This window comes from Halichoerus grypus, chromosome 4, assembly GCF_964656455.1.
Source record: "Halichoerus grypus chromosome 4, mHalGry1.hap1.1, whole genome shotgun sequence".
NCBI lineage: Eukaryota > Metazoa > Chordata > Mammalia > Carnivora > Phocidae > Halichoerus > Halichoerus grypus.
Window position 1 is genome coordinate 73199883 of NC_135715.1, and position 71368 is coordinate 73271250.

At 42.6% G+C, this 71368-nt stretch overlaps 2 protein-coding genes, 1 long non-coding RNA gene, 2 other non-coding genes and 1 pseudogene across 6 annotated transcripts; 1 reads left to right on the forward strand and 5 right to left on the reverse strand.

Annotated features, from left to right (window-relative positions):
- Window positions 1-22351: 22351 nt before the first annotated feature.
- On the reverse strand, window positions 22352-25294 carry RASL11A (RAS like family 11 member A). The gene is made up of 4 exons (XM_036077027.2): window positions 25007-25294; window positions 24545-24601; window positions 24359-24438; window positions 22352-23437 (listed from the first exon to the last, which is right to left on the reverse strand). The coding sequence occupies exons 1-4, from the start codon at window positions 25128-25130 to the stop codon at window positions 22970-22972; spliced, it is 729 nt and encodes a 242-aa protein (XP_035932920.1). The 5' UTR covers window positions 25131-25294; the 3' UTR covers window positions 22352-22969.
- A 7826-nt stretch (window positions 25295-33120) lies between these two features.
- Window positions 33121-38211, reverse strand: RPL21 (ribosomal protein L21). 2 transcript variants are annotated; one of them, XM_036077028.2, is made up of 6 exons: window positions 38069-38211; window positions 35552-35630; window positions 35229-35290; window positions 34559-34671; window positions 33484-33634; window positions 33121-33322 (listed from the first exon to the last, which is right to left on the reverse strand). In XM_036077028.2, the coding sequence occupies exons 2-6, from the start codon at window positions 35616-35618 to the stop codon at window positions 33233-33235; spliced, it is 483 nt and encodes a 160-aa protein (XP_035932921.1). In that variant the 5' UTR covers window positions 35619-35630; window positions 38069-38211; the 3' UTR covers window positions 33121-33232. The 2 variants fall into 2 exon arrangements, with proteins under 2 accessions (XP_035932921.1, XP_035932922.1); XM_036077029.2 differs by lacking the exon at window positions 38069-38211 and adding an exon at window positions 37817-38013.
- On the reverse strand, window positions 34365-34491 carry LOC118526103 (small nucleolar RNA SNORA27). Its single transcript, XR_004912471.1, has one exon. It is a non-coding gene; the product is annotated as a small nucleolar RNA SNORA27 (small nucleolar RNA).
- Window positions 34787-34857, reverse strand: LOC118526102 (small nucleolar RNA SNORD102). The gene has a single exon (XR_004912470.1). It is a non-coding gene; the product is annotated as a small nucleolar RNA SNORD102 (small nucleolar RNA).
- A 98-nt stretch (window positions 38212-38309) lies between the features above and the next one.
- On the forward strand, window positions 38310-45131 carry LOC144381592 (uncharacterized). The gene is made up of 3 exons (XR_013447038.1): window positions 38310-38428; window positions 42814-42965; window positions 44976-45131. It is a non-coding gene; the product is annotated as an uncharacterized LOC144381592 (long non-coding RNA).
- Window positions 45132-54002: 8871 nt separating this feature from the next.
- Window positions 54003-54719, reverse strand: LOC144381535 (protein FAM162A pseudogene; annotated as a pseudogene).
- Between the last annotated feature and the right edge of the window lie 16649 nt (window positions 54720-71368).

The window sequence follows — 71368 nt, forward strand, 5'->3', positions numbered from 1 at the left end:
GCAGAGCATCTGACGCACCCAGAAGGTCACAGAGAGGGTAGTCAGATGGAAACCCCATCAGCTGTGCTGGTGCGCTCCCACCCTTTGCTGGGGGACCTGTGATTCATCCCCTTGCAGGGAAGGTGCCCAACCTGGGAGTTCATGTGATCGCTCCTTAGAAGCTTGTGCTTCCCACTGAGCAGAAAACAGGTGGTTGTACCCTGCTGCCCCAGCTCCCGAGCCCCACCTGGCACATAGGCAAGGGTTTCCCTTCGTTAGAAGAGGAGGCCTGTGCTTCACCAACATATTAATGCTCCTACATGAGTCATTATTTGCTGGGCCCCACTTCTCCCCCTAACGTGAGGGTAGAAACAGGGATGTCAGGGGGCCGGCCAGGGAGTCTTCATTTGAAGGCGTACAGAGCAGGCAGTATTCCTTCTCAGCCCTTTTTGTAGTAGAGCAGTCCTCCCCACCAGTCAGGGATTCCTTCTGGAATCCCTCCGGGCTGAGGGTGACTCAGCAGTGTCCCCCAAGCAGACTCACTGAAAAGCTGCAGGGCTTCTTCAAAAGGCCAAACCCTAAGCTCTCCGGAATAGTGGCGCCTTCCTTAGGTAGAGACAGCTAGTTGCTGTCCAATACCCATTCTCTCTTAGTGACAGAACTCCGGTATCACGAGAGGTATCAATACACCCAGAGAAGAGACTACATTTCCCAGCTTTCTCTGCAGCTCCTTCCCACTGCCTGGAACTTAGATGGCTGGTGCTCCGGCAGCCATCCTGGACCATGAGGGGACCTTGAGGACAAGGGCTACATACCCAAGAAAAGCTGAGTGGGAAGTACAGAAGTTCCCACATACCCTTTTATCCTCCCCCACCAAACATACACACACAGTTTCCCCTATAATTAACATCTCGCATTCATGTAGTACACATTTGTTACAATCAGTGAACCGATACTGAGGCATTATTATTAACTGAGATCCATCATTTACATTAGGGGTCATTATGTTGTACATGCTATAGGTTTTGACAGTGATAATAACAGGTATCCACCAGTATAGTATCAAACAGAATAGTTTCACAGCCCTAAAACCGTCCTGTACTACACCTGTTCATCCCCCCCTCCCTCACCTGAAGTCCCTGGCAACCACGGATCTTTTTACTGCCTCCATAGTTTTGCCTTGACCAGAATGCCATATGCTTGGAAGCACATCGCATGCAGCCTTTCCAGATTGGCCTCTTTCACTTAGCAACATGCATACAAGTTTCCTCCATGTCTTTTTATGGCTTGAGAGCTTGTTTCTTTTTTATTGCTGAATAATATTCTACTGTCTGAATGTACCAGAGTTTAATTTTAGGCCCTCCTTAATTTTCTGCATTCACCTACTGGAAGATATCTGGGTTGTACCTGAATCTCTAGACTGCTGGTTTGCCCTGCAGATTTTGGCCTCAACCCTCGCTCCCGCCGGCTCATCTCTCCTACAGGGTGAGGAGGGGTGGAGGTGAGGGTCCGCTGGTATCATTGCAGTCCGACAGCGGGAGGTGTTGGGACAGGAGGCAGCAGGGACATTATGCGCGTGCGCGCACGCACACACGGACACGCGCTCGTGGGTTCCTATTTCAGGGGTGTGCTGCTGACTTTGGTGTCCGCCCGCTGCGCGCGTTGCCCTTCCACAGCATTTTCAACGTTGCAGGCTCAAACCCTTCTCTCGCAATCCGTGGCCTTCACTGCAACAAGACAATACTTAGCAAGGAAGGGGCATTGACACTGATTACAATCCATTTTTCTTTTCTGCTATGTTTGGAGCACATTTTGTGTAATATTTTATCTTATATGTTTATGCTGCAATTTTCCTAGTCATGATTAGCGCCATTGTAATTCTTCCTTTGTGAAAATCAGTAGCCCAATGGGAACATTATGCGTCACAAATAAGACTAAGTCATCTGGTGTTCCTCTCTAGAAGAAAGGTGATGGTATAATCAATTCCCACCCAATTTTAAAAAATAAGACTTCTGCTACTTACCCCCCCAGATTAATACTTGTAACAGCTTTTTAAAAAAGATTTTATTTATTTATTGGTCAGAGAGAGAAAGCAAGCAGGGGGAGCGGCAGGCAGAGGGAGAAGCAGACTCCCCACTGAGCAAGGAGCCCGATGTGGAACTTGATCCCAGGACCCTGGGATCATGACCTGAGCCCAAGGCAGATGCTTAATAGACTGAGCCACCCAGGTGTCCCTGTAACAGCTTTATATTGGAGGCTCTTTTGAGGAGTCCACCATCAATAAGATGGCAACTCAGAACTAGGAAAAAAAATGTATCACCAGCATGGAGTGTGATCGCCTCAATGTTAGGCCCAGGATGGTGAATTCTGCACGACCTCAGACAGCTGGATGTCCCCACTTCTCCTCCATCTGTTGCGTGTGAACCAGCACCTGTTCCTTCCTCCTACTTTCTTCATGAGAAGTTGGGGATTTTAAGAGATATGCATATCCTTAGGTCCATAATAAGTCTTCAAACTTCTCAGAGAAGTTTTATGCAAACCAACCTCATAAAGAAAAACTTTTCCAACCATCCTTCAGAAGTTTTGTGATTTGAAACCAGAATGATCACTTTTGTTTTCTTCACTATTGTTTTGCTATTCTAAGTCCTTTTACTATAATAGCAATAAATATCCAATAGAAATTCCCAAGTACTTCAGTATTATAAAGGAAAGCCATAGAAACCAGGACTTTTTCTCATTGAAAGCTTTTAAATTCAATTAAATGGAGTCATTAAAAAAGAAGAAAAAAACCTCTTTTAATAAAAAATATCAGTTTTGAGTTGATATGAAAAGTTAATATCAAATACAAAGTAACATCTGACTAGCAGAGTTTTCTCATTCAAAAAACTTCTAAAAACACAAACAGACCCAGGGACCAAGATGTAGCAATAGCTCCAGGTGCCAAACAGGTCAATCATTTCACGCCAGAAGAATCACTCAGGTTCCATTCTCAGCCTAAGAATTTCTTTTCAAAACACCTCTTTAAAAAACACCTTCAGAAAAGGGGCGCCTGGGTGGCTCAGTCGGTTAAGTGACTGACTCTTGGTTTCGGCTGGGGTCATGATCTCAGGGTCGTGGGAGTCTGCTTCCCTTCTCCCTCCCCCTCTGCCCCTCCCCCTGCTTGCACACACTCTCTCTCTCTCTCATAAATAAATAAATCTTAAAAAAAAAAAAACACCTTTAGAAAGAATGGCATTTTCCAAGTTCATGGTTCATTTCAAGCAGCCACTCAGAAGGGTAGACAAGGTTGTACCAGAGTTGGTACAAGAATTGCAAGTCTTGTGACACAGGGTTGCTGTCACTTCTGTCTTTGGTTACATTTGTTAGTCCCTTCTTTTACATCTTCTATGGTGTGATGGCAAATTTTATGCATCAACTTGGCTGGACTATGGTACCTAGTTGTTTGCTCAAACACTAGTCTAGATGTTGCTATGAAAGTGTATTGTTTTTGTTTTTGTTTTTTGAGTAATCTGTGTAAATGCAAACAACAGTGTATTTTTAGGTGTGGTTAGTATTTAAATCAGTAGACTTTGAGTAGAGTAGATTACCCTCCATCATGTGGGTGGGCCTCATCCAATCAGTTGAAGTCTTAAGAGCAAAACTGAGGATCCCCCAAAAAGAAAACATTGTCCTCAAGACTGCAATATGGGAACTCTCCCTGAGTTTCCAGCCTTCTGGCTCAAGGTTAAAACCAACTCTTACCTGAATCTCTAGACTGCTGGCTTGCCCTACAGCTTTTGGACTTGGACTTAAAGATCCCCACAATCACATGAGCCAATTCCTTAAAATAAATCTTATTCTCTTTCTCTCTTTCACACACACACACACACATTATATATATATATATATATATATATATATATATATACACATTATTATGTGCATATATACAATATCTATAATGTATATGTGTGTATACATAATATGTATGTGTGTGTATCTTCTATTGGTTGTGTTGCTCTAGAGAACTCTGACTGATGATTTTATGTCATACTTAGAAAGACCTTCAGTAGCCCGGGGCGCCTGGGTGGCTCAGTTGGTTAAGCGACTGCCTTCGGCTCAGGTCACGGTCCTGGAGTCCCGGGATCGAGTCCCACATCGGGCTCCCTGCTCGGCGGGGAGTCTGCTTCTCCCTCTGCCCTCTTCCCTCTCATGCTCTCTGTCTCTCATTCTCTCTCTCTCAAATAAATAAATAAAATCTTAAAAAAAAAAAAAAAAAGAAAGACCTTCAGTAGCCCAATGGGGACATTATGCTTCATAAATAAGACTAAGTCATCTGGTGTTCTGGTGTTCCCCATTCTGAGATTATTAAAACAATTTTCTGTCCACTGAACTCTACCTCTGAAACTAATAATACACTATATGTTAATTAATTGAACTTAAACAAAATAAAATTTTTAAAAAGCAAAAACAAAAAATAATTTTCTGTCTTTTCTTTTCACACTTTTTATGGTTTCTTTTTTTAATGCTTAATGTTTTACCCATTTGTTTTTTATTTTGGTGTAAGATATGACTAAAGATAAAACTTTATTTTATTCCCAGATAAGAAAATGCCATTTTGATTTGTAAATCTGGCATAAATATAAAGTAACAAGACTGATTTTATCGTGCATTTTGTAAACTGGCTCAGAGAGCAACTATAAAAGAAAAATTTAAAAACACTTTAGAGAATTCAAGCATCTTTGGGGAAAATGTATTATTTTTTGAGAACTACTCTTGAAGGACAAAACTCACTCAGATATAGGAGTCCTGAAGTGTTTACTTAAAAAAAGAAAGCCAACAACTCAAGAGCAATGCTTCCTATATCAAACTATATTACCAAAATTAAATTACTTGAGGGGCTCCTATCACAGGCATCCATCTGGGGCTGAGGAAGGTATTTTGCCCACAAGCCTTAATATCACTGTGTGCCTTGTGACTTTCGTTTTGCTCTGGAACAGTGACACCCTGACTCAAAGCACCAGGGAACTCACACACAATATTTCATTCTACCCTTTATTGACTCCTAACATGCACTGTGAAATGCCCTTTGGCAAAAGACAACTTGTAATCCAATGGGAAGATTATGTATTGGGTCAAAGTCCTCAAGGTACTGATTCAAGAGGTATGACTATTCCTTGGGTGAATTTAATTTGTTCAAAAAGTGGTTTGAACATTGTAAACACTTGAACATTTGGGAACTGCTCTCCCACCAAGGTAAAAAGAAGAACCCAATTCTATAACTATACAAAAAGATACTACTCACAGGGTTTACAATAAGATCTTTGGTTTGAATTCAAAGTCAAACAGGTGTGTTCTTCTCCCTAAACTATTTGACATTGTCAAATGAATCTGGTGAATGCAAATCTGCTGAAAACAACCAGGGAACTACCCACAACTGTTTCTGCGAGCTTGATAAAACCTCTTCAACAGATCAGCTGTCTCTGACACACAAAAAGAAGGAGTAGGCAGAACCATTAGGATGCACTCAGCCTGTTCTAAACCTCAAGGAAATCAGCCTGAATCACTATCCTTGTCAACTGAACCTCTCAGCAGCATTGGAAGATTCTGTTCTCAGCACAGAACCAGACTGCTCAGGGAGCAAGAGGAAACAGGAAACTCAGGTCACTCCCCCTCACTGTTGCTGACCATCTGGCCACTGCTGGGGACACTAAGCCACAACCCTACCAGAAGGGACAGCAGCCCAGGAGTCTGATTCTAGACAGAGAGCACTCGTTCCTTCTGCCAATGCCCTGCGATGCTCTTTCCCCTCCAAGTAGAGCTGGGTGGTAAGTAGTGACATTCCTGGTCTGCATAAGTGCCTGACCACAGACAAAGCTAATCATAAGAAGTAGTATCACTTGGCAGCTAAGGGAATAGTCTGGAGCCGGACAGTCTGGGTTTGAATTCTGAGTCTGCCTCTTACCATGCAACCTTGGGCAAGTTATTTAACTTCTCTCTACCTCAGTCTTCTCATCTGTAAAATGGGGTGATAGTAACAGAACTTAGCTCATAAGGGTGTGAGGTGTGAATCCACTCCAATCTGAAGTACCACTTCGAAGAGTGCCTAGTTCTATACCACATATGTGTATACCATATATAATTATCATATTATATCACCAGGTAAGCCAATTTAATACTGTTGACAAAAAAGTTAATGGCACAAAGTTCTTGGTGTTTGAGCAAGGCAGCATAGTGGCTTGGACATAGCAGAGGAATGGTAATTCAAAGGATGCTCTGGTCCCTGTGCTACCATGTCCTACTTATGCAACCTTAGGCAAAGCAAGTAATCTTGCTGAGTTTCCTCCTAAAACTGAAAACTAGGCAGACTTCACTCTGCCTAATTCACAGAGCTCGTTTGATGACTGAATGAGGTGGTATCCATGGAAAATATTTGGAAGTCCTAGAAAGCTACACCTTTGCAAAGGACAATTACTGATATGAAACTCCTTCTGCTTCTAGAGATCACCCATGAGGGCAGAGGGTCAATGACCCAGAGCCCAGCTCCATCAGTCTGGAGGCTCCCCCACCGCACGCCCAGGGAAGTACATATGTTAGGATGATGAAACAAGCTAGTCAAGACTATGGATGGCAGAGAGCATTTAATCAGTTAAGAATCTAGGAGCTAGAGAGTAATGCATTGGTCATTTTCAGCTGAGTAAAGGTACTGCATGGAGCACTGGGTGTTATACGCAAACAGTGAATCATGGAACACTACATCAAAAACTAATGATGTAATGTATGGTGATTAACATAGCATAATGAAAAAAAGCAAATATAAAAATGTATAAGAAAACCACATGACTATTATTAAAAGTTTAATGGCAAAATGTTATATACAGCTCCTTTCTTTCAAAACACAGTCCTTTGGGCTGAATATATGCACCCTTCCCATAAGGAAAGAGTGTAGACACCATGTCCTCCTCTACATCCCTTCATTCTTTCACCGAATATTTCCTCAATAATTGCTCTAGGTTGGCTGATGTGTTAGGAATATGTCAATGAATAGAGAAACATTTTTTTTTTTAAGTAGGCTCCATGCCCAGCATGAAGCCCAACACAAGGCCTGAACTCACAACCGTGAGATCAGGAGCTGAGCTGAGAGCAAGAGTCAGACGCTTTAACCAACTGAGCCACTCAGGTGCCCTGGGAAAGATTCTATAGGGCAAACAGACAATAAGCAACAAGCATAATCAGTGAGTGAATTATATAGCCTGTTAGAAGGCAAAGATGCAATGAAAAAAGAGTAAGACAGAAGTAGGGGTAGAAGGAATGTTAGGGAAGAAGGTTACACTGGTAAATAGAGTACTCAGGGTCTCACTGAGAAGGTGACTTTTGAGAGTTAACCAGAGATGCCAGGAAGAACATTCAGGCCACAGGAACAGCTAAGGCAAAGGCCCTGAGATGAGAGTTTGTCTGGCATGTGCCAGGAAAGGCAAGGAGGACATGGACATGGAGCTGCATGGAGAGGAGAATGGCAGAGAGAAAGTCAGAAAGGTGGCCCAGCCAGGCCTTCTCTACAAGATGACACCTCAAGGTTGTGTTGGAGCCAGGGGAGCTGAAGCCCATGGTCTTCAGCCTGGATGGACTCTGATTAACGGCTCCAGGAGACTATACCTCAGGGTATAGTTCCTTCACTTACTCACTCAACGCGTATTGATCCAGCATCTACTATGTGCTTGGTGCTCAGGGTGGAGGAGCAAAGAGGTCTGAGGAGGGTCCATGGAGGAAGTGACATTTGAGTTTGCCCTTGCAAACAGGCTAATATCTGGAGGAGCAGAAGGGATTCCAGGTAGAAGGAACACGTGCATTGACGCTAAGAGCAAGTGGTGTGAGCTCACCCACCTTCACAACGTCCCACTCAGTCAAGTCCATCAGCACAGGTATCCCTTGACCTTTCACATGGATCAGAGATTGGTATGTGTCCTCCATTGGCCTAATCAGACTGAGCAAAAACATATTCCATGGTATAGGAAAGATGTTCGCTCTTTCTTGATTGACACGAAGCCCCAATAGCCTTGGGCTGTCATCATCTTGCCACCAAGAAAAGAACCAGCCCTGAAATGCAGTTGATACTGAGGACAGAATGGAGAAATGGCAGGACCCTCTGAGCTTGGAATTATGTGAGATGATGAGTGTTTCTATGGCCAAAGGCAGCTGGAATCAAGTTTCTAGCCAAATGCATGCTAATTGATACAAGGAAAGAATCATAAATTCTAGTGCTGGAAGAAATTGTGGAGGTCATCTAATCCAACATCCTCATTTTGTGGGTGAGGACACAGAGTTTAGCCAGGCTGAGTGCTTTGTCCACAGAAATGCAGTGACTGAATGTCAGCCATCCTCACTGCTCTGCTGGAGCTATGACATGAACGAAGGTGGAATTCTCTTCACTGCTCCTGTGGAGACAGACTCCAGTCTAAGACTCCAGCGAAGGACTGTGTCAGTTGGCCACACCCAAGAAGGAGGTGGATTGTCCTACACAACCCAAAGTGCCCAATGCAGTACAGAACATTAGTGGTGAACATTCCACCCACTGTTATCACTTTTCAGTTGGCCAACTAGAATTTACCCAGCACCCACGTTGAGCCTCACCCTCTAGGACAAGCATAGGGTGTTACAAAGAAGGGTATTATTTCCTGATATCTACAGGTATAGAAACCGGGTTTATATAAACCTTCACAGCTAATAAGACGTTTTCACACATATGAGGTCTTCCCAATTCTGATCTTCAGGCAGAGGATGATGGAATGATTGCATGTTGTCTTATTGAGAAAATCAGCATGTATGTGACTCTCCATCATAGACCTATTAGAGGGGGCATGAGTTTGCTTGGGCTGCCATAACAAAGCACCATGGACTGAGGGACTTAAATAACAGAAATCTATTTTCTTGTAGTTCTGGAGGCTGGAAGTCTGAGATCAAAGGATTGGCTGGGTTAGTGTCTTCTGAGGCCTCTCCCTTTGACTTGTAGATGGCCATTTTCTCCCTATGTCCTCACATGGCTCTTCCTCTGTGTATGTTTCTGTCCAAATTTCCTCTTCTTACAAGGAAACCAGTCAGATTGGATTAGAATCCACTCACATGACCTCATTTAACTTAAATACCTCTTTAAAGACCCTATCTTTAAATACAGTCATATTCTGGGAGTTAAGATTTCAACATATGAATCTGGAGGGGACACAATTCAGTCCATAACAGAAGGCATCATTTTTTTTTTTAAGATTTTATTTAATTATTTGAGAGAGAGAGAGAGAAGGAGCGTGTGCGCACATGCATGAGCGGGGGGAGGGGCAGTGGGAGAAGGAGAAGCAGGCTCCCCACTGAGCAGGGAGTCCTGTGTATGATCCAGGGGCCCAGGATCATGACCTGAGCCTGGGGCAGATGCTTAACTGACTGAGCCAGCTGGGCGCCCCTAGAAGGCACCATTTCTTTCTTTCTTTTTTTTTTTTTTAAGTTTTTATTTATTTATTTGACAGAGAGAGACACAGCGAGAGAAGGAACACAAGCAGGGGGAGTGGGAGAGGGAGAAGCAGGCTTCCCGCTGAGCAGGGAGCCCGATGCGGGGCTCGATCCCAGGACCCCGAGATCATGACCCAAGCCGAAGGCAGATGCTTAATGACTGAGCCACCCAGGCGCCCCTAGAAGGCATCATTTCTGAAGAACACGACTACCCCACTGTAAGTGCCTAATACAATTATCTACAGCTACAGAAATGTAGCTCAATCCTGGGCATAACACAGTGCAGCTTCTCTGAGCCATCCAAATCAATGTGGTGGGGACTTGGGGGTGGGAGCAGGTGTGCATGGCTGCCAGTGACAATGACCATGTAAGTGGGGTCTTACTGGATCTGAGAAGCTTGGTTTTGCCCTTTGCCACAGTCATGTGATACTTAGGCTTTCAACACTCTTAAGGAAGAATTCATACAAACAATCTCTATATTTGATGCTTCCATTCAAAGGAATATTTACAAACATCAGATTTCTAGTTCCCGAACAAACTCAGTGTCAGCAAGATGACATCCTTGTCTGCATAAAACAGAAGGATCAGGGCCAAGCAGCCTCGTCCAGCACATCTGTCTCCAGCTTCCTGGCACAGATAGAATAAGAACATGTAAAGTTAATTTAGCCCAACCCCTGACAACCATCAGCATCCTATGGACTGGTTATCCCCCAAGACCACTTGTGCTCTAATCTTCTAATCAGTGTCTCCAAGCAACAGAGGCAATGAACATTTTGTTCTTTCCTTCACTTACTCACTCAATGCGTATTGATCAAGCATCTACTATGTGCTTGGTGCTCAGGGTGGAGAGGCAAAGAGGTCTGAGGAGGGTCCGTGGAGGAAGTGACATTTGAGTTTGCCCTTGCAAACAGGCTAATATCTGGAGGAGCAGAAGGGATTCCAGGTGGAAGGAACACGTGCATTGACGCCAGGGAACAGGAAAGACAAATCATGTTTAGGTTCAATGAGTAGATAAGGTCTCGTAGGAACTGAGGGAGGATTGTGTCAGGGAAGCTTGGGCTGCCAGTCTAGATGGGTAGGTAAGGCCTGATTGTGCCTGAGAGAGGGTACTCCACCTCACCATCTGCCCTTCACTTCCCACAGGCTTGCAGTCAACCTGCAGAGATCAAGGGGTGGGAGAACAGGAGGCAGGCAGGTCCTTCTTGCTTCCAGGAAAAGGTGGAGAGAGGAAGGAAATGGTGACAATACCAGCTGCTCCGACTATAAACAGCCAAGTGTTCTGCCAGTTGGAATGTACAGTACCTGGCTTCCGACCGTTCTAGCGGGCATTCAGATTTGCATGGCAGTATGGGAAAAGTGACTCCACTGCCTGTCTTTGAGCATCTAAATCTCTCACCAGTTGAATGATCTTGTCTGTGTACCATTCACAGGATGGTATGCATGTTCATGCAGACACTTCCTTTCAAAGCACAGATGGGTGGGAGCCAAGAGAAGCTTACACTGGGATTGTCCTCTTAGATGGGAGTTCGTTCCTATTGCAAGACAGCCCCGCCCCAAGCACCCCTAGAATAGAATCACCGGTGGACATGTTGGCGTCCTGAAGTATGCTGGGGGGCGGGACAATGAAGAGAGGGGTCTGTAGCCCGCAGAACGGTCCTTCTGTGGGGAGTTTGAGAGGACTGATGGGGATCCCGGGCAGCCTGTCCTAACTCTTCAGTGCAGCTGGGTCGTTTAAGTAAGCAAGACCCGCCCCCCCCCCGCCCCGCGCCCCGCACTCTGGGGTGTGGAAGTGCCCACTCCACAGGGATGCACGCCTCCCAAGGCCACTCCTCTCACTGGTCCTGCGTTATCTTCTGAATGGAGGGCATCTTCATAGCTCCTCAACTCAACTGCCTGCTCTACCCAGCCCTCTTGGGGGTGCCCTCATTGGTAAAGAATGTCTCTTTTTCTCCAGTTGCCCCATGCTAAAAAGGCTGGGTCACCCGCAACACCTCTATCTCCCTCACTCTAAACCTCCAGGCCACCTCTTTCCTGTGGACTCTGCTTTTGAGCCATCCCCCTGGTGCCCACCACCTCTTGCCCCCTCCCCCTGCTGCTGCCCCACGATTAGGGACAGTCGAGACGGTGCAGCCTCCTGGTCTCCTGGGTCCCTTCGCAGCTCCCTCCAGCCTGCAGGACGAAGCCTCCACCTTCTTGACCTCGAAGGGCATCGAGCTCTTCACAGTCCCACTCACAGGCTCGCCTCACCTCCCCAGCTCCCCTCTTGCATGGGCTCCGCCCACCAACCAAACCAAAGGGCCCACTTCTCGGAGAAAGCAGGTCATATCAGCACCTGGAACTCTGTGCTCAGGCCCCTCCCTCAGGCTGGGGGTGCTCGCCTCCCTCCACCCTTGACAAGCCCCTACTTCCCCATTTATTTATTTATTTAGTACAGTTGACATAAAATGTGACATTAGATTCAGGTGCACAACATCGTGATTGGACAATTCTCCGCTCACAAGCGGAGCTCCCATCTGTCACCCTACAGCGCTATTACAACATCATTGACTATATTCCTTGTGCTGTGCCTTTCATCCCCGTGACTTATTCATTCCATAACTCCCCTTCACTCATTTTGCCCATCCCTCCTCCCCTCTGGCAACCATCTGTGTGTTCTCTGTATTTATGGGTCTGATTCTGCTTTCTGTTTGTTTGTTCATTTGGGGTTTTTTTCCTTTTTTTTAGATTCTACATATGGACAAGCTTCCACTCCAAATGCCTCCTTCTCTCTGATGCTTATTTGAATCCCTCCCATCAGAAAGACGGGAACCCCCTCACTGGCCCTCCAGTGAGCACATGGCTCATCCCTTTCCGGTTGCTTCTGCCTGTGTCTGCCCTGTACTGTGTGAGGTGCGTGTCTATCTTATCTTCTTTATGAAAGTGCGAGTCCCATCAGGGAGACTTTATTTAAGCAGCCAGCAGAATGGGTGGGTTGTGGCTCGTGACAGCCTCTTGGGAAAGCAGTTGCGGAGAGCCCTGGACCCACAGCCAAGGTCAGCTGGGCCTGGATCACAGCTCTGCCTCTTCCAACTGCGAGAACTGAGAAAAGACTCTCATCCGCTGTGTGCCTCCATTTGCACATCTGTGCATGTAATAGTTCACGCTATTAATAATGTACTAATAATACTAATTAGTGCCAATGTGCTAATAATAGTACATGTCACAGGATCGTGGCGGGATAAAATTAGTTAATCCATGAAAACCTCTTTAGAACAGTGTTCAGCAGGTGCCAAGTACTCAATAGGTTTTAGGTATTTTTCTTACAGCTACTTGCTGTAGCAGGGTGTCTGGGAGTGGGCCCAGGAGACTGCATTTTCAGCACACACCCCTAGGTGAGTCCACCACACGCTGGAACTTTTGGACCACTAACGAAATCCAGACCTCTTGATTTATAACCGAGGAGCTTGAGGGCCAGGGTCGGGCAATGAGTCACCCAGGCTCCGTGAGGACCTGCACAAGCCACTGTCTAGTCTTTCTTCATTCAGGGGCTTGAACAAACCCAAGCAGACCAAACTTTGTTGGTTTTCAGAGGCGTTCTCCACCCAGGGGTGCTTTTACCTCGTGGGCAGCCCTGAGGGGACCAGAGGCCACAGAGCCGGCCTAGATGGGAAGTCCAGCTTTGGCCGCTTACACCCCCAATCCTTTCCCATCTGCAGCTGGAGAACCAAAGCCCATGAGTCACCACTCACTTCGTTTCCTCCATTCCAAGCTCCTCAAGTCCATAAATAAGGATGTCCTTGACCATCAGACTGTTCTTCAGTCTGACCCCATCCCTCCAAGGCAGAGGACCTTGCTGTGATGTGTGGGGGTGGCCTGGGAGAAGCCGAGGTGGGGACCCCAGAGTCTCCAGGCTCCTCGGGTACCGGGAGCAGACAAGCCATTGAAAGGACACTGGGCAGAGCCATTCGGGGACAGACTTCCCCTTCCTTCTTCAGCCAGACGTGAAGGAAACTCTTCTCTTCCTTGTCCTCTACTAATCTGTGAAAACCCGGACAATGAATCTGTCTTGAGACGGATGTTGTGGCCGTGACCACTAGTTGTCTCCAATATCCATTCTCTTGCCCCTTAATAATAAATGGCAGTCGAATTTTTAGCAGGGAGCAAGCTGCCCAGCGGAAGATGGCATCTCTCAGTCACAGGATGGAAGGTGGGCAGAGGGGAAGGACTCAACTTTCGGGTCTCCATCTTAAAGGGAAGGAGCCTCCTCTTGTCTAGTGCTTCTCAGCGCCTTTGTGCTCTCTGGCTTCGGAATGGCTGAAAGCCATCTTAGACCTCAGATCAAGGGTGACACCAGAAAAGGCAGAGTGACAGAGAGGGGGAGCCTGGGCCCCTGACGGAACCTCAGAGCAGAGCCCTACACCAGCTTGAACTGCATATGTGGGGAAGCAAATTCTCTCTCACTAGGCCATTTAGATTTCATGTCAGCTAAGCCCACAACCTGATACAGAGTTCGAGAATGGAATAGAGAGTCACGTTTCCTCTGCTCTGGGCTGCCATGCCTGGAGCAAGGTGTGCAGTGGGTAGAGCTCTAGCTTTAAGTTCAGACTCAAATACAGGCCCAGCCATTTGTTACCTGGGCTAGGCAGCTCGGGCTGCCATAGCCAAGCGCCCCAGCCAGGCAGCTTAAACCACAGAAATGGACTGTCTCCTGCTTCTGGAGGCTAGAAGGAGCAGGTCAAGTTGTTGGTGGAGCCACACCCATCAGATTCTAAGGAAGGCTCTGTCCCTGGCCTCTCTCCAGCTTCTGGCAGTTCTTGGCGTGTGGTGCATCATCCCAATCTCTGCGCCTTCATCTTCACATGGCCTTCTCCCTGTGTCTCTTCTTGTCACCTTCCCTCTGTGCATGTCTGTCTCTGTGTCCAAATATCCCCCCACTTTTTAACTATTTTTTTAACATTTTTTTTTAAATTTTATTTTATTATTAACTACTTTTTTAAAGTAAACTCTATACCCAATGTGGGGCTTGAACTCACAACCCCGAGATCAAGAGTTGCACGCTCCACCGACTGAGCCAGCCAGGCACCAAATTTCCCCTTTTTGTAAGGACATCAGTCATACTGATTTAGGGTTCATCCTAATAACCTCATTTTAACATGGTTATCTCTACAGAGACCCTATTTCCGAATAAGGTCAACATTCTGAGGTACTAGGAGTCCAACATATGTTTTTTTGGAACACAATTCTTCCCTTAATACTAACTCTCTTTGCTAATAGAATTTGGGTGTTTACTTAATGTCTGAGAACCTCAGTTTCCCCAGTGTCAGATTTGTATGTATTCTCAGGGTCTAGTATTTAGGAAGTCCCCGGGACGTGCCTTAGAGCTGGCCTTTACCAGTGTCACGTCTACAGTGGAGGACAGGCATCCCTTCCCATCATCCAATCATCATTAGATGTGTGCAGCGGTCTTTGCCACCTTCTCTTCCTGCTCAGTCTCCAAACCCCTTTCCAGCATCTGGGGAGAGCCTGCACCCTACGGGGCTGGGTGGGAGGCAGGGACCATCCACCACAGCAGATGCTGAAAATGCCGGACACTTAGTCCCACAGCCTCCCTTGTAGCTGCGCAGCCCCAGATGTGGTTCTCCCACTCGCCTGGTGATGCTCTAAGCTTCTCAATAGTTTTTTTTTTTTTTTTTTTTTTTTTTAAGATTTTATGTATTTATTTGAGAGAGAGAGATAGCGAGAGAGAGCATGAGCAGGGAGGAGAGGGAGAAGCAGACTCCCTGCTGAGCAGGAAGCCGAGGCGGGACTCAATCTCAGGACCCTGAGATCATGACCTGAGTCGAAGGCAGCTGCTTAATGGACTGAGCCACCCAGGTGCTCCCTCAATAGCTTTTTTCCCCTAAAGATTTTATCTATTTAGTTGAAAGAGAGCAAGAGAGAGAGAGAGAGAGAGAGCGAGTGCACGAGCAGGGGGGAGGGGCAGAGGGAGAAGCAGACTCCCCAAGGAGCAGGGAGCCCGATGCTGGACTCGATCCCAGGACCCTGGGATCATGACCTGGGCTGAAGGCAGATGTTTAACCAGCTGAGCCCCCCAGGTGCCCCCTCAATAGCCTTTTAATAAAATCCTTTTTTATTAACCAGACAGAGCCTTTCCCATTGCTTGCAAATGATAGCTTTGACTGATACACCATGTACTTTTCAAGGCCAAAATGGTTGATTAGGAGAATGGTAGCAGCTTGCAGACGACCTCTGACAATTGGCATGTACAGTCTGGTGGCTTTCCAATCAGAGAGATGTGGACTGAAATCTCCACTCTGCCCCTTACCAGTCGAGAGATGATGAGGAAGTTAATGAACCTCTCAGGGCCTCATTTTCCTGTTCCATTCAATGGTGATGGTAACAATAAGCTACTGGAGCAGTTTGGGAGGACTAAATGAGATAATACACCTGAGACTCTCACTGTGCATGATGGTTATGTTGACATTCAACTTGACCGAGCCACGGGATACCCAGATATTTGGCCAGATGTTATTCTGGGTGTGCCTGTGAGGGTGTTCCTTCATGAGATCAACATTGGAACCAGTGAAGCAAGTCGAGCAGAGTGCCCCCCTGATATGCAGGGGCCCCATCCAATCTGAGGGGGGGCCTGCATAGGATAGAAAGGGTGACCCTCCCTCAAGTTCAAAGGAGCTCGCCCAGCCTGCCCGCCTTGAGCTGGGATCTTCTCCTGCCTTTGGAGTCAGACTGTAACACTGGCTCTTCTTGGATCTCGAGCCTGTCAGCTTTCAGACCGGAAGTCCCCCGTCTGCTCTCCTGGGCCTCCAGCTTGCTGACTGCCCATCTTGGGACTTCTCAGCCTCCATAAGCATGTGAGCCAATTCCTTATAACAAATCTCTTTATATATATATATTTTTTCTGTTGATTCTATTTTTCTGGAGAGCCCTGAATAATACACAGGAATACATGGAACAATAGTGCATATTCAGTAATTATGGTAGCTATTTGTTGTGTTAGTTTTCTTATTATGTGACAAATGATGAAGCCAGCACACAGCGCCCAGGAATGGCCCCTCAAACGCTGCGGCAGCATCCTTGTATTTCCCCCACCTGGAGAAATTCATTGACCTTTCTCTATAAACCCCGAACTTATTCCCTCCCTCTTCCCAGCCCACCTCTCTCTCTCTCTCTCTCTCTCTCTCTCTCTCTCTCTCTCTCACACACACACACACACACACACACACAGAAACACACAGAGCGCGCAATTCCTGGAGATGCCCTGGATCACACTGAGTTGGAGTGGGGGAGACATCTTTAGCTCCCAGATGTGCACTGGCAACTTCTGCTTCTGGCACCTTCCCTCCCTGTAGTATACCATGGCTCCCACAGCCCCCAGGGATGCTGACATTCAGCCGTCCGCCTTCTCCTCCGCCAGGCGTTCCAGGAGAAAATAAAAAGCCTGAATTTCTGGGGGCCGCTGTGGAGGCTGCTCCTCTGGGTGGGTCAGAGAAGAGAGCACAGCCAGGGAGAGGGTGTCCCTAGCCCGCTGACTTAGACAGTGCACACTGCCCCCCCTACCACGTGGCTTTCAAAGGGGTGACTCAGGGAGAGACCCCCCCCCCAAAGACAACTGCACTCTACCAGGTGGTACTGAAGACTCCTGGGTGCAGCTCAGTGAGAATAGCCCACCCCAGCTCCCGGGCCAGATGCAGGGGCTCCCACCCCTCCGGTGTGGCACTCCCACCCTCCCCCCTCCAAGTCTGACGTTCCTCTGGATAAACAGGAAGCATGGGGGGAGCCCAGACTGTGATCTTGCTGAAAGCTCCAAACATGAGACATCCGGCCTCAGGACCACTCAGGGAGCTCTTTAAAATGCAGACTACTCCTCCACAGCTCAAATACAGAGCAACAGAATCCCTGGGACTGTGCCCCAGAATCTTCGTTTTTAACAAGTTCTCCAAAAGACATTGGCAGGCACGTGTCTGGCCAGGGGAAACAGCCCTGAGCTGAAGGGAGCCCTCTCCCCTTCCTGGAGCCAGACCTCCCGGTTTCTGGCTTCTGTGATTTTTGGCCACTGCATGACCTCTCTGAGCCTCAGTTTCCATGTCTGAAAGATGGGAGTGATAATAGCTCTACCTCAAAGGTTATTATCGAGAAAATAAAAGTGCCCAGCACAAAGTAAAGGATCAGTAATTGTGAGGGAATAACTGCTCCCCAGAAAACTTTCTTTTTCCATATGTAACATGGAGAAAGTCATATCTTGCAAAGCAACTACTATACTTTTTAGGGTATACAAGCAAGTTTGAAAAGCACTCTTTTCCAGAAACAACTTCATAATGTACCAAGTTACCTTTAAAACAACTACAACTTACTGGACACCTTCTGTGTGGCAGCTTTGCCAATAATTCTGCCTGATGGGTAGTATTACGTCCATTTGCAGAGACACGGAAACCTCGACTGCCCTTTGCCCCAGGTAAAGCAGGATTGGAACCTAATCTAAGTCTGCCGCCTTCATAAAGCTGGTTAGTAACTGTCTCATCAGCAGGAGCTCCTGAAATTTCCCTGTTTTTCCACAGTCATAAAGACACGTTAGTATCTCCAGGCAAAATCTGTTTATGTAAGTAAGCCTTGCTGTTAACAATGTTCTTCTAGTTTAAATAAAGAATGCCAATAAAAAAGTGGCAGCAAATATTTTAGAATTTTAACTCATTCATCCTCAGCTGAGCAAATAATGCTCAAAAAAACCCCAATGCTTTCCAGTTTGTAAAGTAAGAAATGTCATTTTCTTTGGAAGGGTACTCTCGCCCCGTGAGGAGTGTTTGCCTCACTCCCCGCTCAGCTCTGTGATCTCTCCCCTCCACTGATTTTGTCAACACCCTCAGATTTGGGTCAGAATCGTATTTTGCCTTTCATCCCACAGAATCCCACCCTCAAGGCCGAGCCCCTAGGACTCCCACGGGACTGAGTTTCTGGAAAGAGTGCTGTCTTGATCACAACAACATTCAGCACAGAGCTTTGTAGGAAGCAGGTTCTCAATAAATATGATTTGAAATCATGCAAATGACTGTCTTGGTGGTCTTAATAAAGATGTAAAGAATACCCAAAGCAATAATACTTATTTGTTCAAGCAGGCCTGCTGTGGAGAATGCGAAAGGGCCAACTCTGACAGTTGGACAAAGGGAACTCAGCACATAGACACACACCCCTGCACTCACAGCCACATAAAAGTAACTGGAGGGCCGCCTGGGTGGCTCAGTCGTTAAGCGTCTGCCTTCGGCTCAGGTCATGATCCCAGGGTCCTGGGATCGAGCCCCGCATCGGGCTCCTTGCTCAGCGGGGAGCCTGCTCCTCTCTCCCCCTGCTCTTGCGCTCTCACTTGCTCTCTCTCTCCCTCTCAAATAAATAAATAAAATCTTTAAAAAAAAAAAAGCAATTGGAGGGACTCCTTAAGTTTTCTAATGGTTCACCTTAGCAAATGTTTTTGGGGATCCTGTTTTGTGGCGGACACTCTAACAGGTGCTGTGAAGCCGAAGATGTTTGAGGACCTGTCCAACCCTTGAGGAGCTCGTTCTCTCCTGAGGCAGAAGCACACGGGGGTGGGACGCCTGGGTGGTCATTTTTCCTACAGCCCCAGCTAACTTCATGGTGTTTGAGTTTGTTTATATATCACGACCTTCTTATTGAGTGTCAAAGTAGCTTAATACTCATTTTAACAAAGTCCTTAAAAATACCCCACCTTTTGGAGACAGATCAAATGGTAAGAATAAGTTATTAATCATACAAATTATCATCGCATTGTAAATTTGGATCGGTAACTTTGCATAGTGAGAAGTAGAAATTATAACACGTACACGGAACAAAAAAGCTATTCGAGCCCCAAGTTCATGACTAAACAGTCATCTTGTCTTTTCCATTTGCTCTATTGTTCACTGCCGCCTTCCACAGCTATTTATTTTAATCCATTTCTCCAAAGAGATATTAATAAACTTTAGAACTCCCGTTGTGACCTTCGCCTTGACACAAGCAAAACAAATTTATTTTCTTATGCTATAATAGATTTATTTTCCCATTTTTCGAGTTTGCTTTTCGTGAGGAACATGTGAGGCACAGAATGTACGCAGGATGTACAATTTAGCCGTTTGGATTTCATCCATTTCCCTGGGACCACACCGATGGGCACGTTAATGAAATCATGCCACAGTTTCAGAGCAGAATAGAATGGAGCCTCGACCAGGAGGATGAGTGGCAGCCGTGGAGACGGGGGGAGGGGGGGCACAGAAACAGAGGCAGGGGCAGGGGAGGGGGCACGGAGTGAGGAGGGGCCATGAGGATGGAGAGGATGACACTGAGGATGGCACCTCAGAGGTAAGGCAAAACTGTGATAAAGGTGTGAGGGTACTCCCACCCACCTGCCCACCTTTCCAACTTTCTGCCCAGTGTTCCAGAAGCTGTGACCCACCAGGACTACAGTGACACCCAGGGCTCCGATGGCTCTGCCCTCCCCACTCCTGTGGGAAGGGGAAGCTGGCTCAGAGCTCGGCTTCCACTAAGGGCCTCCTCAGCACCCAGTCAAGCCCAAATCCTCGGACCCTCTTTCCTATACACACAGCCGACAACTTCCCACCCTACCTGCCTCCTGATAACTCCAGGCTCCCCCTCCATCTCCAGGGCTACTATCCCAGGGTTCCTTCCAGATGCACCCCACGCACCTCACCCCCATCAGCAGGAGGCCTGGGGAACAGGCACTGAGCCTTCTGAGACCAGAGATCCAGGTCATATGCCGGGTCGGGTCTGGGGACCAGAAATAAAGGAAGCTTGGAGGCCCCGGAGGTCAGTGATTTGTGATGCTGAGGACAGGAAAAATACGATGTGGAGTGCTTTCTGCGTGGCCCTCCAGCCGGCCTGTGCCCCAAGGGGCTGCTACTCCTTTGGAACTGCCCGTGACTCCTCTTTTGACCCCTCTGGTCTACACTGTGCTCTCCCCTGGAGAGGTCAAGGGTACTTCCTGTCCTTACTGGTCGCTCACTTGGAACTTCATCACAGGCTGCCTTGGGACATCTCTTGTATTGTTCTTTTTAGCGTTTCCATGATGACTTTTCCCATGGGATGTTCGATGCCTTCTTCCCATGGGATGTCTGATCTCGGCTCCTTGGAGGTGGAGAGCCCCTGGCACTGGGTGGAAATCCGGGCATGCTGGGGGCGTGGCAATGATTAGGTCAACCTGTTGCTTTCATGTCCTCGCCTACAAAGTTAAGATGTATGGCAGAAGCAGGAATGGCTGAGGATAGAAAGAACTGCTTTTGTTCTGAGGGTATGCAAATGAGCAAGAAGAATTAGGTGCTTTTTCAAAGATAATGGAATTCAAAATCGTATTCTTCCTTAATTATTTGGACACTGCTTTAGACATGAATTATCTCATTTTTGCAATCCTTCATGCCATTTTGCATAGGTAGACACCCCTCAACTATAGGGAAGAATGGTGTTAACAGCATAGACATGGACATGGGTGTCCTTGGAAGGCAGGGTAATGGTCCGCAGCGGCCAGAAGCTGGATATGTGTTATTTCCTCTCTGTCACTGCTGATAAAGTACTTTAACTACTCAGAACATCTCCTGTCCTTGTTCTGCAGATGTGACAAGTTGTCTCATGCAATCTCCCATTACTGTCCCTTGGCACCAAAAAATAATGCATTCAGCTCATCATATTATTCATCAAATATTTACTGAAAACCTACCACTCTAGGTGCAAGCACTAGGCCCAAAGCCTGGGATACAAAGTTAGGAAGTGCAGTTACAGCCCACAAGCAGTGCTCCTTCCAATGGGGGTGACAACTAGCTACATGACATGGTCGGGTGTCCCACAAATGCTGTAGGCATGGAGAAAGACTCGAAGAGGGCAGCCCAGGAGCTTAATAGAGCACATGACTTGGGTCTGGAAAAATGAGTTAGTGATCGGGGCGCCTGGGTGGCTCAGTCGCTAAGCATCTGCCTTCGGCTCAGGTCATGATCCTAGGGTCCTGGGATCGAGCCAAGCATCAGGCTCCCTACTCAGTGGGAGGCCTGCTTCTACCCCTCCCACTCCCCCTGCTTGTGTTCCCTCTCTCGCTGTGTCTCTCTGTGTCAAATAAATAAATAAAATCTTAAAAAAAAAAAAGAAAAGAAAAATGAATTAGTGATCTTTTAGAGGAGAAGAGGAAAAATATTCCAGGCACAGGAAATAGCTCCTGCTAAGGCAGGAAGGCATGGAAGAGCCTGGTATATATTGAGAGCAGCAGACCGTTCTGTTGAATGGGCTTTCAGCCCCACTGTGTGAGGGGGCATGTAAATGTGTGTGAGTGTGTTTGTAGGAGGGGATGAGAAGGCTGGAGAGGTGGGAAATAACCTTGATGTCATGCCTCATTTGTATTTTATCCAGTAGCTAAAGGGAACACAGCTGAGGTTTTTCAATCATGAAAATAAGTGATTAGAGTTGGTTTTAGTCAGGTTGTTCCGGTGTAAAGAAAGAATCAGAGGGGTGTCAGTCCAGAAGACAAGAAACCGATCTCACCTACACTTGCCTGCCTGTCTAGGCCAGAGCTGGATGGATTATGGCAGAGTGATGCTTCAGAGAAAAAGAGGAGAGAGAACTGACAGATCAAGTGCCCTGTTGGATGTGAGGGTCAAGAAGACAGAGCAGGAAGGAGATTTTTTTTTTTTTTTAGAAAGAGGGAGGGGTGGGGGGGGAGGAGAAGAGGGAGATGGAAAATCTTAAGCAGGCTCCATGCCCAGCACGGAGCCCAACACAAGGCCCAGTGCGGGGCTCAATCCCACGACTCTGAAATCATGACCTGAGCCGATATCAAGAGTCTGATGCTTAACTGAGTGAACCACCCAGGCGCCCCAGGAAGGAGAATTTTTAAGCAACTCTAGGTAGGATGCACTTACTGACATAAGGAATTTTTATTTTCTAATACAGGTAGAGAGAGTAGATTTCCATTTGCACCAATAAATAAAACTGCTATTCATGTTTGCGATTTGTTAGCACCAGCGTACTATGAACCCCTTTCCTTGAAAATCACGTGGTATCAATTTCATGCCTGTGGCAAAGTGCCCTAATTAAAGACATCCTGCAGTTGCTCAAATCTTTTCTCCTCCACATTCTTTGCTTTCTCCCACAACAGATTCCCTCTACATCGGCTCCCCTACCGCAAGACACCAATAGGAGTTCAGGCTGAGGACAAGCATGGAGCCGTTCTGGGCGCTGGTGCAAGTATGATTTCTATAAAAAGACATTTAAAAAACAAGGAGCAATGTTGCCATTTTGCCTTTAATGGAAAAGTGGCTAGCAGTTACAGTAAAAAAAAAAAAAAATTTTTATTTAAAAAAAAACCTCTCCAACTTCTAGGCAATCACTGAATTTTCAGAAATACACATACACTTGAAAACCAACAGTTTGTATAAAAATAAACTTTGAATGTGTAATTAAAAAGGGACGTCCCCTGTCTTTTTCAGCTGCACAAACGCACAATAAAAAGGAGCCGAGTCTGTGTGAGATGGGTTTACCCCAGTGCAGAGGGGGCTTTGACTTTGGAAGACAGAGCCTGCTTGAAGCGCCTCTTGAGGTCTTGCATGTTGGGAGAGCGCGGCCGGGGAATGATGGAGGCTCTTCTCCTCTCCCCGCTGAGGCTGTGCAGCTTGCCCACTTCTTTACAGAGGTGCTGAAACACGTCACAGACGTCCTCGTAGTTTTCACTGGTGGAAATTTCAAGGAATAGGCTGCCCAGCTCGTTGGCCAGCTGAATGCCATCATGCGTTTGCACCTGCCGGGCATGCAGAAGGTCCCCCTTGTTGCCCACGATGATGACAGGGGCCTTGGAGTCAGGGTGGACCTTCCGGATGTGCTGGTAAAGGGGGCGGATGGACTGGTAGCTGTCATAGTCTGTGATGGAGTAGACCAGCAGAAAGCCCTCTGCCCACTGCACGCACTTGGCCAGGGAATCACCTACCTGGGTCAGGCTGTCTTGGACCTGAGAAAGATCAGAACGAGTCTGGATCAAGGAAGCCCTCAGTGGGAGAGGACTCAAAATAACATCAGAGTAACCCTTGCAAAAAGCATTCAAAAGAGAAATCATAAATACAGTTTTCAGATGCTACCTAGCTTCTGCAGAAGGAGGCTTTGGACGCAAGAAGAGCAAGCTCCCTGCCTGGGTTATTTTATTGGCTGTCACCAATGCATTAACCCCCTGCTTGGCAGGTATTCTGTGGTGAGCCCTGGCTGACTGAAGAATGACTTCAATGAGAACTTTCAAAGAAGAATGGCGCAATCTTCAGGGAACTGAGAATAAACAAAACTTTGAAAATAAGCCAAGATAAATATCTTTTCCCAAGCCCATAAAAATATTTTTAGCATATCCTTTTTGAGAATGTTACAGAAACAAAGTCCTTCTTTCTGGTCTTCCACAAGACCTTTCCTCCCTCCAAGGGATCGCAATTAATAACTTGTTAATCAAGTTAAATTCCCGACTGCTTGCCAAGGGGTTATCTGGTTGCAATTAACCGACTTGAGGGAACAGTTAGAAACCCAGAAGCACTCTCGCTGTCCTTGCTAGGGGAGAAGACCCTCTCCAGAATCCCACCCCTGTTAATGGTTCCATGGCCGAGCTCTGAAAGAAGTGGTGAGCCCCATCCCTGCAAGTAGTGATGCCTCTCCCAGGGCTGCAAACAGAGGTTAACTCTCTCTCCCCTTTGGAGGAGCTGGACTGGAGGAAGCTGCCTCTGGAACCATCCACTCACCCCGTCCCCACCAGGAGGGTTTCTAACAGCCCGCCTGGGGACAGCCCACGCCTTCATCTGAATGCAAAACAGGTGTGTTCACACATCTTGCGCCCGCTGAGGAGCCCCCTGGGTGTGTGCGCGGTGGTGAGCCGTTCGCTTCGGGCCGTCCTTACCTGGATGCCCCCCGGGGTGTCCTGGATCTGCAAGGAGAGCTGGTCTCCCTCTACGTAGACGAGCCGTGAATACAACTTGCCTGAAGGATGAAGGAGACTTTGCTTTTAAATTCCTACACACATATCAGCAAAAAAGAAAATCGGAGCATGCAGCCACAAAAGCAGAGAGCACGAAATTATTCTAACCTGTATTCGGTTCATAATCGCCAATAAATCTCTTGGTCAGGAAGCGCACAATCATTGCTGAAAAGGAAAAACAGGAAAATCAGTTAAAGGACTAGGACAAAACAGTCAAACCGGGACGCTCCCGTGGAAAAGGAGAGGGCGCTGGGCCGCAGAACCCCGGGTACTGCCCAGGTTGGAAGGCTCTGCAAAGCCAAGGGTGCGGCCGTCGCGGTCTCTCGCGGGTTTGACTGCAGGTGTCTACCTGCCGCACGAGCCCCCCTCCTCCAGCAGGGGCCAAGCCAGGCGGGACCCCAGGAGTAGCCGCCCCGAGGAAGCAGCGGGGAAAGCGAGCTGGCGGGGGAGAGCCGGGGCTGGCGCGGAAACTTGCAGGTTCTTCTGGCGCTCTATCCTCCTCCCCTCCGCCCAGAGCTCCGGCTCTTCCCCGAGGCCCCGTCGTCCCCGAGCGGGCCCCTGGGCACTCACCGCTCTTGCCCACGCGGCCGGCGCCCAGCACGGCCAGCTTGATGTCCTTGGGCAGGAGGTAGTCGGAGGAGGACTCGGGGATGGGCGCGAGCAGACAGTGCCCAGACATGGTGGGCGGCCGCATGGAGAGCGCGCCGGCCGAGCGGGTCCCGCCGCCGAGAGCGCACGCCTGGCCTCGGCCGCAGCGGAGCGGCTCGCGAGCACAGAGAGCGTGCGGACACAGGTGCGCGGGGACCGCGGCGGCCGGCCGAGCTGTCAGCGCCGGCCGTTTTAAAGGGCTGCGCGCGCGCTGCGGGGGCGCGGCGGCCGCCTCCGGCTCCTCCCCCTCCCGCCCCTTCCCGCGGCGGCCGGGAGGGACCGGGGCGCTGGAGAGCCCGGGGGGAGGGACCGGGCGCCGGCGGCGTGCGCACCGCCTCGCAGCCTGACGCGCTCCGTCCGGGCCCCGCGCCGCTGCCGCCCCCAACCCCTGAAGGACGGCCACGGTCCCGCGAGCGGTGGGAGGCCTCTCGTGGGGCTGTGCCTGCGCCGCCCTGGGGGCCCCTCCACCCCGCAGAGGCGAGCCCGGGTCACTAGACCAGTGGGTGAACCTGCGATCAGTTCTGAGCCGGGGGAGGAAAGAAACAGGAAAAAGTGCAATCAGTCGGATGTTTCTGCAACAATGGGAGGGGTAAATTCCTGTTGGGTATATTGCCCTTTTTATTTTCAAAAGGTGCTGAGGGGTGACATTACTAAGGAAAAAGGAGGAGGGTAAAGCCCGGAATCCCTGAATTAGTAGCCGTTATAAGGGACCTGCAGTCACTGTGACCTTGCTCCACAAATGTGAAGGCCTCTTGGGGGCAGTAATTGTTTGCAGCTCAGCCTCCAAGCCCAGACCCTCGCTGCTGGCCTTGGCTGAATCCACTCCTTAGTGAACACTCAATACACATTCCATCCCCTGGGAGCTTTGGCTCCGGACTAATTCTCCATCATTAATACTGTCTTATGCACTTGAGTCGTGCATTTGCTTTTATTATTCAAGTACTTACTTCTAAGCGCAAAATGAAGTGTAGGATAAGGATGAGAGAGTGGAAAAAGGGGACACAAAAGAGAAAAATGTCCTGGTCTTGGGTTTGGGGAGACGGACCATAGTAAGGCCTTGGGATTTGATCCTTACAGGTTAGAACTTCATGCTTCTGGCCTCCTGTGTACCAGCCTCATATGTCAATTGCCTATTGGAGGGCCCCTTCCTTACCCCTTCTCTGTCTCGGTCGTATTAGTTAGCTTTTGCTGCACGACAAACTGCACGAAACTTAATGGCTTAAAACAATCCCCCATAGTTGCTCATGTCTGTAGGTCAGTGGAGTGGTTATCCTAATCTAGGCCAGACTCAGCTGACCTAGGCTGGGCCCTGTCATGTATCAGCAGAGAGCTGGCAGAGGGTGGCAGGCAGTCAGCTGTGATGGGGGAGGGGCAGTGACGGACTCACCTGTCGGAGTCCGTCCCCGCCCCCCCGCCCCCCCCCCCCCCACCAGGACGGCTAGGGCTTGCTTTCATGGTGGTTGAGCAGGTTTCAGAGAGAGTAAGTGGAAGTGGAAAAGGCCTCTTGAGCCCTACTCCACGGTGGAACCCATAACCTCTGCTGTATTCTGTTGGCCAAAGCAAGTCACAATTCCAGCCCAGATTCAAGGAGAGGGGAAAGGATACACTCCATGCCTAAGTGGAGGGAGCTGAAGTCACATTTGAAAGGGCTGGGTGGCTCAGTCGGGCTAAGCATCTGGCTCTTGGTTTCTGCTCAGGTCGCGATCTCTGGGTTGGGAGATTGAGCCCCACAGTGGGGAGTCTGCTTCTACTCCCCCTCTGTCTTCCCCCTCCCCCGGCTCATGCACTCTCTTTCTCTCTGAAAAAGATATTTCAAAGAAATAAAAAAGACAGGGCTGAGTGAGATGCAGAGAGGGATAGAGGTTGGAATCCATTTTTAGCAACCAACTACACTAATGCATGTTTCCTCCATCTACCCAGAATTCCATCCTCGACTCCAACCACTCTCACTTCCAAGTTCCACCATTTCTACTGCCTACACCCCTGGGTGTCTCCCCCTCTCCATCCCCACTGCTCTCCTCACCTCTCAGTTGAATTCTTCAGGACTCCTGCTGTAGACTAGGAATAGATGATGACTTGTTTACTTGCTCTTCCCTTGGAAGCTTTCTTTGATCAGCACTGCCAGCCCCACTCCTATCTCCCAGGTCCTCCCTCTTAGGACACCCTTGGCAGCACTGATCTCAACTGTTACTCTCTGTAAAATTTGTTTCATGACTGTCCCCAGGGGGCAGAGACTCTAGCTTGTGTCTTTAGCATCAGCACATAGTGGTACCTGGGACTTTGAAGGTCCTTTGTTCACTGACTGACTTTCTGAATGAATAAATGAATGAATGCTGTCTTCACTGTGTGAAATGGAAAAGACAGAGGTCATATGTGTAACCATTATCCCAATAGCTTGGTTTTGAGAGCAACCTACTCTCGAGAGAAAGTGTTCCAGGAAATGTCCTGAGGTAACTGCTGTATCTCAGTTGCACTGACCTTTGGCAGCTTACAAGGCAATCCCCTTCTGTTAAACTTCAGTTTAACTGGGAAGATTTAAAGCAGGCCACCTCATTCCTTGACAGGAGAAAGCACCACAAAGACAGTTACTATTTACAGAACCACTCTGAAACCATTGGTTCCAGGGATCCTTCAGCTGTTCAGTGATAGGGGTCCAAGTCATTGTGTCCCAGATGCTCTTTGGCTCTCTTTGAACACAAAATGGCCCCTGTTTCACCAAACACCAAGTCCTCACCAAAGCAGGAAGGGAGTGTGGGATTCTATTGTCTTTTTATTATGAAATAAAATAATTCTCAGAACCCAGCAGACTTTCTCTTACCTCTCATCTCCAGAACTGAGAAGCTGAGAGTTTATCCAAGTATCTAGCAAAGAAGACTGGGATTGCCACTACCTTAGAACAACCCTAGCTCCTCCCCAGGAGCTAGCGGACACCTTGCTCCCCCATTAAGTCAAGAAATAAAAGAGGGGATCTCTGTTGAGCAGGAATCAATGGACTCTGCACCTTTCACTTTCCTGGGATTAAAATGCAGAACTGTCAAGGGAAAAGAGCACTTTCTTAGCCGAATCTTGGACTCACCTCTACACCTCATTCCCCATCTTAATTCCCTGTCAGGAATAAGATCATTTTAGTTTAAGGTCACCCAATAAGTAAGATTCCTAAGACTGTTCTCTGTCCACTGATAATTATGTTCCATTTTGCATTCACATTGCACCTTAGCTCAGAGAGCTCAAAATGTTATTCCATTCTCCTTGGAAACTCTTTGCATCTGCAAATAGACAAGATAATCCATGACCTTTTAATACAGACAATATGTTACCGAACTGTTACTGATGAACTGTTACTGAACATTATAAATAGCATTGCCTAAATTGTTGCTGCTTGTGTTCTATTTCATTTTGGATTTCTTTGTGTCCAGAGTTATGTAAAATTGTACTGCAACCAATATAACACAGGCATACTGAAGTGGTTTTAAAATGACAATGGAAATGTGTAGGCACAGATATGGATACACAGATCCTGTGGGTGTTTGAAATGACTATGAAGGGCAGAATTTGGTAATTCGCAAATAGCAGCCTTGGGAAGTTATTAACCCTTTACCAGCCATATCAGCTTGATTTCTAGCCGAGGTAAAGCTGCCAAGGGTCCTCCTCTAGTTCAAGAACATCTCTCCCTCCACCATCCATCACCTCCTAATACCAGCTCTTCCTGTGTATCCTAAATCCTTGAACAATGAGCTCACTGAAGACTCACAGACTACCTTTAGGTAATTTCACCAGAATAAAAACTGTGCTTTGCTACCAGTTTCCTGCTTTATTTCAACAGTCAAAATTATTGAAAATCTACTCACTGCAAGACTCCATTAAGTGCTGGTACAGAATACAAAGAACAGTTAACTTTTTTTTTTTTTTAATTTTTTATTGTTATGTTAATCCCCATACATCATTAGTTTTAGATATAGTGTTCCATGATTCATTGTTTGTGCATAACACCCAGTGCTCCATGCAGAACGTGCCCTCCTCAATACCCATCACCAGGCTAACCCATCCTCCCAACCCCCTCCCCTCTAGAACCCTCAGTTTGTTTTTCAGAGTCCATTGTCTCTCATGGTTCTTCTCCCCCTCTGATTTCCCCCCCTTCATTCTTCCCATCCTGCTACATTCTTCTTTTTTTCTTTCTTAACATATATTAACAGTTAACTTTCTATTACCAATCATCTACTGAGGGGATGACAAAGTATAAGACACTCCTGCCTGCCTTCACAGACATCCCTATAGTGAAATTATCCTTTATAAATTTGAGTTTACCAAAAAATTCTATTTCTTCTTTAATCTTAACTAAACCTGTAAAATGGGTTAAATATTTCCTAAATTGAGGTTCAGACAAGTTTATAACTTACCCGGTCATTGAGCCATTCAGTAGGAGACACCCCCAACCCCTCTGATTTCTAATCTTGGCATTTTCCATCAAGGTAGAGAGCGGAATGAAAACACTCGGGTCATGTAAAAGGAATGACAAAGCAGGTCAGGGTGCCAACTCCAATAGAGATGCAATGGGGAGAATTAAATCTGAATGGGGGAGGGGGCGGTGGTAATCAGTGAAAGCTACAGGAAGAAATTGCCCGGTCTCTGAGCATGACTAATATTTGGTAGGCAGAAACACAGAGGGTGGGAGATGGCATGTCAAGTTGAAGGAATGGCATGAGCAAAATCATGGAAGTATAAGTATAATGCAAGTCTGGGGAGCTACGAGTAGTCTCAAACATTAGAAGGATGTGGTGGATAGCCCAAAAAGTTGGGGACCAGACTGTGGATGGCAATGCATGCCATGCTCAGGAATTTATCTGGAGGCTATGGAAAGCCACTGAACTTTTCTTAAGGAGGGTAACCCTGACTATATGTAACAGGGTCAGTGCTAGGAGCATATATATATGAAGAACAAAATATCATCTCTGCTCTCAAGAATCTTAGAACTATTTACTTACTCATCTCCCATAAGCAATTATTCTGAACCTCCTTCTCGCTCAGGAGCAAAAAGTTATCACATCCTCACTTGAGCTAAGCCATCACCTCATTTTGGAGAATAGAGTACCTCACTGCATTTCTTTTCCAAATCAAATGATTTCCATAAATTCCAATCTTGGAAGGAAGGAAGTATCAGAGGCATTTTCTCTATGCTTTTTCCATTTGGGGCTTTATGAGCTAGCCTGTCAATTAATCCTCACCATACACGTTTGCAGTTGGAAAACAATCACAATACAGAAACCCTGGGCTGCTATTCACTCCTCTGTACAAACTTTCCGCCTCAGCAATACGAGCTGCAGAGGCTGCCTCACCACTATTATTCATAACCAAGTAACTTGTCTAACAGATTCTGGGAAAGCTTTTGTATGAACAATACTATTGTTTTTAAGTGGGGATGGGATAAACACTTGTATTCCAAATCTAATTGTTTTCTCTTGTGCTCAAAAAGTAAACCTACTTTTATATCTTGGCAACTGTTAACGCTCCATTTTAGCAAAAATTGTTTTCCATTTTCCCACCATAGTACAGAGAAAATATTGACACTAGAGATATGAAATACACAGTGAGAATACACTAGAGATATGAAACTGTGGGGTTTTTCCTGCCCCAACATTGAGAGTGTGATTTATTTTATTCAACTCTTGGGATTAGGCTCAATTGAATAAAACAGAAGTCCTCAGAAGGTACCTGGCTAGATCAGAAAAGACAGAATCAAAAGTTAAAGGAGCCACGCACCTTCATTTATGGTAATGGCTCTAATTTAATAGGGCAAAAAATTTTAAAGTTAGAACATTTTTCTTCATCCTCACAAAGTGTAGGAAAGGGAAATTTTAAGAGATTCATGTATAATTTCACCATCTATAACAATTAACTCATTTAAAAGGACCTGCATTTCAAGGCGGGCACATAATTTATCAGCACATACACATTACTCAAAGCTAGGGGAATTCGATGCAATTTATTTCTCCAATAAAACCTCTTCAAACTAATCTGTGTATTTGCAGGATATCCAGATGGAACTGCCCAAGAGGGAGTTGGAAATAGAGGTTCAGAAAACAAGTTCTGAACTTTGAGTTTCAAGTATATTAGAGATGACTAAAGACATAGATCAGTGGTTCTCAAACTTGAGCATCTCAGTCACCCAGAGAGGTTGTAGAGTGCTGGGCTCACGCCCAAAATTTGATTTAGTGGGCCCACATTTTTAGCAAGTTCTCCAAAAATGTTGTCAGGTGGGGAACCATACTTGAGAACCACTGGAGCCCACAGTGGAGCCTGACCTCACTGCCGAGGCCTAAGCCAAAACCAAGTTGGATTGAGCCCCCCAGGAACCCCCAAAACCAAAAATGTTTTATGTACATTCATGGTACCACTATTGCCATTATAGCGATTAGAAAACTGCCACTGTACATCAGATGTTAGAGTTCACATTTTCTGATGATCTGCCCTAAGAACTCCCCTAAACCAGTTCTATTTGCAGCCCTTCCTTTTCTTAATATTCACCTTCACCAGCCCCCCTAAACTGAGAGAGCTGATCCTCTGCCATGTCTTTTGTCACAATTATGTCATCTGGTGGTCATGGGAATATGGAGTCATAGGCCCTATGTGCATAAAGGACCTCTGGAAATCATTTGGTCTAATCTAGGGGCAACAGAAAGTAAGGTTAATACAAACTGCCGGAAAATGAACAAAGTCTGAGGTTCCCCAATCTTTCCACATCATATGGGAGACTTAATAATCCCAATTACTCATGAACAAAATTGTTATGAGCCCTCTAAAATCCAAAACATTCTAGTTTGGTGAAGTCCATAGGAAAACAAGATTAAACACACAGAAACTAGAAAATGTCTGCTCAGGGTGCCTGGGTGGCTCAGTTGGTTAAGTGGCTGTCGTTAGGTCAGGTCATGATCCCAGCATCAGGCTCTGCAGGGAGCCTGCTTCTCCCTCTCCTCCCAGCTTGTGCTTTATCTCTCAAATAAATGAATAAAGTCTTAAAAAAAAAAAAAAGTTGGGGGGGAGGGGAGTGCTTTCCTCAATTCAAAGAACATTTATGAAATGTTTATTATGTGCTAGGACCTAGGACAGCAAAGTTTACTAACAGTCTTTAACCTCAGGTCTATTGGAGGAGATTAATTTTTTTTTTTTAAAGATTTTATTTATTTGACAGAGAGAGACACAGCGAGGGAACACAAGCAGGGGGAGAGGGAGAAGCAGGCTTCCTGCAGAGCAGGGAGCCTGATGCGGGGCTTGATCACAGGACCCCAAGATCATGACCTGAGCCGAAGGCAGATGCCCAACGACTGAGCCACCCAGGCACCCCGGGAAGATTAAATTTTTAAAAATTATAAACACTGTAAGAAAGCAAACACACCTGTAGTGAGAACAGGTGTAAGGGACTTTACTCTATCATCCCAAACCAGAAATAATTTCTCTTCTCTGATTCCAAGCACTTTCATTTCTCTCCTTGAAATACTTTTATCAGGGAAGGTTCACCTATGACACTCAAGGTGAAAAAAGGACAATCAGGAATTCACCAACTTAAAGTGTAGGTATTTCAGGCAAAGACAAGTACAAAGGAACTGGGGCAAGAAGGAGCAATTCCAATACATTTTTCCTAAGAGCCAGAGCACCATACAAGAAAACCATAACAGGAAATGACAGGGAAAACAATTTTTTGGTAGGAACCAGACAGAGTGCTTTAAACCATCTGTTTTTAAATAGTAGCCTTCAAAGGCAAGTTCTTTATCCTTAAAACACAGCTATTTAAGACAGGATACAATTACAAGAACTCAACTTTCACTGAGCTTAAATGCAATGCGACAGGTAACCTTTCACATATTTTTTTAAAATTCTTTTTTCTTAGGGATTTGGAGGGACTATTTTCCAACTATAAATATTTTTAAAGTAGTATCTGGCAGTTTCCTAACCAATTGAGTATATCGTTCTGCAATAAACCACCTCACATCTTCCAGCAAGACAAAAGCCACTAAGTTTGAATAAAGACATCACCCAATGAATTAGGACACAAAGTTTGCTTTAAATATTTTTTTGGGGGAAAGGACACCAACTTCTACTCAATTGAGAGAAACATTTTTACAGTCTTGAGGTCTTTTATTTTCTTTACATTTATCATGCCATGAATTCATAGGGAATGGGTTCCAGCAGTTCGGGCTCCTTTCCATTAGTTCTCACAAAGTGTGCTTCTCTGGGTGGGGCAGGCTATTAAAAAAAAAAACCAAGAACAGTAATCAATTTCAAAGTGTTCTCAGGAACAAATAACATACTCAAATTCATTAACTTTCATATAAAAGAAAATTACCACTAAGCAAGTTTTAAAATTCCCAAGATCAATACCAAGAAATCATCTGTCAAGCACTCACCTGGCGCTTCAGTTGAACCCAAGTACCTTTCTCTTTGGCTTCCTTCTTTTTCTGATCATTTTCCTTCACACGCTTCAGGAAGCTGTCTCGGCTCTTTGAGTGTTTAATATGCTCAATGCGTACATTAATTCTCTTGGCAAGAATCTTGCCCCTGGGGAGAATCAACATTACTATAAACGCTTCAGCAAAAATGTAACCAAGTCCAATTTTATTTGGCAGTTTCATTTATTAAACAAACCACAAACCTTTTACCAACAGATAGCATTACTCAGCAAGGCGATGGCTAATTTACAATCATTAATTGTACTGTAAGAGGCCTTGAAGCAAACATCTCCACTTTTTTTTTTTTTTTTTAAGATTTATTCACTGGGGTGCTTAGGTGGCTCAGTCAGTGGAGCCTTCCACCCTTTGGTTTAGGCTCAGGTCACAATCCTAGGGTCATGGGATTGAGCCCTGTGTCGGGATCTGCACTCAGCAGGGTGTCTATTGGAGATTCTCTCTCTCTCTCCTCTCCCTCTGCCCCTCCCCATGCTCATGTTCTCTCTCTAAAAATAAGTAAAAGATTTATTTATTTATTTTAGGGGGGTAGAAGGAGAGGGAGTCTTAAGCAGACTCCATGCTGAGCATGGGGCCTGACGTGGGGCTCGAGAGCCCACAACCCAAGCCAAAATCAAGAGATGCTTCACCAATTGCACTACCCATACGCCCCCAAACATCTCCACTTCTAAGCTTTCTTTTGATGAGGTGACAGACCTTGAAATACTATATAACCAAAACCAAATCACTAACTCAATTTATTACTTACTATTCTTTTTTATACTCTGAAAACTAGAACTGCTTAACACCAAACCCTAATAAAACTTTCCATTAAGTCTAGTTCAATTTGTTTCCTCTGACAGGATACAAGGCAAACACCCAGTTTGCTTGAGTTTTAAAAGGATATTTCCTTTGCCCCACTTGAATGACCAATAAAGACATAAGTCCAATTGGCAAAGTGAAAAGGGGGTATGGGGTATGAAGGAATACTGATCAGCTAAAAAGAACCCTGACTAAAAAGAACCCTGACATTACTTACTTAACTTGTTTGTTTACAACAATGCCAACAGCATGCTGAGTAACATTGTAGACTCTTCCAGTTTTGCCATGGTAACATTTGTGGGGCATTCCTTTTTGAACAGTGCCCATTCCCTGTTAAGAAAGGAGATGAAAGTTATGTCAGCATTTCCCCTTCCTTTTACATCCTGACTCTTATTAAAGTAACTAAGATACTCTAAAATTTTTTTCTTTTAAATGGCAACTCAAGAGCTTTCAGAGCCGGTGAAATGTGTTTTTCACATTGCTTTAAGCAATCAAAAAGACAATCATCATTAAGCTCCAGAGTACCAGGATACATTTAAATATTGGTCACAAAACAAAACTGTCACTTGTTTTTACAAAAGTAACAATCTCTATCACCATCAACAATTAAATTTTGCACTAAGGTATTATTCCTTTCTACCTCCACAAATTCACAACCTGTTAACAAGTAACGAGAAAATTCTTAGACTCAGGAATAGCACTTTAAAACTGGTTTCTGAGTTAAATAGCCATTCTACACTTACCAGCTCTTATTCAGACCAAAGATTTTTCCCTATTCAGGAGAATAAAAAGCCAACAGATGCAACATACACTAGTATCTGAATTCCAAATTAAACTTTTCTACCTTCTAATATTCTGTAGGTTATTTACCCAATTGTAGAATTTACCTTGATGTCCACAATATCACCTTTTTTATAGATTCGCATGTATGTGGCCAAAGGAACAACTCCTGCACCCAAAAAAATGAGTATAGTCAGTATCAAGATTAAAAAGTCTAGAGTATAAAAGAAACATGCAAGCTTATTAGCTTTCAACACTCTATTTTTGACAGTTGTATTTTTAAATCTTATTTATAAGAAACTACTATATGAAATTTATGCTTTTATTACAAAAACAAGTTAGGTAGATGTTGGTTAATTAATGCCATTTAGTAAGAATGCATTGTATGAAGGTATGCTATGTTTGCTCTCTAGAGGGTAAATCTACTTACCATGTTTTCTAAAAGGTCTAGAGAACATATAGCGGGTGCCTCTCCTCTTTCCCTTTGTGTTGGTCATTTTGGCGAATTACTGAAAACAGAAAGTATAAAACAGTTAAATGCAAATGCAAAATTGACATTTGTCTTTTTAAACAAAAACCAATCAAACAACCCTGTAAATGTCAAACACTTGCATTACAGGAGCTACAGAATTAAGAAATGTAAGCTGATTCACCAATCCATATTTCTCATAAACGGTAAAAACCCATCATTTTGGCATGTAAGATTTTTGCCGAAACTGCCTAAGCGTTGTTAACGTTAAAGCTACTAAGTAGCAGGATTTTATTTTAAACCCACACCAGTACTTTCCCTGTTAGAACATAAAAACACAACAAAACTTCTAAAACCACGCTGTCTGTAGTAGAACCCAGCCCAGAATGCCAAAGGCACTGGGATTAACTAATTTGTTGGTAATTTATTTGTTGTTGGAGAACAAGACAACTCAGCCCAGGATTTTTACATGGTGATTAAACCCCTTCTCTTATTGGTGTTATTTTTTGTGACAGTGTATCTTATACAGCATCTGCCATGAATTTCCAAATCACTTCATACTTCTGATTACTCCATCATTTACTAATAAACGTATGTAGAGTTGAAGGGTTTTGAAAAACACAGGCTTTATAACTACTGACCTAATCTGACTTAGGTTCTGCCACTTGCTTCCTGAGAAATTTATATTTAAATTCTGATCCTCATCTGCGAAATGGGGTTAATACTCTTACAATTAACTGAGGTAATGTCTACAAAGCATTCAGCAAGTTCTAGCCTATGGCTTAGTAAGTGGTAATCAATTTATCATTATCTAAGAATTCACAGATAGGCATTTCAAATCAAGTATTTCACTGTTTCCCAAAAGGTTAAAACAATGGTTTTTATTGCTTTAGGTCATTCGAGGGCAGAACTATCATTGCTGAGAATTACTCCTACCACAAAGCAGATATGTTAAGTCAGGCTTAACCTGATGGGACTGTAACATAAATCAGTCTCTTATTAACATTCCTTTTTTTCTTATTTTACGATTTATTTGAGAGAGAATGAGAGAGAGCACACAAGCAGGGGGATCAGCAGACGCCCCACGGAGCAGGGAGCCCGACGCGGGGCTCGATCCCAGAACCCTGGGATCATGACCTGAGCCCGACTGAGCCACCCCGGTGCCCTCTTATTAACACTTCTTAAAGAAAAGTGACTCCAAAGTACCTTATTCATTAACCTGGGAGGTATGGAGACACAATGTTTCACCTAACCCACCAAAACCAAATCATTGTTACAACAAATGCATCCGTTACTTTTTAAAAAGGCAACTAAGCATCTATTAAGTGCCAGATATTCTGCTTTAATCCTCAAATTCTCTACATTTGTGTCAACTCATACCCAAGTGTCAAGTTCACAAACAACAGATAGTCTGCAGGCCCAAATCACTTTATGGAGTCACTAAGTGGCAGATTCAGTAATGGAAAGTAATTTGACTCCAGTGTCCGTTGTCTTTCCACCAGATCCATTCTCCCCAGAAAGAAATCTATCTTACATCACGAACCAACACACGCTTTAAAAAAATAATAACAAGTAGGAAACAGTGATGCTTTAGATTATTTAACAGTACCAAACAGGACCCACTATAAAACGGAACCTACAGTTTGCTCAACTCTGGTAACTAACATTTACAAACTAGATGAAAAGACGAAAGAAAAAAAGGATGAAAAAAAGAAAAGTAAGATTAAGTGGTAATTCAATGACTTTCCCCCTAAGATTCCAAATGAGACACTTAACTATTCACATGCTGCCCCAGCGTTAACAAAACAATACTTGTGGCAACCTGAAAGCACTTTCCGTTTGTCCAAATGCGATTTGGGGCCCCAATTTAAAACAACCGGATTAATTTCACGCACTAAAGCCGAGCGGTCTACAGGTCCTATCATGCAAGGCATCCACTGTTCTCGGACCGCAAACCCAGGTTTTCACACACAACTAGGCCTCACCGGAAGTTAAAGCACATGCCTTTAAACCCGTAAACCCATTCCTACTACCCCTAAGCCCCTATCCCACAGCATCACAGGTTTAGGCTTCACATTTGTGGCAAAAACGCCACACTGAAGAGTTCGAAAGGCACTGGGCCACGCGGCCGCACAAAACCTGTCCGAAGGCCCAGAATACCGAGGCTGAAGCCGTGGGGACACAGGAAAAACAAATTCTTTCCCAGACTGACCCGAACTGCCTCACCCCAGGGACTCGGCTTCGCTTTTCTCGAGTCTCTCCCCACACAGGGCCGCGGCCTTGCCGTCTGGTCCTCAGCCCCCGGCCCGGCGCACGCCGCTCCTGGTCTGGGACGAACATAACTCCACCACCCAGGTCAGTGGGCCCAGGACAAACTAGACGGTCTCTCAAGGACCTCAGTGCACTGCCGCTGTGGTCACAAGTTCACAACTCGAGTCCGTGAGACACGCGGCACCGGGAGCCACGCGCAGGCCCTACCTGGAAGATGGCGGTTCCGGCCGAAAAGAAGGAGGCGGGGCCGCAGCGCGCGCCTTACAAGGGCCTACGGGCTGCCCACAGCACTGCCTGAAAGAAATGCCAGCCGAAAGCAACTCTTCTGGGGAAGGGGATCTTCTCAGAGAACAAGGGGAGCCTGGCAGAATATTTTTCTTTCTTGTGAAAAAGAGGCAATAGACCAACACAAGCTGACACTTGGATCTTTCCGGACAGCCCGGAAAGGGGCCTTCAGGGGCGTCAATCACGACGCCGGTGACCCAAGCGTGCGGACATTTGCCTTTGCGTCGAGCTTACGCCGGAAGCGCGCGTGTGTCGGCGTCTCCGGGCGCCGCGGAGAGGGTGGTATAACGGCGTCTAAGCCTTTTGTGGGGCTCGTTAACAGCTCTGTGTTTGCAGAAATGATTACGTGGGCGCAGAAGACAAATTGTAATAAGGCAAACATATTATCCAGTTTGTATGTCTTTCAAGAGTTTTTTTTGCTCTATGAGTCAAGATATACCACACTCTTGCTGGCGTGTGCGTGTTAAACATGCATTTTGAAAGCAATTTGACAAAGTAAAACTGCAAATTTTCAAATACTGTACCCTAGTATTTTGCTCCTAAGTATATATCTTGTAGGAACGTTGACATGTAAATCAGGACATAAAAGCAAAAAATTAGCAACATCCGCCGAAGAGAGTACATTCATTAATGGGATGCTCATATGATGGAATATGCCAGTAAATCAATACTAGACCCAGAAATATGAGACGAAAAGAGGAGGATGTGGAACGTATAGTATGACGATCTACATAGAATCTGAAAACATGTAAAACAGTACCGTATGTTGCTTAGCTACATATGCATACGTAATGGAAGTAGTCAAGAAATAAAAGGGAAAAAAATCGCATTTAGAAATCTATTTCACGTCCAGTAGGGAAGGAACCATGAACTAATATAAGAGGTTTTTACTATCTCGACTATTACTGAAAATATAGGTAGCCATTGTTTTATTTGTTACACTTTTTGATATATATTATTTTAATAGCGTGTTTTTTAGAGTAGTGTTAGATTTATTTTAAAACATTTTTGAGAAAATAGTGCAAAGAATTTCTGTATACCTGGTACCCAGTTTCCCCTATTAACATTTTACATTGGTATGATGTATTTGTTACAATTAGTGGACCAATTTTGTACATTATTGGTAACTAAAATCCATTGTTTATTCAGACTTCCTTAATTTTACCTAATATTCTTTTTCTGTTAGGATTCCATCCAGGATACCACATTATATGTAATTATCATGTCTCCTTATGCTGTGGCACTTTCTCAGACTGTCCTTGTTTTTGATGAACTTGACAGTTTGAGGAGTACTGGTCAGCTATTTCGTAGAATGTCCCAATACTGGAATTTGTCTGATGCTTTTCTCATTGTATTATTTTTATGATGTATTTTCTAAAAGTCAGCTAAACAACAAAAATCTTAACCTGTTTGAATTTAAATAACGTTATCCCATTGATTTTTTGCGTTTATTTGACTTACTCTCCGATGCATCTGGAATTTGTAATTTCTAAAAACTGCATAGGCTCCAAAGTTTTGATTTTTATACATTCTGTGACTGTAATCTTTAGCCTTGAGCTCACTTGCTCAAGAACTTGAGGAATCAGGAGCCAGTCTTCATCGATTCCTTTAATACATTGACTCCTTTTTTTTTTTTTTTTAAGATCTTATTTATTTATTTGACAGAGACACAGCGAGAGAGGGAACACAAGCAGGGAGAGTGGGAGAGGGAGAAGCAGGCTTTCCGCTGAGCAGAGAGCCCGATGCGGGACTCGATCCCAGGACCCTGGGATCATGACCTGAGCTGAAAGCAGACGCTTAATGACTGAGCTACCCAGGCGCCCCTAATACATTGACTCCTCCACCTTAACTGTAACCACTAATTCCCTTTAGCTTCTATATTCTTTTTTATCCAACTTAATTTTTAGTAGTTCATCATTACAGTCACTCCATCTCAACCAACTCAAGTCAGTCTTCCATATCACTCTCCTAACAAATGTACAACCTTGGATAAATGCAACCTCTGTTTTCTTCAACACGTAGAGAATTTTTAAAATTATGATATGTCATGTAAAAAATCAAGATTTCTGGCTCCTCTTTGAAAAATCAGAGGATGTGGCAACATAGGATTGACAGTTTGGGTGGTAGCAATCCAGTGGCCACCCCATTTAGACTGGATATATATTCTTGAGTTTCATGTCCACTGAGCCTGCTTCAGTTGTTTACTTGTCTTGCCCCTGCCAGCATTTGAGCTTTTAGCCCCTGCCATACATTCAAGATCAACAATTCTCAAGTGGTGCCTAACAGCCCCATGCAGTTCCAGAGTTAGTTTACACACCTACTCTCTGTAAAGGTTATCTCACATTTTTTCTTCGATAACCAAATCTTCCATCCCTTTTCTTCACCTTTCTTTAGCTGATAATTGCTTTGTTTTTATCAGTGTACAAACATGTTTTGGTCTTTCCAACCAAAACCCACAACCCTCTCCTTCCACCTTCCTGGCCCTGCTTGACTGCATCTTTTCCTCCTACACTGCTCCATACTTTCTTCCATCAAGGTTTTTAAAAAAAGAATCATTTGAAATTACTGTTTTTGTACATCAAAAACTGTCCGATGTCAGCAAGGTCATATGGTTTAACCTAATACATGAACGTTACTATCTCTTATCTCCCATTCTGTTTTCAGTTTAATCTGACTTCTGCCCTAGTCATGCCACTAAAGCTGCTTCCATGTTACCAAATCCAAAAGATATTCTCTGTTCATGTCTTTCTTCACCTCCCAGAAGCTTTGGCCATTCCCTTCTTGAAACAGTATCCTTTCTGACCACTCCACAGCCTATTTTGCTGGTTTTCTTTATTTTTCCTGTCCTCTAAAATAATAGAGTACCTCAGGACTTGGAATTAGTTTCCCTGCTCTTCTCTTTCTCCATTCTCTTCTTGGGGAATTCTATGTATACCTATAACTTTAAATTTCATCTCTATCCTGCTTACTGCCAGATTTATTTTTTAAATTCGGGACTCTTCTCAAAACTATTCAGGGTAACATCTATTCTTGGATACCTTCGGTATCTCGAAGTTAATGTGTCCACAATAAAACTTATTATTTCCACCCCCAAACCGGTTTTCAGTCCAATATTTCCCATGTCAGTAAATAACATAAACCAGAAGGCTTGGTTTCATTTTTAAGTTTTCCTTTCCCCCCACCATATCCAATCCATCAGCAAATTTTGTCCCAGATGGCCTGCCTCTTCCCATCTCTACCGCCACCACTAAAATCTCTCGCCCGAACTAGCAACGGACCCGTTAAGGTCACTTTTTTCTCTCTTGCTTCTGCTCTGTCCATTTTCTTTTCTTTTTTTAAGATTTTTTATTTATTTAATTGACAGAGAGAGAGAGAGAGAGACACAGTGAGACGCAGCGAGAGAGGGAACACAAGCAGAGGGAGTGGGAGAGGGAGAAGCAGGCTTCCTACCGAGCAGGGAGCCCGATGCGGGGCTCAATCCCAGGACCCTGGGATCTTGACCTGAGAGGAAGGCAGTCACTTAACCAATTGAGCCACCCAGGTGCCCCTGCTCTGTCCATTTTCTACATAGTAGCCAGAATGATCTTTCAGGGATGTAAATCTGATTGTATCATGACTTTGCTTAAAGTCCTTTCCTGGTTTGCAAGGTCCTGCGTAAACCAGTTCTTGGTTATCTTAGGTTCACTTGGTTCCCGACCCAGTTCATTGTAGCTCCCACTGCCTTCTGTAGTTCCCTGACCCAGGCCAGGTCTTTCTAGCCTCAGGGGCTTTATGCATGCTCTTCCCTTTGCCTTTCAGATGGCTCATTGTTTCTCATCTTTTTGTTTCCTGAACATTAACATACTACGTTGCTTTATATATCTACCTAGTTAGGAATTTAGAAAGATGTTTAAGTTATAAAGCAAATCCAAATGTCTGTGACCAAAATATTTGCAATTATATTTTAGGTAACCTTAAAAAATCTTTGTCATAGGAAAAATTTAATTCTAAGTCAGTAGTTCTGTTTTTTAGCATATTCTGTTATTTACCCCACTCATCAGTTGGTCCAGGCTAAGTGTAACCAAAATCATATTACTTTTAGCCTAAGAAAATAATAATTAAAATAAAAATAATAGTACAATAAATCCAAAATTAAATGTGTTCTTGCTGTGACCCACTATTTTAGGCATTGTACATTGTTCTTGACTTAATTGAATAATAAGTAAATAATTGAACCCCAGTATGATGTGTGTATATGTGTGTATGCATACTTATACGTGGACACGTGTATGTATGTGTATATACATGACAGAGAGACTGAGATAGATTTTAATTGTATACACTAAAATGTACAGATCCTAACTGTACAAGTGGATGACTTTGTACTAACTTTTATAACCTTGTAACCAGTATTTCCAACAAAGGTACAGGGCATTGCCATCCTTGTGGAATACTCCCTGATGCTCCTTTCCAGCCAGTCCCTCACCAGAACCATCCAATATTCTGATTTCTATAATTACAGATTAGTTTTGCCTATTCTTAAATTTCATATAAATGGTGCCATACATTGTGTACTCTTGTTTGGCTGTTTTTGTTCAGCTTGTTTTTGAGATTCCATCATATCATATGTACCAATAGTTCAATTCCTTTTTTTTTTTTAATATTTTATTTATTTATTTGACAGAGAGAGACACAGCCAGAGTGGGAACACAAGCAGAGGGAGTGGGGGAGTAAGAAGCAGACCTCCTGCTGAGCAGGGAGCCCGATGTGGGGCTTGATCCCAGGACCCTGGGACCATGACCTGAGCCAAAGGCAGACGCTTAACGACTGAGCCACCCAGGTGCCCCTCAATTCCTTTTTTAATACTAAATAGTATTCCACTATGTGAATATACTGCAAATTATTTATACATTCTTCTCTTGATAGAAATTGGGTTGTTTGAAATTTTTTGATACTGTGAATAAAACTGTCATAAACATTTTGTGAATATGTTTTAATTTCTTTTGGTAAAATACCTGGATTGAACATTGCTTGACCATAAGGTAGGTGTGTGTCTAACTTCATAAAAAATTGCCAAATGGATTTTCAATGTGAACCCCCCCATTTTATTAGCATTTTCTTCTAAAGAGAGTGAGGCATTTATTTTTACTACAGGCTTTTAAAATAGGTTTGTGTCACTAGCTCTATCGTACACATCGGAAAACCATAGTGGTTTCCTGACTCTCTTATAGTCAATTTGTCTCCACTTTGAGATCATTAGTGTAAAGAGAAAAAGAAAAGCATTGAAACTTAAAAAAAAAAAGTGAAGTAAATTAAATGTGGAAAGAAGGAAAACTCAAAATTCATTTAATATTTATTAGCATCTAGATTATATCAGGTTACTACACTGAGTGATGAGACTATAAACATGAATAAAACATGACCCTCACCCTCAAGGACTCCACAAAGAGTTTGGTGGAAGAAAAAAGTGAGTGCATTCCAATATTCTAAGCGGTATAATAGAGGACACTGAACATGAACAGTATGGGCATTCCACGGATGATACCATGCACCTACATTAGAGGAAGGGAGTGGATGAGAGATGAACCCCTGGACAAAAAGGAAGCTTCCCAGAGAGGCTGGACTTGATGAGAGAGTAAAGCTTTGACCATAGAACAAGTAGTAAGAGTATTTTAGGCAGAGGGTATTTTAACTTCTGTAAAAGCACAGAGATGAATAACAATTTTAAAAACTCAGAGAAATGAAAGTCATCCAATAGCTTTAGAAAATAAGGTCAACAAATGAATAGGAATGTGACTTATTAAAATGAGAGAAATTAATACTTAGTACCAGGCTTGAATAAAGTACTAAACAAAACCCATAACTTTTGGTTATTAAGCTAGTCACATCTCTATTTCTATTTTCACATTTTCTCCTGTGAAGGGATTTTAATAAGGTATATGTTTTGTTTTATTTTGGTTTTCAGAGGACATTGGCAGTTTAACTCCAGCAGGACACATTTTCCAAGCTAGGAGGAAACCTGGATCTATCCTCTATGTGTGAGGCTCTAGTGGGGAACTCTGTATGAGTATCAATCAACTCCTTTTGATTTGCCCTTTGTCTTGGTAGACTGGTAGGAGAACAATTTCAAATGAGAAATGATTAGGAATTTCTAGTGTAGAAAGTATATAATGAGAATTCTTTTCTCCAGGGAAATGTCATTGTAATGATAAGTAATGGGGTCTGAAATACTATGAATAATTGAAAAACATATAGTGAAGAATAATTACATAAAATAGTCTTTTTTCCATTAAAATTTTCATTTGAGATCCTGAGAAGCTGGGGGCAGGGTAATGAGTAAGATAAAATCTATTTTTTAATCAAAGAGGCAAAGATTGCACTCTTCCACAATTTGATTTTCTGCCTGAAAATAGTGAAGCATAAACAGGTTTGTGACCATGTGAGTGGACGTTCAGATTGAATCTCAGCCCTCTAAACAGTGTCCTCATTGTCTGCATCCAGATTTTTCTGTTCCCAAATCCTGCTTTTTCTTCCAGCTTCTAAAATACCTTCAACTATCTTAGTTGTTAAGACCAGTGCAACATGAGGAAGAACCTAGTCAAATATCAGAAGTGTTCAGACAGAAAAAGTGTTGCAGTGAGGGTTGGGGAAGCCATTGCAGTGCTTTATGGAAGCCCAATTATGTTTAGACTGTGAAGCACAATTTGGAAAAGTGGAAACAGATACTGTGTAGAGTTCTGTGGTAGGTAGGAAACATCTAGTGGACTGTTGAACTTGTAGTAAATTCAGGGAGACTCATCAGTTGGGGTCAACAATCCTTACTCTGAATGATTATGTTTGTTTTTTCTAGGTAATTTCATCACTTGGAGCTGCTGCATCTCTTCTGGCAAACTTACATTTTGTATTTGTAACGAAGGAGGAGGTTCATGCTCTGTTCGTTCCCACACGCATGCTTCATCATAATTTAGAGATGAAGGCTGACAAATAAATTTCATATCTGTTGTTAGCTCTGATTGACTTATTGATTGATTATGGCTACCTGGACCTAGTTGAGACGTTTCTGAGGCCAATTCCAGGCTTACTGAAAAGTAAAGATGATTAATGTCCAATGGAGGCTCATTGGAGAAAAAGTCCTCTTATGCCATATTCTTGTCACCTGTGGCTTAGATAACTGGTAGAAAGAGAAGTAGTTTCACTGGCGGAGTCAGAGGCCAGCCCAGACATGGAAACAGGCTAGAAGATAGTGTGGGGACATGGCTTATCATGGAGGAGGGGTGGGTACTTTGCAAGAGGGTCCCTAAATCAAAGCTAGAAAGAAGATATCTTTTTCCACTATGGGGGAGTGGGGACATGAGTTTTGGAGTCAGACAGACTAGGTTCTATATTCTATCACTTCCTAAAGTCTGTTTCTTTGTCCTTAAAGTGGAAGCACAGATACTTGTTTAGGAGGAGCTTGTATTTATAATCCCACATGAGATAATAAATGTAGAACATCTTTTCCATTTTGTAACAAAGCATCTCATCTCCCTTGCTCTCCTTTATAGCTTCTCATAGTCCAAGTGTTCTCAGAGTCTGGGTCTATGGACCCCTGGGTGTTTCTGAGACCTTTGCAAGGCATGTGTGAGGTCAAAATTACTTTCATAATAGTGTTGAGACATTATTTGCTTTTTAAACTGCACTGACATTTCTCTGATGATGCAAAAGCAATAATGGGAAAAACAGCCTAGAGCTTTACCATGAATCAAGGCTGTGGCACTGGTCACTATTGTACTTTTCACCACCATGCACTCTTAGGGTCAAAAAAAAAAAAAAAAAAAAAGCCAGTTCACTTAATAATATGCTTGATCAGGGCGGTAAAAATCATTAATTTTATTTGATCTCCATCCCTGAGTACACATCTTTTTAATAAATTGTCATAAAATGGGAACCATGCAAAAGACACTAGTGCTATATGACCAGTACAGTAATTGTCTGGAGGAAAAGCACCTGCTCTGCTGTTTGAGTTGAAAGCTGAACTAACCACCACTTTTTCCCATTGAACACTATTTTTACTTGCAAGAACAACAGACAAATTATGGCAAGTCGGAGTTGCATATTTGGCTGACATTTTCCGATAAATGAACTTAACCGGACTATTGCTGCTTCAAGGGAAACAACTGACAATGGTGCCAATGAAAATTTGAGCTTTTACGGAGAAATTATAATTTTAGGAAACTTGTATCCACCACCGTGAGCCTGACAGTTTCCTACAACTCAGATAGTTTTCTGATTGATCATTGGCGATATGAACAAATATTTTGTTTTATATAATTAAATGTGTCAACATTTGGATTATCTGCCTGAGTGAGCCATACTTTCAGATGACCGATACATAATGTTACAAAGCAAGGAATGGGAAAAGATCATTTGAAGTGTAAGACAGACCAATAGATTTTAATGTCCCAGTATGAAAATGTCACCGATAGCATTTCAGATTTCACACTGCAACTACTCTTTTAAAAAATCTGCCACTTGTTGAGTGTTGGTGTAGCATCAAGTAAGATTAGCCACAGTTACCTGTAAAAGTTATGAAAATACTCCTCCCTTTTATAGTATACATGTGTGAGACTGGACTTTCTTCATGTACTTCAACCCAATGGCATATGGCAACAGATTCAATGCAGAAGCAAACAGGAGTGTCCAGCCATTTTCGATGGAGCTAGACCTTAAGGATATCACAAAAAGGTAACACAATGCCACATTTCTCACCAAATGGTGCAGCAAAAAAGAAATGCAATGAAAAAAATTTACTTTGGAAAATATGGTTGTCATAAAAAGATATTATCATGTATGAGGTTTCTATTCTTTTTAAATAAATTAATATTCCTAGACATGATGCATTTTAATTTCTAATATGGTAAATATCGATAGACAAAAATTCATATAAACAAAAAGTTCCAATTTGTCCTCATTCATTTTTAAGAGGTAAAGGGGTTCTGAGACCAAAAAGTTTAAAAACACTGTCCTAGTCCCCTACTTCTGCTACTGCCAGGTGTGCTTTGACCCCCTGAGGAGAGCCAGGGATGTCACTGTAAGTTCTGGAAGTCATCTCCATTGGTAGCAAACTTTGACTATTATACAATTAGGGTGAGTCCCAGGTCAAAATAGGCAGGTACCCATAGTAATCTTGCTTCTGCAGAGTTATTCAGGAACATGAACACATGGGGTTATTTCCATTTTGCTTTGTGAGTTCTGAATAAGCCACGGTACAATTTTGCTGACTTGCCTTGAGCTGACGGTCTTCAATTCTTAATTTATCCTGTAATTAAGCTGATTTTGCTTCACTATTACTCTGTCATGTCCTTAGGTTGCCAGTGTAACTGCTTATTAGTCAAACAGGTCAAATTTTGTGGGAAAATCAGATAGGGAACTAGCACTTGGTTGTGCTTGTTAAAATTAATCCCGGAAACACTTTAAAAAGAAACCCACAAAAGTTTTCTCAAAACAGTCTTTCTGGATGTCAAATGAAATAGGTGAGCAATTAGGCTTCTGTCCTATGATAGATTCAAATTTTTCTGCTGACCGGCATAGTGTCCTGTCTCAATCTCTGAGCTATTACTCAGGTACTTGGCTGTTCTCTGATGGAATAAGAAGACTCTGCGGTTGAAATATTTTAACTACCGAACTTGCTGACAAAAGACTAAAACATTTTTAGCCATTAGAAAAATTACTCTGGCTAAGGTTTCATTTATGCCAGGAATTATCGAAAGAGGCTTTGTTGGGGGCGGGGGGACTGACAATAACTTTAACCATTATAATGAACCACAATGACATCAAAGTATTTCTGCAAAATAATTGATACAAAGGCTTTTAAAGGTTTTAGCACTGGGATTTGTAGCTGAAACATAAAATTACGTGAAGAACCTTTGTCAGACTCAGTTTAATGCTGCTAATTTGCACTCAGCTTTCAAATGTTATGGATACAATTCCATTGCCACCTATCCGAACTAATTTTCAGGTATCTGTAGTGCTTAAAGCTAGGTTTCAGTGGTATTTGAAAGCTGATTTATGTGCACAAAATTGATAAGATTCAATTTAAATCATTTGCTAGAATTCTACTTAATTGTAGTTGATCTAGGGGAAGATACTGAAACTGAGGAGAGGGGTGTGCTGACTTTTGCACAGTGAATTTCAGAAAACTATAATGTAAGCTTCATGAAGGCAAGGACTTTGTCACTCTAGGCTTACCCCTTTGTATCCAGGGCTTAGCATACAGTATAGTAAAGGCTCAAAAAATATTTGGAAACAGATGGAAATAGAAGGGAGCAACAAGCTGACCCAACTGAATCAGTGTTAATATGGATAATTTTAATAACATGAATGGAATTTTAAGAAAATGATTATTTACAGTTGCAGGGTCTTATAATAGAATGATTTGATACCTAGGATCCACTTGAAATTGACAATGAATCCAACTTAGTCTGCTGCCCAGCTGACTCAAGCCATGCTCAGGGCATTTGTTCATTCATTCATGGAGCATACATTCATTGAGCACCTATTATGTGGCAGCATTGATCTAGGGTTAGAGATATAGGGGAATAAAATGGACAAAAATCCCTGTGCTCTTGAAGTTTACATTCTAGTGGGAGAAAGATAATGAAGAGTACACTATTTACGGTATTATGTTACAATATATACATTATGACAGATGGAGACAAGTGCGATGGAGAAAAAAAAATCAAGCAGGAAAGAGGAAATGAGGTGTTATGATTCAAAATAGAGTGATTAGAGAAGACCTCACTGAGAAGGGTATTTGAGCAAAGATCTGAAGAAAATGAGGAAGACAGTCATGCAGTTATCTGAAAGAAGAGCATGTCAAGCAAAGAGAATAGCAAGTGCAAAGATCCTGTGGACAAAGAGTGTCAGACATGTTTAAGCAACCTTCGGTTAGGGGTGTTTGATTGAACAGAAGATAACTGAAAGGAGAAACAGACAGTTCAAAAAATAATAGTCAGAGACTTCATTACCCCATCTCAGTAATGGGTAGAACAACCAGACAAAATTAGCAAGCATTTAGAACACTTAATACTATCAATCAACTAGACCTAACTGACATCTATAGAATATTTGAATAATAAAAGCAAAATAGACATCTTCTCAAGTGCACATGGAATATTATCCAGGATAGACCATATACTAGACCATAAAACAAGTTTCAAAAATTTAATTGAAATCATACAAAGTATGTTCTCAGTCCACAGGGGAACACAAGGAAAATTCTGGAAATCATAATCATGTGGAAATTAAATGACACACTATAAGTTACCAATTGGTCAAAGAAGAAATCATAATAGAAATTAGAAGATACTTTGAAATGAATGAAAATGAAATATAACAAAATGTATGAGATACCATGAAAGCAGTGCTTATAGCGAGACTTATAGCTTAAATTCTTTTTTAAAAATATTGCGGTATAATTGAATTGTAACATTATGTGAGTTTCAGGTGTACGACATAATGATTCAGTATTTGTATATATTGTGAAATGATCACCACAAAAAGTCTAGTTAACATCTGTCACCATACATCATTAAAAAGATTTTGAAACACAGGACACCAAAATGGGAAATTACTATGATTGTATGTAATAAAAAAGTAAACCTTGCTCTAACTGACATTTGACTGGAAACTGGGAGAGAAAGAAACCCTCAAATGCCAGAACCTTCCATTCACTCATGCCTTCCTCAGTAGTATGCACCCCCTTCTCCATTCTCACCCTCTGTACAAACCAGAAATAAGACAACTTACAAAAATTGTGGAGTCCCTTCTTTATAAAATTCTCTGTGGTGTGACATATTTATTCATTAGTCTTTTACCAAGCATTTCATTACATGCCTGTTTGATACTGGGACCCATTCCTGAGAGGGGGAAAAGTCAGTGTCTTTAGGGAAATTACATATTCTCCAGGGAAACTAATACTAAACTAGTAATTAGGAGATTATTTCACAATAATCTTTATATGTGCCATGAATGACCAGCTGAGACTATGAGAACATCAATAGTGCATGATCCTTATCCGGGACATCAGGGAAGACTTGCTAGAGGAGGTGACATCAAGCTGGAGGAGGAGGTGAGAGAACAGTTTTGGGACACGTGTACTCAAACACATTTTGAATTATTACCTGATTTATATGATTATATCCATACCCATGAGAAGTATACATTTTATCAGAGGCTACAAAACTGTGAATAAATTATTTTCAGTAATACATGGTTTAGGAAATGGACCTACACATTTCTATGGCTAGGTTGATATTTGAGAAGAATTTGCTATATAGATAACAAATGTTGAATTTTTCAGCTTAGTAATATTTTTCCAGCTTGCTATTTGTTTTTGTGTGTTGGTATATTTAACAGTTTGTAAAATGTGTACATATTTCTATTTCTTGTGTGGATGTGGATGTGGATTTGATCATGTTTAGACTGAAATACAGAACCACAAATTAAAGGAAATATATTTTCCTGTTCAATATCAAGCACGCTATACTTCCTTAGGCACTTTTTTTTTTTTTTTAAGATTTATTTATTTATTTTAGAGCCAGAGTGAGAGAGCATGGTGGGGAATGGGCAGAGGGAGAGGGAGAGAGAGAATCTCAAGCAGACTCCCTGCTGAGCACAGAGCCCCATGTGGGGCTCCATGCAGCGCTCGACATGGGGCTCAATGTGGGGCCTGATCTCACCCCGAGACCATGACCCTGAGATCATGACCTGGGCTGCTATCAAGAGTCAGATGCTCAACCGACTGCACCACCCATGCTCCCCAATCCTTAGGCACTTTCTACAAAAAGTAGATAAAAAATAAAATTGTTTGATTTTTGGATGAATGTGTAATATGCAAAAGTAACAATCTGAAATCCTAAGTTCTACATAGGTCGGTCAACTCCCTGCCTTCTTTTCTTTCCTTTTTTTAAAGTCTTATAGGTTGATGTATTTATATCTGTAGAAAGACCTGGAAACATCCACAGAATTATAGCTTCTCTTCAAGTCTTTTGAATTTGGGGTCAGATGGATTGTTTAGAGTGGTCTTTATAACTTTTACGTGGGGGTAGCCTGAAGGTTTTGCCAGATTCTCCTTATTGATACCCCCTAGGCCAAATCACACTTACATATGTGCTCTTTTGGCTGCAAGTGCCAAAATCCCAATTTAAATTAGCTTAGACAAAAAAGTCAATTTCGTAACAATGGAGGATGTTTGCTCCACCTGTTCTGAGCGTGAGCCTCCTTGTTCTCTCTCATGGCAAACCATCTTTCCACACAGAACAGAAACATGATCACTGAGAGCTCCTGAGCTTCTCAGCTGGCCAACTTGGCCACCTGCAGAGAAACCACCTCAACTCTCTGGGCCCTAAGTCCGAGAGCAGTGGGAAAGCACTCCTTAGGCCACAAGACTTCTAGACCCATCAACTGTGATGGGAGGCGGAGGGCTATGTGTGTGAAGTTGTATGATAACTGTAGCTCCTGAGAGAACAATCTGGGTGGAATGAAGGGGAAGTGTTCTCAGAAGAAGGAGGCAATCCTAGTAAGCAATCGCGTATGAATCCACTCTGGGATTACTGGGAGTAATAAGCATGAGAGACTAGGAGTAAATGATGAATGAGGGACTCGTGTTGGACATTTTATGTGACGTAAAGGGAGAAAAGAAGGTCGGGAGATTTCCCGGAGAACATAAGGAAACATGAGAAACTTTAGACACCCTGGGACATCATCCAAATGCTGACAAATGTTATGGCTCATTTACTTTCAAATACTCAAGTAAAAAAACAGATGAAACAAATGGCAAGATGTTAATATTAAAACGAGGCAATGAATATAGGTGTTCATTATTCTAGTCCTTCTGTATATTTGAAAATTTTTCATTAAAAAAAGAAAAATAGATAATCAGATTCCAAAGTGGATCTCGAAAAAGAAGTAAGCAGCTCATGAGGGAAAGACGAGTCAGTAGGTGGAGATATCATAGACTATTGAAACCATTTTTTTAAATTATCAAAATAATGTGTCTGACAAGGTAAATAAAAAAAGTAAGTACCCTCCTTAACGCACAAAAAGAAAAAAGGAAAAAGAAAAAAGAAATGAAGTACTGATCCATGCTCCATCATGAATGAACTTCAGAAACTTTACGCTAAGTGAAAGAAGACAGACCCGAAAGGCCCAACATTGTATGATTCCATTCATATGAAATGTCCAGAATAGCTAAATCCATAGAGACAGAAAGCATAAAAAGGATTTTCAGGGGCCGCTTAATGAGTACAGGGTTTCCTTTTGGGGTGATGCAGTGCTCTGGAAGTAGACAGTGGTGATACTGGAAGTAGACATGGTGATATAACACCATGAATACACGAAATGCAGCTGAATCCTACATTTAAATAAATACTGTACTCTTAAAAGTTGTTACTCTCTAAATATAAATACTTTATATTATTATTATATTATTATATATTATTTATAATTAATATTGTTATATTCAGTCTAACAGCATTGCCATTCTTGAAATATTTTTTGAAGTATTTTTCAAGAAGATTCTAAGGTATAATTTTTTTATTGTGGTGAAATATGCACAACATAAAATTTACCATTTTAACCATTTGTAGGAGCAGAGTTCAGTGGCATTAAGTACATTTACGTTGTTTGTTTTTTTAAAGATTTTATTTATTTATTCATGAGAGACAGAGAGAGAGAGGGAGGCAGAGGGGGAAGCAGGCTCCCCAAGGAGCAGGGAGCCCAGTGTGGGACTTGATCCCAGGATCCTGGGATCATGACCTGAGCCGAAGGCAGACCCTTAACCATCTAAGCCACCCAGGCGCCCTACATTTACATTGTTGTGCAACCATCACCATCATCCATCTCCAGAACGTTGTCATCCTGCAAAACTGAAACTCTGTCCCCATTGAACAATGATTCCCCATCTCCTCCCTCTCCCCAGCCCCTGACATCCACCACTCTGCTCTCTGTCTCTGTGAATTTAACTCCTTCAGGGACCCGGTACAAAAGGATCAGACAGTATTTGTCCTTTTGTGTCTGGCTTATTTCACTTAGCATGATGTTTTCAAGGTCTATGCCTGCTGTCACATATGCAAGAATTTCAATTCTTTTTATGGCTGAATAATATCCCATTGTATGGATATACCATTTTTTGTTTATCCATTCATTAGCAGATGGACATCTGGGTTGCTCCCACCTTTTGGCTCTCGTGAGTATTGTGGCAATTCACACTGACATGCTAGGATCTGTTCAAGTTCCTGTTTTCAGCTCTTTTGGAATGCCACATAAGAGTGGAACTGCTGGAACATTTGTTAATTCTTTGCTTAACTTTTTGGGGAACCACCAAACTGTTTTCCACAGCAGCTGCATCATTTTACGCTCTCACCAGCAATGTATTTTTATATCCTTACCAACAATCATTTGCTATTTTTTTTCTTGGTATATCCATGCTAAAGGTATAAAATGGTATCTCATTGTGGTTTTGGTTTACATTTCCCTAATGACTGATGATATGGAGGATCTTCCCATGTGTTTATTGGCCATTGATATATCTTAGTTGGAGAAATATCTATTCAAGTCTTTTGTGTATTTTCAATTTGGGTTGTTAGTCTTTTTGTTGTTGTGTGGTAAGTGTTCATATACTCTGGATATATATGATTTGCAAATATTTTCTCCCATTCCACCCATGGGTTGTCCTTTCAACTTTCTTTCTTTTTTTTTCTTTAAGGAAATATATATGTATCCCTACAGCAGAAATGGGGAAATTATAAGTTTGTGCAAAGCATACTTTCTTGAAATGGATCCCCATTCCATATTCTTTTAAATACTGGCTAACTGCTGCCACATTATTCCTGCATTTTCAAAATCCAGCCAAAATGGATACCTCTGCTACTCTTTTGGCCTTCATAGCTGCTTCCTCTCTTAGGCGAGCTTTCTTATCCAAGTTCAGGCTTGTTAAAGACTCGTTTCTTTTTTTTTTTTTTTTTTTTTTAAGATTTTGTTTATTTATTTGACAGAGAGAGACACAGAGAGAGAGGGAACAGAAGCAGGGGGAGTGGGAGAGGGAGAAGCAGGCTTCCCGCCGAGCAGGGAGCCCGATGCGGGGCTCGATCCCAGGACCCTGGGATCATGACCTGAGCCGAAGGCAGACACTTAATGACTGAGCCACCCAGGCACCCCAAGACTCGTTTCTTTTGACAGACTTCTTGCCCTCAATAACCATCGACATGCATCCTGCCACTGTCAGGGCCGTCATTACATAGCTGATCTTCCCCCAGATCTTGTTGTTGGCAGCATCAAGCATCTCGAGCAAGAGAGTCTCTGGGATCTCATCTTCCTTTTTGAAGCGACCTGACCATATCAGGATCTTCCTCTCCCAATGTGTAGGTTTGTGTAATGGCACTCTGCGGCTGTAAGTGTAGGGTGGAGCTTTTAGACTTTCTTGTGGTTTGGTGCAAAATCCATTTATTGTCTTCAAATCAAGATTTCTGGTAAGTCTTAGAGATGAGCAAACATCTCTTTCATATAACCTAAAATAACTTCCCACCGGCCTGTGGAGGCCGTACAGACTCCCCATGGCCGCCTACTCTGCCGACCTGCCAGCGCCTCGTGGGTGGTGACAGCGCGGGCATGTTCAATGTCACCAAACGCCACCTGTCTTTTCATTTTCTTATTTTTAGATGCACAAAAGTTTAATTTTGATGCAGTCCAATTTATCTATTTTTTCTTTTGTTGCTTGTGCTTTTTTTTTGTATCTAAGAAACCATTGCCAAATCCAAGGTCACAAAGATCTGCCTTTATGTTTTCTAAGAGTTGTATAGTTTTAGCTCTTACATTGAGGATTTCAATGCATTTTGTGATAATTTTTGCAAATGGTGTAAGGTAAGGGTCCAATTTCATTTTTTTACATGTAGCTATCTAACTGTCCAAGTGCTGTTTGTTGAAGAGAGATTTTTTTCCTACTACATGATCTTGGCATTCATGTCCAAAGTTAGTTGACAAAGATGTATGGGTTTATTTTTGGATGCTCAGTTCTATTCCGTTGATCTATATGTTTATCCTTACACCAATACCACACGGTTTCAGTCACTGTGGCTTTGCATTAAGTTTTGAAGTAGGAAAATCTGAGTCTTTCAACTTTGATCTTATTTTTTATGATTGTTTAGGTTATGTAGCGTCCCTTGAAATTTCCTAAAGATTTTAGGATCAACTTGTCTGTTTCTGGAAAAAAAAGGCAGTTGGAATTTTGATAAGGATTATACTGCATTTGTAGATCCCTTTGGGAATTATTGCCATATTAACAATATCAAATCTTCCAATCCATGAACACAAGGTGGCTTTCTATTTATTTAGGTCTGCTTTTATTTCTTTCAAGAATGTTTTATAGTTTTGTGGCATGCAAGTCTTGAACCCCCTTGATTAAATTTATTTCTAAGTATTTTATTCTTTTTGATGGTTTTATAAAGGAAATTGTTTCCATACATCTAATTTTTGTATTTTGATATGGAATTCTGTAACTTTGCTGAAGTCATTCATTAGCTCTAAATGTTTTTGTGTGGATTCTTTATGAGATACTATATAAAAGATCATGTCATCTATGAATAGTTTTACTTGCTCCTTTCCCATTTGGATGCCTTTATTTCCTTTTCTTGCCCCATTTCTCTGGCTAGGACTTCTAGTGCAATGTTGAGTAGAAGATGGGGAAAGTGGGCAATTTTGTCTTGCTCCTGATCATAGGGGGAGTCTTTTCAGACTTTCACCATTGTGTGTAATGTTAGCTGAGGTTTTCAAAAATGCCCTTTATTGTGATGAGGAAGTTGTCTTCTATTCCTACTTTCATGAGTGCTTTTATCATGAACACATGCTGAAGAGTGTTGAATGCTTTTTCTTTGTCAATTGAAATAATCATTAAGTTTTTTTTCCCCTTTATTCTATTTAGGTGCTGTATTTTATAGATTGATTTTTAAAAGTTGAAACACTCTTGCAATCCTGGGATGAATGAAATCCAGGACTCTGTTTAGATTCTGTTTTCTAGTAGTTCGTTGAGTTTTTATATCTATATTCATAAGGGGTCCTGGTCTGTAGTTTTTTTTTCTTGTGATATCCCTGTGTGGCTTTGGTATTAGGGCAATGCTACCTAATAAAAAGGATAAGCAAGTGTTCTGTTCTGTACTATTTTTTTGGAATACTTTGAGAAGGATTGGTGTTAATTCTTCTTTAATTATTTGGTAGAATTTGCCAGTGAAGCAAGCCATCTGTTCCTGGCCTTTTCTTTTTGGGAAACCTCTTAAATGCTGATCAGATCTTTTCACTTGTTATAAATTTGTTAAGATTTTCTGTTTCTTCTTGAGTCAGTTTTGGTGGTTTCACCTAGGTTCTCTACTTTGCTGGAGTCTGATTGTTCATAGTATTTTTTTTTTTTTATTAGTTTCAAAGGTAGAATTTAGTGATTCATCAGTTGCATATAACACCCAGTACTCATTACATCAAGTGCCCTCCTTAATGCCCATCACCCGGTCATCCCTTCCTCCCACCCACCGCCCCTCCAGCAACCCTCAGTTTGCTTCCTAGAGTTCAGCATCCCTTATGGTTTGCCTCCCTCTCAATTTTCATCTTATTTTTCCTTCCCTTCTCCTATGTTCATTTGTTTTGTTTCTTAAATTCCACATATGAGTGAAATCATATGGTTTGTTTTTCTCTGACTGATTTATTTTGCTTAGCATAATACCCTCTAGTTCCATCCACATTGTTGCAAATGGCAAGATTTCATTCTTTACGATGGTTAAGTAATATTCCTTTGTAGACATATATGCCACATCTTCTTTATCCATCCATCTGTCGATGGACATCTGGGCTCTTTCCATAGTTCAGCTATTGTGGACATTGCTGCTGTGAACATTGTGGTGCATGTGCCCCTTTGAATCACTATGTTGGTATCCCATGGATAAATACCGAGTAGTTCAATTGCTGAGTCTTAGGGTAGCACTATTTTTAACTTTTTGAGGAACCTCCATACTGTTTCCCAGAGTGGCTGTTCATAGTATTTTATAATCCTTTTTTATTTCTGCAGTGTCAGCAGTTATGTTTCCATTTTCATTTCTGAATTTAGTAATCTGAGCCTGCTCTCATTTTTTCTTGATCTTCTGGTTTTAAAATTTGTCAATTTTATTTAACTGTTTTCAGAGAACTAGCTTTTGGTTTCCTTGATTCTTCCTGTTGTTTTTCTATTCTCTGTTTGGTTTATCTCCACTCTAATCATTATTATTGCCTTTCTCCTTCTAGCTTTGGATTTAGTTTGCTTTTATTTATCTAGTTTCTTAAGGTGTACAGTTAGGTTATTGATTTGAGATCTTTTTTCTTTTTCAACATAGGCACTCACAGCTATACATTAACCTCTGGGCGCTGGTTAACTGCATTCCATAAATTTGGGATATGTTGTGTTGTCATTTTCATTTGTCTCAAAGTAATTTCTAATTTGTCTTGTGATTTGTTAATTGACCCAATTGTTGTTTAAGAATGTGTTTAGTTTTCATGTAATTGAAAAATTTCCAGATTCTCTTGTTATTGATTTTAAGTTTTATTCCATTATGATCAGATAAGATACTTTGTTTGATTTTAATCTTTTAAAATTTATTAAGACTTCTTCTGTGGCTTAACATATAGTCTACTCTGGAGAGTGTTTCATGTACACTTGAGAAGAATGTTTATTCTACTGTTTTTGAATGGAGTGTTCTGTATATGTCAGTTAGTTCTGGCTGGCTTATAGCATTGTTCAAGTCTTCTATTTCCTTGATGATCTTTTGTCTAGTTGTTCTATCCATTATTGAAAATGGTATATTGAAATCTCCAACTACTATTATAACACTGTCTATTTCTCCATTTAATTTTGTCTGTTTTTGCTTCATATATCTTGTGGCTCTCTTATTAGGCATTTTTATTAGGTGCTTCATATGCTTTGGAGCTATTTTATTAGGATTTATATCTGGAGGTCCTTGTATATTTTGGAGCTTCTTTATTTGGGAATCTTTTATTAGATATAATTGTTATATCTTCTTGATGGATTGATGCTTTTATCAATATATAATGTCTTTGTTTTTCTCTTGTAATAGGTTTTCTTAAGGTCTAGTTTATCTGATATTAGTATAGCTACCCAACCTTCTTTTGATTATGATTTACATGGAATCTTTTTTCATCTTTTCATTTTCAACCTATTTGAGTCTTTGGATCCAAAATGAGTCTCTTGGGACGCCTGGGTGGCTCAGTTGGTTAAGCAGCTGCCTTCTGCTCAGGTCATGATCCCAGGGTCCTGGGATCAAGTCCCACATCAGGCTCCTTGCTCAGCGGGGAGTCTGCTTCTCCCTCTCCCTCTGCTGCTTCCCCTGTTTGTGCTCTCTCTCTCTCTCTCTGTCAAATAAATAAAGAAAATCTTTAAAAAATCAGTCTCTTGTAGAGACTATATAGCTAGATCATTCTTAAATTTGCTTAATTTAATAATGTCAATGTCTATCTTCTCATTGGAGAGTTTAATAAATTTCACTTAATGTGATATTAATAAGAAAGTACTTACTCTGGCCATTTTGCTATTTGCTTTCTATATGTCTTGTACCATTTTTGCTCCTCAATGCCTCATTCATGCCTTCTTTTGTGTTTAACTTTTTCCTATTCCACTGTTTTGTTTCTCTTCTCATTTCTTCACCTATATATGTTTTAGTTATTTTCTTAGTGATTACCCTGGTTGTTAATTGTTAACAATTAACATTGTTATTTATAACAATATGGTTTGAATATATGCTAAGTTAGTTTCAATAACTTCACTCCTGGGGTGCTTGGGTGATGCAGTTGGTTGAGTGTCAGACTCTTGGTTTTGGCTCAGGTTGTGCTCTCAGGGTCATGAGACTGAGCCCCATGTTGGGACTGGAGACTGCTTGAGATTCTCTCTCCTTCTCCCTCTGTCCCTTCCACTCATGCTCTCTCTCTCTCTAAAATAAATAAATAAATGTTAAAAAAAACTTTGCTCCTATGTAACTCTATATATGTTATGTCCCCCTTTTATGTTGCTGTTGTCACAAATGATATCTTTCTATCTTGTGTGCTGGTTAACATAGATATACAACTATTTTTTTTATGTGTGTGTCTTTAATCATATATGAAAAAGAAAAACCAACAAGTTACAAACCAAAAATATAATAATGCTGGCTTTTGTATATATGTATGTAGTTACCTTTATTGGTGTTCTTTACATCTTTATAAGGCTGTAGGTTACTGTGTATTGTCCTTTTATTGTAGCCTAAAGGACTCACTTTAGCATTTCTTGTAAGGCTGGTCTACTCCTGACAGATTTCCTCAGTTTTTGTTAATCTGGGAATGTCTTAATTTCTATTTCATTTTTAAAGAATGGTTTTGTCAAATATAGAACTCTCAGTTGACAAGTTTTCAGTACTTTAAGCTTGTCATCCACTGCCTCTGGCCTCCATAGTTTCTCATGAGAAATCAGCTGTTAATTTTATTGATAATCCCTTGTACCTGAGGAGTTGTCTCTCTCTTGCTGCTTTCAAGATTCTCTCTTTGTCCTGGGATTTTGACAACTTGATTATAATATGTCTTAGTGTATATCTCTTTGATTTTATATTATTTGGAGTTCATTGAGCTTCTTGGGTGAGAGCTTCATGTCTCATCAAATTTGGGAGTCTTGGCCATTATTTCTTCGAATGTTCTTTCTGATCCTTTCTCTTTCTTCTTACCTTCTGGGGATATCTATTCTGTGTATATTGGTATGTTTGATGGTATTCCACAGGTCTCTTGGACTCTGTCCATTTTTTTAATTCTTTTTTCCTTCTGCTCCTCAGGCTGGATAATCTCATATGCACTGGTTCTTTCTTCTGCCTACTCAGATCTGCTTTTGAAACTCTCTAGTCAGTTTTTCATTTCAGTGATTGCACTCTTCAACTCCAGAATTTTTATTTGATTCTTTTTTGTAACTTCTATATCTTTGTTAATATCCTCCATTTGGTGAGACATCATCCTCCTAGTTCCTCCCCCCGACTCCCCCCCCATGGTTTCTTTAGCCATTTGAGCATATTTAAGACAATTGATTTAAAATTTTGTATGTTAAGTCCAATGTCTGGGCTTCCTTAAGAACTATTAATTTCTTTCTTCCTTTGAGTGGTTCTTTCTTTCTTTCTTTTGCATGTAATTTTATAATCTTTCATTGAACACTTGATATTTTGAATGTTATAATGTGGCAGCTTTAGAAATTACTTTCCCCTCTCTCTCCATGATATGTTGTTACTGTTTGTTGTGGCTGATGTTGCTTGTTTTTTAAATGACTTTTCTGAACTAATTTTTAAAGTATATTTTTGTCATGTGTGGCCACTTAAGTTTCTATCCCATTAGCTTACTAGTCAGCTAGTGGTTAGGCAAAGATTTCTTTTAATACCTGGAGCCAAACAACAACAACAACACTAAAAACTCTTTTTAGTCTTTTCAGATGGGCTCTATGTTGTGCTGCTCCTTTGATATTTGGCCAGGCCATTTACTTCCTGCTTGCATGGAACTTGAAGATCAGCCAGGGATGAGGGCTTTGAAACTTCTCAGGTCTTTTCTGAGCATGTATCCATCCCAGGCATGTATGTGGCCTTCTAGATTCTCTGGATTAAATGGGAGCATTTAAAAGCCCTTAATCCCCAAAATATGCCCTTCTCCAGCCTCTTTCTCCCCAGTATTTGGCTTTTCTATTGCTTGCCCTAATTGTTATCCTTTGCCGCAGGTGGCAGCGGCTTATACATTTGCCTTTAAATGTTTTTGGCAAATGACGCCCAAGAAGCCACCTCGGAGTTGAGGCGTGTGAAACAAAGGCAAGTCCTTGAGCAGATCCTTTAGGGAGCTACCAGAGGACTTCAGGGAGCTACTTCCAGTCCAAATGTACACCCACAATTCTTTGAGAATAAGTTTGGTGTTGGTCCCTCTGGTACCAGTAACTTGAACCAGGAAAACGGGCTTCTGTCTTCAAGTCTGCAGCTGAGTTGGGGAGTGGGGGGATGGTAATGAGGTAAGCTAGAATGCCAGAGAGCTCTCTTGCTGAAATTCAGCTTTTTTTCCTTCATTAAGCTTTCCCCTGGTTGCCGAGAGGTGTTTTTGTTTGTTTGTTTGTTTGTTTTTAGATTCTAGAGTTCTGAAGTTCACTGTGACCATTTTTGCCAGTTTGTCCATTGCTTTTGTGGAGGGATGAAAGTTTGGAGTTCTCTACTCTATTTTCACAGATGTCTGTCCAATGGACAGAAGGGGTGATATGGGTGTGAATTACTGATTCTAACAAAAGGGTAGCATCCAGTCCAGATCCCTTCGGACTTCTCTGGGAGTCTTCAGAGTTGGATGCTTGAGAAGATCTGTGGCTGAACCCTGGAAAGCATTGACCTACCCCTTTTGTGGGGTCTACTGTGAGGAACCCTATGCTATAATGTATGCATACAGCTTCTGTCTAAGGTGCCTTGCCTCCATGGTGATACAGACCGACAAAAGGCTTTTCACGCTCAAAGTGCTTTCAGTTCTCCTGGAATAAGTAAATCCAGGAAAACCTGGCAGCAGGACATTTGGTGAGCCTTTTCAGAGACTTGGACTCCAGAGTACAGCACTGAACATGGGCCTTAGCATGGCAAACTTCTATGTGACCATAGCAGAAAACTCAGAAAAGAATCTATCTCTTCTTTTTACCTGAACTATTTTGAAGACCTCTGCTTGACATCTTGCAAGCAACTTATGCTTCACCTGCCTATAGTATTTGGCGAGAAAGAACCTGGATGGACTATTCATTTGTCCTCAGTGTCTTGACATTTCTCATATACAGAAGATCCAGATCAACATGGCCCTTGGGAGGCTGCTGACTGAGACCAGGGTGCTCATGCCTGTGGTAAGCATTTGATGCTATATGCTCAAATTCTATGGGAATATGAATTTGGGTCCACTAACCACCGACGATTGTCTCACATTCTCTGAGACATGTGGGGTGTCAGATGTGGGTATGTCTGATGGAGTCTGACAGAGAATACTGAGACATTCCTCTCTGCTGCTTGTGTCCTGGCTTCTCCGCTTCACTTCTGGCTACAACTATTGGAAGTTGGAAGTGGGGGGTGGGTAGAAATGGGCTATAGGTGTTTGTTTGGAGTCTGCACAGTGTCAAGGAACATTCCCTATGTCTTCAGAGCTTGGATTCTGAGTTGTGAGCCTCAGAGGAGGATATGAAGTTGTTATCTGAACGCAGAACCATTCTCCACACAAACCTAAACTTGCAGAAGGTGGACATGTTCCAGGTTTGACCTAAAAGCCAACTCATTTTGTGATGCCTCTGATGGTTTCCACCTCTACACATTTACAAATGTGTCTACCTCAGGGCCTTTGCATCAACCTTGTGTCCTAGGACCCCAGGCAAGGGTGAGAATGTGAAGATCTGTCCCAAGGGAGCCACAAATATTGCAGTTTGGCCACAGTCACCCTAAGAAGACATGTAAACTCTGTCCAAAATAAAAAACAAATGGGAGAAAACTGCTGACTCATATATGCCCAAGAACTTTCATTATTACAGGTTTTTATAAGGTTGAAAATACTGGGTTTTTTTCTACTGATAAGGAAGCTTTCAGATTAAAAAAAAATTGCTAAAATAAGTCATTAATTTTTTTTTTTTTAAGATCTTATTTATTTATTTGACAGAGAGAGACACAGCAAGAGAGGGAACACAAGCAGGGGGCGTGAGAGGGAGAAGCAGGCTTCCCACCGAGCAGGGGGCCCAATGTGGGGCTTGATTCCAGGACCCTGGGACCATGCCCTGAGCCGAAGGCAGACACTTAATGACTGAGCCACCCAGGCGCCCATGACTGACTTAATTCTAACAGTGAGGTTTTGCTTAGGTTGAGACAGAACAAACCAAAGAGCATTACAAGTGTGGTTTTGTTTCCTCTTACATGTTTCTGAAAGGACATATCCATGAATTGCTGCTTTAGGAGGAAACCAAGAACTCATTTGTGGACAGTATCCAGGATGAATCTGTGTAAAATGCCAATGAAAATACTCCCAGTCAAAACATGAGGTGTGTGGGTGAGCTGTGAACAAAGAAAACGTCATCACATTGAAAGCTGGAAGTACCAAGCAAGAAAGATGACCAATAAGCAAATGAAGCATCCGACTGAACAACAAAGGAGGGCTCAGAGACAGATTTTAAAAGGGAAGGTACTTGCAAAGAAGACAAGGAAGTCAGACTTCAGAAGGATTCCCTCCCCAAATAGAGGACCCGGTAAGTATTTGATCAAATAAACCACAAAATTACGAAGGTTTGCAAGTTTATATTAGTGTGCTAATGTTGGCAATAGACAGCTTCCTTACATGATTATAGTCATAAAGACCAAGACATATCCTCAGACAGCAACATAGCAAAATCAGGCGCAGAGTTGCTTTTGTTTAGAAACCAGGTTTATAGGATATTCCATATTTTAATAGCTCGGTGGCCCAAGCCAGTTAGGATGGCCCTGTTATTTTTATTTCAGAATGCAAAGTGCTTTACTTTTTTCCCAATTGCTGTCTATGAAGTGCTCAGTTACGTTGGAAATAGCATAATGTGTCAGTGCTGGCTTCTTGCATCCCTCCTTTGGTTGAGTTCCTGCCATTAAGATGTGGATTTGACAGAAGAGTTGGCTTGTAGTTGCTGTTTTTAAGTTCAGTATCATTAATTGGCTGTTTTATGTTATTTGATGTTTTTATATATTATATTATACAGTTAGTTTTCATAGAAAGTCCTTTTAACAGTTATCAAAACTGGAGTCATATAACATGGAGGCCTAAAAGTACACCTTTTGGGGGCATTTTATTTAGCCCTTAGGGTTTATGTTCAGCAGTATTTTATTGCCCTCATCAGATCTGTTGGGATTGAGAACTGAGGAACTAATTCACTCTACCAGGTCAAGCTGATGTAACTATGATTGTAAGGGTCCCCCTCTTGGTTACTGTTTTGGGCCTGAAGGAAGTGAGGCTCAAAATATGTGTAAGGGGAGGATCTCATAAGCCACAGAGCAGACACCAGGCAAGTTTTCCTGGGAGGAATTTGTGGATATCTTTTCCACATGTGAATCAGCCCTTAAGAGTGGGCTTTTGATACTTAATTCCAGAAGGATTAAACATTTAAATGTATAAAGTCTTCTAGAAATAGAAGACTATCTTTTTTTATCTTTGTGTAAGGAAAAATACTTAAGACATAAAAAGCTCTAATCAGAAAGATCAACACCTCTGCCCTTATTAAAAATAAGAACTTCTGTTCATCGAGAGACACCAACAAGGAAGGGCAAAAACTGTCTACAAACTGGGAGAAGATATTTGCAACACCTCTACCTGATGAAGGTAGTATTCGGATTAATCCAAACAGAACAAGACAACCAATGGAAAAACTGCAACAGAGATTTCACAGGAAGAAGAAACACAAAAGGTGAATAAACATGAAAAATTGCTCAACTTCTTTAGTAATGAAGGGAACACAAATCCAGACTGTAATGATATAGCGCATAAAACCCACTAAAGGAGCTAAAAGTTAAGAAGTCGTATAATCACAGGTCTCAAAGACGAATAGAAGCTCTTACACACTGCTGATGGGATGATAAATGTACACACCCACTTTGGACACAACTTGGTAATATCTTGGTAGTTGAACACTCACATACCCTGTAATCCAGCAGTTCCAGCAGTACACGTGACTTTTGCACGTGTGCATAGGGAGACATCCATAAGGACATTCATGGCAAGAGTAAAATGTTGTATTTCTACCTTCCTTTCTGAAAGCATTGGATGGATGCAGAGGTCTGCATCTCTGCCCCAGTGCTGAAGTCACCTAGAAGGTTCCTTCTGTGTAATACCTCAGGGAAGTGCTTAAGAATGAACAAAGAAGATGTTCCTACAACTACCCATTCTTTTTTTATTCTGGATGATTTTAAATATCATCCAACTGGCAAGTTACCTCCAATAAAATATAAACTGAAAATAGATGTTTCTTCTTCCTTGTCTAGACTATTTCATTTGGTTCTCCTGTGCTATTGTCTAGTTCCAAAAGCAGCAGCTTAGTGTGAAATTTGTGGGAAGGATGCTATTCAGAGTTTGACTTCATTATGTAGTAAGTAAGCCAGTGAAAATCCAGCAAAAAGAATGTAGATATTTCTAGAAGATGCTAAAAACTATTCAAAGTGAAGAATTCATAGACATAATTTCTCTAAAATAGAACATTCAATCATTAAAGTTGGAAATTGAATAAATGAATGGATGATTGAATGAATGGTTGGTTCAAAATGCATCATTAGTGAATTGGAAATAATAGACTATGTCACTTGGTCCTAAAAATATTCCTCTAAGGAATCATTAAGAATATATGGGAGACTTTTAAAAAATAATACCCAAGCTCTAGTTAAATTGAATCAGAATCTCTAGAAGGACTTAGCCATTAGTATTTCTTAAAAGCCCCAGGTAATTCTAAACGTAACAGCTTTGTGAACCAGAGCCATGGCCTGTGCTGCAAGTGGGGTCCAAAGATAACATCACCTGGGATGTGGTTAGAATTTAGAATCTTGGCCCTGATCTAGACATATTGAATCAGAATCTACAGTTTGACCAAGTCTCCAGGTGATGTGTAACATAAAGTTTGAGAAGCTCTGGGTGGTCAGAATTGCTTTCCTTCCTGCATGCCATTTTGCCACATCTTCGATCAGGAGATTGGGGAAAGGTCTTTCTTTTTAAGACTCTTGTTCCCACTTGAATCCGGAAGCAGCTCAAATTGCCATTTTGGTAAATCTGATCATAAAGAAATAAGCAAATAAACATGTACATGAAAAGGGCTCAACGTCACTCATCAGAGAAACGCAATCCAAACCACAGTGAAAGGGGAACCTGGGTGGCTCAGTCGTTAAGCGTCTACCTTCAGCTCAGGTCATGATCCCAGGGTCCTGGGATTGAGCCCTGCATCAGGCTCCCTGCTCTGCGGGAAGCCTGCTTCTCCCTCTCCCACTCCCCCTGCTTGTGTTCCCTCTCTGGCTGTGTCTCTCTGTCAAATAAATAAATAAAATCTTAAAAAAAAAAACCCACAATGAAATATCACCTTACATCACTTAGAATGGCTAGTATCAAAAAGACAAGAAATAACAAGTATTGACAAGGATGTGGAGAAAAGGGAACCCTCATGCACTGTTGGTGGAGATATAAATTGGTGCAGCCACCGTGGAAAACAGTATGGAGGTTCCTCAAAAAAAAAAAAAAAAAGTAGAACTACCATATGATGCAGCAATTTCACTTCTGGGTATTTATTTGAAGGAAATGAAACACTAACTTGAAAAATATGTGCACCCCATGATCATTGCAACATTATTTACAATAGCCAAGACATGGAAACAACCTAAGTGTCCATCGATGGATGAGTGGATAAAGAAAAAATATATATAAAATTCAGCCGAAACACAAGAAAATCCTGCCATTTGTGACAACACGGATGGAAGGGGCATTATGCTAAGTGAAATAAGCCAAACAGAACGATAAATAGTATATGACCTCATTTATATGTAGAATCTAAAAAAATAAAAACAAAACAAAACTCACTAAGAGGAGATTGGTGGTTGCCAGAGGAAGCGGGTAGGGGATGGGAGAAATGAGTGTAGGGGGTCAAAAGGTACAATCTTCGAGTTATAAAGTAAATAAGTCCTGGGATGTAATGTACAGCATGGTGACTATAGTTAACAGTACTGTATTGTGTATTTAAAAGTTCCTAAAGAGTACATCTTAAAAGTGTTCATCACACATAAAAAAAATTTTAACTACGTGTGGTGATAGCATTAAGTAGATTTCTTGTGGCAATCATTTTGCAATATATACCTATATCAAATCCTTATGTTGTAAACCTAAGAATAATATAATGTTATATGTCAATTATATCACAATTTTATCATTTTGTAAAAGATTTTATTTATTTGGGAGAGAGAGAGAGAGAGAGCAGGGGCGAGGGCAGAGGGAGAAAATCTCAATCAGACTCCACGCTGAGTGCGGAGCCCAACACAGGGCTCAATCTCACTATCTTGAGATCATGAACTGAGCCGAAATCAAGAGTTGGGCGCTTAACTGACTGAGCCACCCAGGCACCCCTATGTCTCCCTTTTAAAAAATAAAGAAATAATCTACATTCTACCTCCCAGTGGGAAAAGTCAGTATCTCCAGTCTAACCATGAGCAAAAGTGCGAAGTAACAATCATCCTGTCCACTTCCCAGTGGGAAAAGTCAGTATCTCCAATCTAACCATGAGCAAAAGTGCGAAGTAACAATCATCCTGTCCAACTGCTCCAACATTCTTACCTCCATCCCAGGATGACTTTCCTTTGAATCCCACTTTAAGCCTCAATGCTTTATATTTGTATACAGATTGCTAAAGATTAAGAAAAAAATGTTATTATAGAAAACTTCAAACATGTATAAAACAGTCTAGTATAATGAACCATCTTGTACTATTGACCCAGCATCAATAATTACCAACTCATGGCTAATCCCCTTTCATTCATGCCAGCACCCACTTCCTCCTCTTCTAAATTATGCTGAAGCAAATCCAATCATTAGCTCATTCATCTATAAATATTTCAATGTGCATCTCTAGAGGACATAACCTAAATACCATTATGACACTTTAAGAAATGAACAACAACCCTTTAATACCATCAATATCCAGTTACTGATCACATTTCCCCCATTGTCTTATCATTTTTTTCATATGTTGAAACCCTAACCTTCAGTGTTTCTGTATTTGGAGATATAGTCATAAGGAGGAAATAAGGTTAAATGAAGCCATAAGAGTGGGGCCCTGAACCAGTAGGACTGTTGTCCTTATAGGAAGAGGAAGATTCTATGTCAATTATATCTTAATAAAGCTGGGGGGAAGTTATAAAGAAATACAGAAATATAGAAATAAAGAAACAAAGAAACATCAAAAAACAAGAGACATCCGAGAGCTCTTTCTACTCGCATGCACAGAAGAAAAAGCCATGTGAGGACACAGAGAGAAGGCAGCCCTTCTACAGGAAGAGAAGTCTCACCAGCAACCAACCCAGATGGCAACTTGATCTTGGACTTAAAACTTTCACAACCGTGAAAAAGTAAATGTCTGTTGTCTAAGCCACCCAGTCTGTGGAATTTTATTATGGCGGCTTGAGATGACTAATACAATTACTGAGCACCTCCTCCACAGTAGATGCTCTGGTGGGCATTTACATGGGAGATACATATTTTTACGTTCCATGCACATTCCGGAAGTCCATCCACATACCTTTGCCCCAGCCATATCACCAAACATGCAATTTGTTTTTTCCAGGTCCCTAACAACCTGGTGCCCCTGTTAGCCACTGCCCATGAATCAGATGGTCATTCCTCAGGCCACCTTCCCTTCCATACAAAGTAAACCAGGTAGTAGCTGAAGCTCTGCCCACTGGGGTGGATTACCTTCACTCTTTTCTAGAAGCCATCCCTGAGTGGGGCTATAGTTGGGGGGCTTATAACTTCAGTCTGGGTCCATCATACCATGTACATCCATTAATAAATTTGGCCTCCACTTTTTCTTCCTCTGTGAGTGGCTATAGGGAGCTCCCCTTACAGCCATCAGTGTGTGTTGAGAGAGGGGCAGTGAGGCAGTGGGAAGAGGCACCATGGGAGCCTAAACCACCTGATCCTGAAGTTTGTGGTTTCCAGATCTGCCAGAGATTGCTCTCATATATATCATGTACCCTTCACAATGAATCCCACTGAGCACACCCAGGTCATGATGGCCAGTTCAAGTCACATAGTCATTTGTGACCCAGGGTTAGATGTTCAGTCTCTGTTGGGAATCTCAGGCAGTCCCGGAGCTGCTTTTCAAGTGAAAAGAGTCAGCAGTTGATTTTACTTGGGTCTTAGTGGGTCTGGACAGGGGCTCCTTACAGCATCTCTGTTGGCCACAGATTCTTCCTCTCTATTGGGTCTGCCGGTCAGACTGCTTGTAATGCAGCCTGGACTTGTTTCAGCCCCAATAATTAGGTCAGAGCGGCACATCAAACTATGGTTTAAGTTGCCTCTAAAACCCAAGGAAAGCCGTGAAGTGTTGTATCTCCTAGGCGTTTGGGGCAAGGCGCAACAACTGTGCCTCACTTGTAGAAGGAGGTACCCCAACATGCTCCACACCGCTGGGCCCCCACAGACCCCATTGATATAGCAGCCCCTGCACTTCTGGGGGGTTATCTCCCAACTCCTTGGCACGCATGTGTCTTACCAGTGTGTCTAAGGTGCTTCCCACCTCCTGCTCCCTGGATCCCATTCGTATAATGCCATCAGTGTAATGGACCGGTGTGATGTTCTGTAGGATATCAAGACAAACAAGTCCCTCCAGATTATATTATGACAGCAGGATTTGATTTAGCCCTGAGGCAAGACAGTTAAGCTACAGCGCTGTCCCTGACACAGGAAGGCACACCACTTTTAATTATTTTTGCTGATAGAGAAGGGGAGTAGTGAAAGCATTTTCTAGGTCATTAGCTGCATACCAGGTGCCAGAAAGTGTTGCCTTTGGAGCAGCCAACCCACAGCAACCCTGCTGAGAGGAAGCCAGGATAATAAATATGCCAACCACTCTCCAGTCTCCTGCTAGTGCCTCCAATTAGCCAAATCCCACTGAAAGCCAAGCCCACGGGTCAGCCTGGAGGACACAAGGCAGAGAGGAGAAGGTGGAGATGGCGTCTGGAGTTGCAGATGGCCACCACCCACCATGCTGGGACATGATACAGTACAGTGCCCTGGCATAGGGCCACCATACTGGTACCTTCGTATATGAATGAATGAATAAATGGACCTAATCCAATGTTAAAGGAGGGTTCCTTTCTCAGACATGGAATTTAAGAGTCACGTCATTGAGCAGGAAGCTCTCTGGATCACATTGATTAAAGTTATGCTGCCAGCACATGATGTACTCTCTATTTAATATACAATGGAGACAGATCATATACACTAGTTACTGCAGGATTCGAGGTTGGGCAAAGTCTAGGGTCCTCTGCTGATTCATCATAGTTTCAGTAGTTTTCTTAATAATATCAAGTTTTATCACAACCTAATCCTCCCCTTTGCAGCTCAGGCCGGGACACATTCTTCCTTGTAGAGATCATCAGGCTGTACAGGGTATGAAAAAGATATTGGCCTCTGTGGATGAACCTTGAGGGTATTATGCTGAGTGAAATAAGCCAGTCACAAAAAGACAAATACTGCACAATTCCAATGCTATGAGGTCCCTAGAGTAGTCAGACTCCTAGAGGCAGAAGTTAGAAGGGTGGTTGCCAGGTTTGGAAGGAGGGGCAGTGCGGGGTCGTTGTGTGATGGATAGAGAGTTTCAGTTTTGCAAGATGGGAAGGGTTCTGCAGATGAATGGTTGTAGTAACCGCACCAGAGTGTGAACATCCTTAATGCCACCGAGCTGTACACTTAAGAATGGTTAAAATGGGGATGCCTGGGGGCCTCAGTCGGTTAAGCATCTGCCTTCAGCTCAGGTCATGATCCCAGGGTCCTGGGATAGAGTCCCACATCGGGCTTGTTGCTCAGCAGGGAGCCTGCTTCTCCCTCTGCCTGTGCTTGTGCTCTCTTTGTCTCTCTCTCTCTCTGACAAATGAATGAATAAAATCTTAAAAAAAAAAAAAAAGAATGGTTAAGATGGTGAATTTCATGTTATGTGTATTTTCCCACAATTTTTTAAATTTGAAGGAAAAAAAAGAGAAATTGGCACCTAATGCAGAAATGCGTGTAGATTTTAGAGATGCCCCAATTGATTAAAATCCCAGCATTACCACTTACTAGCTGCGTGATTTGGGCAAGTTACTCAACCTCTCGGATCCTCAATTTCCTTACTTCTAAACTGGTATTGATAATGCCTATCTCACCGGATTACGGAGAGAATTAGGGAGAGAGATATGGTGCATAAGCATCTCCAGCAGAAGCTGTTTATAGATGCTGATTCCCTTGCCATCATACCTGTTTATTCTTCAGATCTCAGCTGAGACAACCTTTCCCCCTCCAGGCCTTTTCTTACCCATAAATCTGATTAGGGAATCCCTCCTGCAACACTTACTGTGTGAATACCAGAGTTGTCTGTTCAACTGTAATTGCTTCTTCACTGCTCAAGAACATCAACTCCACACGAGAAGGGCCTGTGTCTGTCTT

What these genes read in the sequence shown, in the direction of transcription:
- RPL21 (XM_036077028.2), bottom strand. Translation starts at nt 35,618, where the DNA reads ATGACCAACACAAAGGGAAAGAGGAGAGGCACCCGCTATATGTTCTCT. An exon ending in GTGATATTGTGGACATCAAG is followed by an intron (nt 34,672 to 35,228) that starts GTAAATTCTACA and finishes CTTTCTTAACAG; the next exon opens with GGAATGGGCACTGTTCAAAA. An exon ending in GGGTTCAACTGAAGCGCCAG is followed by an intron (nt 33,323 to 33,483) that starts GTGAGTGCTTGA and finishes TTTTTTTAATAG; the next exon opens with CCTGCCCCACCCAGAGAAGC.
- RASL11A (XM_036077027.2), bottom strand. Translation starts at nt 25,130, where the DNA reads ATGCGGCCGCCCACCATGTCTGGGCACTGTCTGCTCGCGCCCATCCCC. An exon ending in CGGCCGCGTGGGCAAGAGCG is followed by an intron (nt 24,602 to 25,006) that starts GTGAGTGCCCAG and finishes TTTCCTTTTCAG; the next exon opens with CAATGATTGTGCGCTTCCTG. An exon ending in ACACCCCGGGGGGCATCCAG is followed by an intron (nt 23,438 to 24,358) that starts GTAAGGACGGCC and finishes GATCTTTCTCAG; the next exon opens with GTCCAAGACAGCCTGACCCA.